Source organism: Podarcis muralis, chromosome 7 (genome assembly GCF_964188315.1).
Source record: "Podarcis muralis chromosome 7, rPodMur119.hap1.1, whole genome shotgun sequence".
Lineage (NCBI taxonomy): Eukaryota > Metazoa > Chordata > Lepidosauria > Squamata > Lacertidae > Podarcis > Podarcis muralis.
In genome coordinates, this window is record NC_135661.1 from 30,768,413 (window position 1) to 30,839,873 (window position 71,461).

The window sequence follows — 71,461 nt, forward strand, 5'->3', positions numbered from 1 at the left end:
CCATGCTGGCATCCAAAATGTCATCTCCTGCACTTATTGAGGCTCTAGCTATTGTGGTGTGTATCGCATGTGTTCCTCATTATACATGTCGCTGCTTGGATTTATTCCACAATCCCTGATGTTGGGGCTTTTTCAGGTTGTTAGACCTGCCTTCCGATTGTGCATGTTCAAGTAAGGATGTGGGGGAAACCATTGCTTTTCTTCTAGTAAAACGGTGCTGGTACTCACCATGAAGCTGTTACATTAAATGCCACACTTTAAACCAGTGCTTTTCTTCTAGGAAAAAAAAGGTGCCAGCACTGTGTAGCCTTGAGTGCTCGCAGACAAAAGGCACGGGATGGGGACTCACCAGCCAACCTACTGGCCAATCTTTACTTCTGAACATCCTCCTTCCTTCCTTAAATTAAAATGAAGTGGGGGGGGGGTACACTTCTATGACTGGAAAGGGTGGGAAGGAAGGAAGGAAGGAAGGAAGGAAGGAAGGAAGGAAGGAAGGAAGGAAGGAATATTAGACAGGCACATTCTAACAGCCCTCAAGCACTGATAACTACAGGAGCAAAGCAAACAAAAACCATTTGGCACCTAGCATCTCAAAGGCTATTCCTGATGCCTACCACATTCCCACAACAACACCAAGCCACCCAGACCCCTGAAATTGCTTTGCAGGTATCAGGCACATTACAAAGAAAAGGAAATTTCCCTTTTAACACCCTTAATGCAGCTTCATCATTCCAATGACCCAAGTAGCAGCTCTCTCTCTCTTTGCCTCCTTCTCCAGTGACCATGTCCCTCTTAAGGTCACACTAAGCGCAGCAGAGAGTTCTGTGCAACCCAAAAACTTGCATCCAGTATTTTAGTTGGCCCAATAAAAAAGATTGCCTTCTCACTCTGTTTTGTTATAGTCAAGGTCAGATTTGGCTTGGTCGGGGGGTGGGGTGGGGTGGGACAACTGACAGCTCCAGTTTGTTTTTTTTAAAAGCTTGCATATCTAAGATGGCAATATTAGATCATACATATTTGGTAATAAAAAATGTGACGTGAAAATACTGAAACAGTGCATGGGTCAGTGTTCTTTTTTTAAAAAAGATAGTAGTGCCATCGGAATTCTTGCTGGGGAAGCTGAAGTTAAGCAGCAGGTACTAAAGTGGTGAGCTGCCAGCACCTGGCCATGCCCCCGTTTTGCATATGCCATGACAGTGGTGTCTGCAGCCGCAGCAATAAGACCTCAGAACCACATGCAGGCTGTCATATCTCTGCCTGCTCCTCCACACTGGCCGAGCTTAAGGCTTAAAATAAGATGAGGCCTGATATACTGCGGCTGTGTGGGCTGCTTGGGAGACAGGTGCATAATGTTCTGGGCAAAGTGGCCCTGAGTGCCTGCATCCTCAGCTGATTATGCCCGCTGCCTCTAAAGGACAGGGCAACCTTATCTCACTCCACTGTGCCTGGGATGTGCTTATCCTGAATTAGCATGCAGCATTACCAGCGAGGAATCTGCTGACCCAGGCTCCCAGCAAGATCAGGCACACATCACTACAGGCTTAATTAAAGTTTTACTACTTATTAGAATGTTTTATTATTGTATTATGTTGAAGCGGCAGTGGGCTCCAACCTCATTAAGGGAAACAGAGTAGGAATTATTCAGGGGCTTTGCTTCCTCACTAAAAAAAAAATAATAAAAAAAAAATCCTGCATGGCTCACCTCCAGATTTGATTTAAGTGTGAGCTGATTAAAGTCTGCTTTCCTTTTGGTGGTGCTGGGATGAAAGCGCAGAAGGATCCTGTGTGTTATTTAATGAATACTTGCGCCTAAATGTAAAATTATTTTGTGTGAGGGTGACAGAACCGTATCTAGCCCTGCAGTAATTTACCAAGGAACAACTGCAGAGGGGAAAAGTGTTTAAATCATTGGGAACTGGAACATAGCTCAGTTGGGGAACTTTAATCTCATTACACATCTTGATTTAATTAAATGTGGGGGAGGCTAGCTGAAGCTCTGTAAGTTTCTCATCGTTAGGAATTAATTGCAACAATTTTCTTACGTGAACTATTTGAGCAGGCCAAATATGCTTCCTATTGATGTTTTTCCAGAGGCACTTGATTACCATCAGATTTTGCACCAGAAGTGAACACTGGCCATTATTACACCAGGGAAAAAATGGAGTTAACAAGAGATGGATTGTGGCCTTGCCCAACTCCCATTCATTTGAATGGGACTTTGAAGTTAATAAATATTGTTCCTACAGCTGCCAAGTTACTTGTTAATGACTGGGAAAGTTCTACTTCCAAACCAACCCTGCCATAAGTCTCATATAAAAATGTTAAAATTAGCTTTAAAAACATCACAGTGACTTTTTTTTAATAAAAAAAGCACAGCATTATAAAGTTGATAGTCTTCATAAAAGTACAAAAATGTGAAATCTATTTGCTTCAACATAAGGAACATGATTCATGGGGTTGTTGTTTTTTGTCCAAGTAAGGAGGGGGGAAAACATTGAAGGGGGGGAGGATCTTTGAGAGGAAACGGTTCGTGTAAGTACTTGTCACATACAATAAAGCAAAAATCTCCCTTAAAGCACAATATATCCTACCACTTTTAATAACGAAGCTCATGACAGTGTTTCTCTTGGGTTTGGTATTCTTACTTAAAAAGACACACTTAGAAGGGGGGTGGGAGAACAGAATACAGTAATTGAACATTGTAATATGCAGGAGGGGACATGGGGGGCATTTTGCTTGTTTGTAAAAGCTTCTCTGAAAGGACGCCACAGCATGCTACATTATCAAAAGAAAAACGAAGAAACCCAACATGCTCCAGTCTTCGAAGTTTGAAAACCACACACAAAAATCAGTCATCAAGTGTGGAACTACAGGTCAAACAAGCAGCCACTAAACATTACAAATGGAATGCTGAGCAACACGTGTTTGAAAGTCAAGAGAGCTTGAGAAGTACCATACAATGAGGAAGGGGAGCAATGTTCAAATGACGGACGCAAGCCTTTTGCTGGACTATGGTCTTCAGCAACAGCACTCACACAAAGCCCAGAGCTTTGCTTTGGGGCAGATCAACGTGCAGCAAAAATTAAGGACCCGGTGTTGGATGAGCAATGGCACAAAGACAATGCTGTGGCAAGAACAGCATAGCTGTCCCTGCTGGGGAAAACCCTCACTTTTTAACCCTCTGCTAAGAGCAAAACTGTACACAGGGATGTTCTTGGGTTACTTTGCCCTTAGCTGCACAGTGGCTGCTAAGAGACTGGCAGCTCCATCCTTGTCAGCAGAGGGCCAAGTATCCTCAGAGCTGTGCTGTCTGAGAGAGAAGCAAGGGAGAGCAGGGTGTGCGTGTGAAGGGAAGGTTACCAAAAGCATTGCATTGCTGATGGCTATTACAAAGCTCACATCTGGGTCCTAGCATTAGAAAAGGAAAAGGTCACTGGTATATACACCCTAAGCACTTTGGCAGCAAAGCTCTGGGTTGAGGGCTGAGACATCAGAAGATTAGTCTGTGATGCTTAAGCAACCATGGAAAAAGCACCAAGAAAAATCTGGAGAAACTACTCCCAAGAAAATGTTTTTGGATTGGTGTTCCCAAGCACCCTAAGGAAAATAACCGAAGAAGCAACAACAAGACACTAATGGTATCAACAGGATCATGTTAGCAAGCCAGAACCCTGAGCAGATTCCCCTAGATTAGCAGTAGATGGAAAGACACAACAGCTGGTCCACAGAGGTCCTGGGTAAGTATGCTCTGAGTGCAATGCAGGTGAGACTGTCTCAGACTCCACCCCCCCTTCTCTGTATGTTGAGCATCGTTTTCATGGGGGATGTGCCATCGTGCTTCACAAAAGAGTCACTCCCACATGACACTGAAGACGTCAGGGTGGAGCTTGCACCACACCACTTGTACAGTGTCTGCACCAGAGCCCTTTCTGAACCAGCCTTCTGTAGTCTAGAAAAGCTTTCTGGACACATAAAAACATTATCAGCACAAACCCTTTCTAATGATCACAGTAATTAAAAGGTAAAACACTTAACCCAGTGTACAATGATTCCACCTCACCCCATGAACCGTTTCTGTAAACTTGGCATGAGCTGCTGTGGTCACAGCAAAGCTACATAGTCTTTTTATGTCTAGCGAGCTTGTAAACATGGAACGTTTTGTTCTGAAATACTTTAGCAAAATACATTGTGTATGAAGGCAGGTCTCGTTTGATTTCCTCACAGAAGCGAGGATGTGGCGAATGTTTTAAATCAGGATCATTCTCCCCGGGACCATCCATGGTCTGTAACAGAAATTACAGGGTTGTTCAAACATCTTCTTGTTGCCACATTCTAAAACAATGAACTGCTCTCTTAATGCAATACAAAGGAAACACACTAAGCTGTACAAGCACCAGATGCCATTGTATAGTCAGAGAAAAGCCCACAGCTGCCTACACACCATACACCTAAAAAGCACACGCACCTCACACACCCAGCAAAGAATCCTGTAGTTTGTTACAAACTGCAGTTTGTTAAGGGTGCTGGGAATTGTGGCTGTGTGAGAGGCAAACTAGATTTCCCTAGATTCTTTGGAGGAAAAATGTGCTTACAGTATATGGCACGTTGTACTTTACTGTTGTACTTTACTTGATTCAATCCTATATTAATTCACATGGGCAATCCTAACGCCTGACCACAGATTACAGCACAATTCTAACTATGTCTACTCAGAAGTTAGTCCAGCAGAATTCAATGGGGCTTACTCACAGACAAGTGGGATTACGATTGCAGCCTTCTTTATAAACTCCAAACAGAACATAAATGCTAGACTTCCCAGTGACATAATAGCCCTGCTATCTGGTTCATAGTACACTTCACACTATGTTTGCTGTGTATTTAAGCCAATCAAGACACCATCCAGTTACTGTTGGTACAACTCCCATCGTCCCTAACCATTTTCCAGGCTGCTTTGTGGCTGATGGGAGTTGGAGTCTAACAACATCTGGAGTGCACCGTGTTGGCTACAAAGCCACAGGGTGTTACAGGGAGAGATGATCCTGTGCCAGAGTTCCTGCAAATACTGTAATGCAAACAGGAAGGCAGGCTCCGGTACTTACGTGGCCATTTGCTATGTCCAGAAGATCACGCAGCCGACAGCCCCTGCTGTGTCTTCTTTCATAACAAATACTGTCCTCCAGGATCACAAAGTCAGTCCCAAAAGATCTGAGGATCCTGTGGACTTCTTCAGGAGATCTTTTTGCATACACCTGATAAACCTAGAAACAGTGTAATTTAATTAGAATTGTGATTCCCACCCCCATTTCCGCCATTTCTTTATTGCTCGAAGTTGGGGGAAAAAAGACAACTCAAGAGGAGCATAAGACAGAGATTTATGAAATAACATGGAGAAATTTGACAGTCCTCTGCACCTGTCCCATAATACTAGAATTCAGGGTCATCCACTGAAATTGGATGGAGGTATATTTCAGAACACACAAAAGGAAGAACACACACAACACAAAATTGAAGTATGAAATTCACTGTGCCAAGTTATGGTAACAGTCACTGGCTTAGATGGTTTTAAAAGACAAATTCGTGAAGAAGTCTGTCAGTTAGTCATGATGGGGCCCTCTGTATTCAGAGAAAGTATACCATGGAATACGACTTGATGGCAGGTAACAGCAGGAACTGGCTTGCAGCCTTGATGGCTGCTTGTGGACTTCCTGGGAGCACCCTGCTAATTATTGTGGGAAATAAGGCACTGGGCAAGATGGATCTTTTGTCTGGCTTAGCATGGCTCTTTTGCATTGACTAAACTAGAGATATGGATAAGAAATGGGTACAAGAAAAAGACCAAAGAATCTGAATGCACAACTTCTGAAATATAAAGGAAGGGAATACTCTCTACTAGACTGCTAGGTAAGTTACCAGCAGTTCCTTAAATCTGGCTCAGCATCAAGTTTGTGTTTGGGATGGGATGTCAAACTTAGCAGTCTAGCACCAGCTATGGCCAGACCTAATGGCAGCACTGCATAGAACACACTCAGTAATTAAGCCTTGTAGTTCTCAATACCAGATTATGTTAGGTCCAGGTGTAGTTGCTGTTGGTGTGTTGATTACAAGTTGGGCCTTATGTCACAATGGTGGATCAAAGAGAACCCCCAAACAGTGCATCTGTTCCCTCAGAGAACAGTTTTGGTAATACTGATTTCGTTTTAATCACTGCTCAGTGCCTTGCAATGTATGTTTGACTTGGGCCAGGTGTCAGTGGGAGATAATGGAGCTTCCTTTAGCTACACCCATTAATAACTTTATGCCAGGCCTGACCAATGGCTCAGCTGTAAGGACCTGCTGAGAAGGTCTCCCTTACCTGTTTTGTTCTTTCTCTCAGGCTCTTGTCCTCATAGTGGGGGTGATTTGTTAAAATCCTTCCTGTACACAGCTTGACGCCTGCTAAGAGCTGCATGCTTCCAGCAATCACTGACTTCTTGGGGGTGTTAGACCTGGGCAAATATTAAGAACAACTTTACTATCATATTGGTGTAACTGTATAGCTAAAGGTTAAACTGTATACTTCATAATATAGGCAAGAGAAATTCCTATATCCTCACATCTGCATGCAAAACAGCTACATTTGGTTGCAAGAATTTTGTTTTAAATTAATTAGTTCTTAGACAATTAATGTGATTTGTGTCTGTGTGTCTGTGTGCTGATCTAGTTAAAGAAAGAGAGACAAGGGATGTAAAACCCCCAGTCCTTTTCAAAAGGACCTGAACAACTTTCTCAAGCAAGTGTTCCCGAGACTGATGGAAGGAATATCACTTTAGTGGGTTTTATCTGGCAACTCTCTTTGCAACTGGAGTGAAAGATGAAGAAGCAGTCAAGGACTGAGAGTTGGCAATTACATACCCAAAGTTGTAGATGTTGTCCCCATTGGAGGCAGACTTAGGTCTTGTGGGGCTCTAGAGGGGACCATCTCTACACACACACTTATTTGCCCCTGTAACTCCCTCAAGCCCCATGTCTTTTGACCAGCCCTCATTTTGGGGTTTTAGGATAGGCTTAAGAATTAAGGAAACAGTCCATGCAGGTAAGAGTTAGGTCAACCATCCTAGTAAAAGTCCACTTCAGATTGCAGCCATGCAATTCAGAAGGTCAAAAGCATCTTGCTTATGAAAAGCTAGTTTGTAGGGAAAAGGCCTTTAAAACACTCATCCTGAAGTAATACAATCGTAGGCTGGCTGTACTGTAATTATAAGTAATTGCAGATACCTGACTGAAGGTATACAATTTAACAAAGAGAAGAGATCATTTCAAGAAAGCTGGAAAGCTGCCAACATGAACATTTCTCTACACTTAACTATGTGTACCTGCCGAAGTTATTGCACATTATTTAAGCTCTCACTTAATTTTCCATTGAATTCTCTGATGAAACTTTGAATATGTTAAGAGACAACCATAAATGTTTTCTATAGCCCCAAAGGAGAAAACTTGTAGCAACGATGCAAGACATACCACAGGGCTGCTTTAAAACTTCTTACAAGGCCAAGTGAATCTCATATACAGACAGCAGAGTTAATGTTTTTTTAGCAAGGCATTTAAACTTTTGATGAAAAAAGAAAACTGTCAGTTTCTCTTTGACTTCTAAAGCCAGCTTCTTTTGAAAAATCTCTTTGCTCCGGTTTAATATTTTATAATTACATTTAAAATATTCAAAGTCACAAATACCATGAAGCGAGGTGGTCTCAGCATATGAATCGGCAGAAGAACTTAATGTGATGCGTGTGCGTAATCATCTCTCTCCATTAGCCCAAATTGGGAGATGAATTCCAGACAGGTCTCAAGCTGAGACCTCAACCATCTGAGCTGGAAGAAACTCTGCCAAGGGCCAATGCAGCACCCGTTGAAAAGTCAGATTGAAAGAGGACCCTTAGGTCGACCCGTGCACTTCCTATGTCTCTTGCAATATGAGAGATGTGGGACCTCATCCATGGTAAGTATTCTGGGACTTTTAAAAAAATCATTTAATTATTTAATTTGTAATCTTTCCACCCTGCTTAAAGATCTCTTAATGCAACAAATAATGAAACTGAATCACAAAACTAAGCATAATCAAATTAAATAGCCAGCAGCAATAAAGAGGAAAAGACGGGCATTGTTCAAGATAAGTCCCAGGAAAACAGCAACAATTTGATGCCTAACAAGGTTAACAGTGATGAGATCAGACAGGCATCACCACTGAGAAGGCCTAACCTCTGAAGGCAGAGACACCCAGAGCAGGACCTTGGCTGATGACCTAAGCAATTAGGGTCACCAAACAGCCAATGTTTTACTAGTCCAAGCAGTAAAAGTCAATTCTATGTGGGAACCAGCACTCGAAGCTGAAAACCCAGCTGACTTCTGACTCTGCCAGTCATCAACCACGACCCCTGTCAGGTTTTGCCTAGTTCTATCCAGAGCCGGGCACATTCTTCCTGACTTGTCAGATTCTGCCATGGCACCACTGGTGGCGATTTCACCAGCATTTTGAAAATGAGATGAGGTCTACAAATTCAACTGGGGTGCTTCAGTAGAAGGAAGAAAAGAGGAGTCAGGATTCACCTGTGCTTCTTCCCTTGGATCTCTTTAATGGTTGCATTTACTACAAATAAGTGGCAGAAATGTAGAGTAATTCTCCCAGGGAATGACCACAAGAGGGGGACAATTAGCCAGCATGGTCTTAGGCACATTGCAAAGAGGAACACCGAATTCCTCTGCTCTAATCCTTATTGCCCAATGCAGCTGCTAAAAAGCTCAGCCTGAATCTTACACAGCTAATGTCTTCAAAGGCCCAAATGACACTTTTCCATTATGGAAAAACGAAGCAATTTTTACAAATGTCTGAACAAATGATGTATAAAATGAAAGGATAATTTGTTTTTATAGGTTTCTGCCAAGCTCCATAACCAGGCTGCCCAACCTGCAAACAATTTATTCTGCAAGAAATGTCACTAAATAATGACAAGGACTTACAGGTCAAACTGATTTACATTATGTAATTTAAATGTCATTCCAAGCGGACCTGATGGCATTTTGAACAAATAATCTCATTTATTTTTGAAGCTCTAAGCTTCAACAAGTTAATTACTGCTGAACTAATGGGGTAAACTGAGCACTATAATACAAAATGGGAACCTCTGCTTTATCTACACTTTTAAGAATTATAGGATTACTACAAAATAACTCATTTACAACAGAAAGCTTTAATGGGAATTACAGGGCTCCATGTACGATTTTGGAGGAAGGTGGGTGGAAAGAACCCTGCTTAAGATTCAAGGAAAATTCAAAGCAAAAAGTCACGCTTAAAGAGGAAGATTTATTTGATGGTCAAATCAGAAGAGATAAATTATGAACATTTTGTGCACATTTTGAGCTCCTCCACTTTAGAGCTTAGCGCTGCAAATAATGTATCTACAAGACACTTCTAAATGCAATATTAGAAATGTCAGAACTTTGAGACTTCTAGAGAATTAGGATGGCCGCTGATGCAGCTTCAAGGAGTAAAGTAACAAAGAAAAGGAAGATACAGTGGTACCTCGGGTTACATACGCTTCAGGCTAAAGACTCCGCTAACCCAGAAATAGTACCTCAGGTTAAGAATTTTGCTTCAGGATGAGAACAGAAATTGTGCTCCGGCGGCGCGGCAGCAGCGGGAGGCCCCATTAGCTAAAGTGGTGCTTCAGGTTAAGAACAGTTTCAGGTTAAGAACGGACCTCCGGAAGGAATTAAGTACTTAACCCGAGGTACCACTGTACCAGGAAGCACTTTTTAGAAAAGCCAATTTTTATGGGGGTTAGAGGTTTGACTGAGTGCTGCCCACTGCCACACACCCCTACTTTGTTCCTCATTTCAGCACAACCTATCCATTTTAGTTCCATTAGCCCAAACGAAAGGATGCAGCATACACCTGCTTCTTCTAGTTGATGCTGAAGGCACCTTTGTGCTATATTTCCCTTTTTTAAAAAAGCAGCTGTTTTGTGCAAAACTGCTCTTGCACAAAACAGTTGTATTAAAAATAAAACTGTCCCCTCAGGAAGAACCAGCAGGTACAGAAGCCATTTGTTCCTTCATTGGACAAAATGATGCTTTTTTCCAATTGCTGCACGCTGGGGGCACGTTTGCAGAACATAAATCAACCTCTTATTTTTTATTTTATTTTTTTAATATGAAGGTTTGGCAAGACTGCTCTTGCACAAAACCTCTGTATAAAAACAATAATTTAAAAATACAAACAGTAATCCACAGCCAAACATGAATTGGGAATGAAGGCACATTTGCAGATCATAAATCAATCTTTTAATTGTTTTATTTAAGTTTTTAATGCAGAGGTTTTGTGTAAGAGCAGTGTAAAACCTCCATATTAGATTACACACACACACACACACACACACAGAGAGAGAGAGAGAGAGAGAGAGAGAGAGAGAGGGGAACTGAAAGTTACAACATGAACTGGGAGGTAAAGGAGATAGGAATATGGAAGCAAGGTGGTAAAGGGCCCTTAGGCTCCAGTCCACTATTGTACAAGAATGGGAATAAAACAACATGATGTACAACATGCAGCACAATTCACTGTATACTGAATAGTGCGCCCCCTTTCAGATAAACACCTTCTTAAGAAAGCCTGATGGTCCGTAATGATAAATTTGGCTTTCAAAACCTTTCTGAGGTAGAAAACTGCAAGCCAAAACAAAACAAAAAAAGTTATCCTATGCAGAAAACCCTGAATGAGATGAAGTTCAGCTGAACTTTTAAAGGGGCCAAATGAATAATGACTGAATCATTTCTGACACCGGGAGCTTACAAGGCAAGAACATATCAGTCCCAGTTTCAGGTGCAAGGCATAAATTGGTTGTCGACTGCTGTTAATGCAAAAGTAATTAACTTCTCCTTACGTGCATAACATTCGCTCTTTGACACAATAAATTCCAAGTAGCAAACAACAAAAAAAGTGTCTGTCATGATTTAAAAGGAAAAGAGGATAAGCAGCAGTTTAGTATTCTCTGCTCTGGGCTTGTGTGAAAAATTGCTCTCATTGCAACCAGTCAAATCCAGTTTGTGGCTGAAACCAAAGCCCCATGTATATTTTATGTATAAATCTATATATAAAACACTGCATATTGTACTCCAGAGACCAGGGCTATCAAACATTTAGCATCTCTTAATACAGAAGTGGTACTAAAGACCCCTGGCTGGTGAACATTAGTCATGAGAACATGTCAATATGGTAGCAAAGGGATGGAGATGACTTTGGTCTGCATTCACAATGGTGGTGAAGATTTATATTACCTATTTACTCATGAATAATTACACTGTCTGTTAACCCTACCCAAAAAAAGAGGGGGAAAAGGTAAAAAAAGAAGCAGCAATGCAGTGCTGCAAGAGGCGAACATATTCCGCTAACTGACGAAGTCTTCCACCCCCACAGCACCACTTTTTATAGCGGAAACTACAGGTCAAGGATAAACGAAACAGGGGGCCCACAGGACACATCCAGTCATGTCTTGTGGTCTCCAAATGCCTCTCTCTAGTGCCAGGTTGGGGGCCATTTCTAACATAGCAGTTGGGGTGGGGGAAGGACTGGACTCTCCAAGCCAAGGTGCAGGTGGGCTGAAGCCTCCCCCCTCCCTTCTGATGCTCCATAATGGCATCAACTCCAGGAAGCCTTGCTGGAATGGGTACAGCTCCCCAGCCCACCCAAGCTGAGTAACATGTTAGGTACTTCCTCCCAGCACACAGTGGCCAGAGGCCTCATTTCAGAAAATGAGGACACATCACTTAAGCACCTGTGAAAATCCTCTGTAATATCTTTTCTTTGTACTGGAAGTGGTGCCTACACTGTTGTTTAGTTGTGGCGGGCAAGACATGAGCAGGGCTTGACCCATCTGGGAAGGTTCTTGAGACAGCTGCTACCATGCAGTGGAGTGTGTAAGTTCAAGCCTCCAAGCACCTTGCCTGGGAGATTCCAGCCGCCCATGATGATGAAGCTGGCCACCAACCTTCTAGCCAAAAACTGTAAGAAGTTGCTGCAGTCAAGAGGAATTGTGCGCAGCGATTGCAACAAAATCACTAACCACAGGCCAAAAGCTTCTCCGTGTTACGTTGCCTGATTTCTGGAATTGGTCAATATAGGTCACTGATGGAACCAGAGAGCAGCAACACTAAGAACATCAGCTAACTCTAAAGAGCGTCTAATTTAAATAAAGTAAAAATCCTCTTACTTAATCCAGTTCATCAGCTCCACTGTGTCTGGGTCATAGAATTCCCTCAGCTCCGACAGCTCAGCCATCACACCAGGCCAGAACTAGAAGAAAAACCACACGGGAGGTGGGGGGGAGTACAGAGAATAATCCACATGTCAAATACTGGGATGGAGCTCAATTCTGTAGCAGTTAGAAATGGCTGCTTTTAGAGAATGAGTGGGAAAACCTGACTGATGTCCCAGTCATAGGAAGAAGTAGGTTTTTTGCTCTGCTCAGCAGCAGCTGCCTTGTGTTTTAAAACATTACAAATGGGAACGGTATGGACTAAAGCAGGCCTACACATAGAACAGTAAGCTGGGAGGCTGCAGCAAGATGTACTGCAGGTGAAGATGATGTTCTGTTCATTGTGTCCAAAAACAGATCTCACAAATCACCAGCCACTTGAAGGAAAAGTGATTTTCCATCACAGCAAGTGACAGGACAACCCCTCCTCCCACCCCCAAAAATGAACTAATTTTGAAACCTTCCCCCTCCTCACTGGCTGCTTTGTTTACGGAAAGCATGGTGACAAGAGGGAGGTCAGTGGGGGATGTTTCACCCACTTCCTTGCCCGTCGCTTTTCACCCCCAGAAGCCATGTTTTTCCCCGTGAGGTTCCAGATGTGTGTTTGCAAGGGCAAAAGCATGTCCAGAATGTCACATAGAGAAAAGGAGATGGTTGGAATGTGTGTTTGTATGGGAGCAGGAAAACAGGGAGCAGGGAAAGGGTTAAACAAACAGCCACAGTTGAAGTTGAACAAATAAATATTTCAAGCAATGTATCTGGACTTACAGCAACCACATGTCTCTAAAGAAGCTTTCATTAGCTTATTCGAGATTAGGTTATAATCTCCCCCCAAAACCACCACTCGTTTGGGAGGAGGGAAGCTAATGCATATTTTGCTTGGGAAAAAAATGTATCCACAGAAGATAGTTCAACCTAGTTACTGAAAACGAGATGCTACTTACAAAAAGTTTCAGGACATAGCTAACTGGAATTGCTTGTGCAAAAACTGGAAGGGATTCAGGGAGTGTAGAGAGAGGTTTTGATGATTTGAGCGGTCTTCTGCCTCTGCCTCCATGGGAAGGTGATGCAGAGGGGAACCCACAGGCAGGTGACAGAAAGGGCACCCAGTGCCCCAGGTTCTACGCACGTTGCTTTGATGTGCATAAAAAGATGACTGAGCTGGTCAGATTTGATCACCAGTTGGAAGGGGTCTGGGTAGGACTAAATTGAGGCATACCCTTCTGTCTCCCCCAGCAGAGCTGATTAAGGCTGTCAGAGCTGACAGCACTAGTTGGTCTGCTTACTGAGAAGAGAGAGGGCAACCTTTGCACTCATCAGCCAGTATGAAGCCTGGTGCTGCATGACATAATCTTTAGAGATCTATGCATAAAAGTTGGTATCTGCCACCATTTGCTTTCAAGCGAGAGCTAAAAATAAAAAAAAGACACATCTTGCAGCAGTTTCTATTTTTAAAAGTGTAGTGAAGTAAAACACCAATCAGTAAAGAGTACTACAGTGAACATTTGTTGCTTTAAAAATGGCTCATACGTAGCAATGAGCCTTTCAACTGAGGATTGAAAAAACCTACAGGTTCAGAAAACAAAACAATTCTTGAAGAATGTAAGTTATATGTTTAATTATCCATGTAAATATTTATGAAATTTATTTATTTAATGTATTTGTATCATATATATATATATATATATATGCTTTCGTAGCATTTATATACCACCTTCCCACCAAAGCACACAAGGAGAGTTACCATTTTAAAATACTATAACTAATAAATGACATAAAATGTAAAGGTGGCCTGGAGTTAGGAGAGGGGGCAGTCTGACTGGAGGAGTTGTGTTTAGGGCAAAACTTTCACAAGGTGGCTTACAGCAACTGAAACAACGTCAAATAAGGATAAAAGGCTGAGTTTTAAAAAAGTGGTACTTAAAAGCCACCAATGAGAGTCAACTCTAAATGAACCTGGTGTGGGAGAGAACTGGCAAAGATGTGGGTCCACCACTGAAAAGGCCCTATCCATGGTACCTGGCAATCTGATGGTTCTTCGCAGCAAGCCACAGTACAGGTCCTTGGGACCAATCTCTGGGCCCAGGTAAAGCTAATAAAGGTGCCCCATTTTATGATGTCAACAGAATGTGGTTTTCAGTTTCACTTTTATGAAAGTGTAACTTGTAAATGCCAGATCTGCAAAAATGTACTGTTCAAAGGAGGTAACAGGGTTTAACTGGACCAACTATACAGAATATATTATCACAGGTCTCCTTCCACAGGTGCAAAGAAAATGCCATTCAGCTAGAGAGTCAGGTTGGTTATGAATACTATTATTTTCACAGCTCTTTTTCAGGTTATGTCTTCATTGACAGAAATTATTGCATAAGGAAGTGTGACTTCATATATTTAAAAAAATATCAGCATAGAAATCAAGGAGCTGATGGGTGGTTTGATTTCCTGATATATGAGATGAGGGGAAAATATTCCTGGTGTAACATAATTCACATAAATGATTTTCTCATGTACATAGGTAAGAACGTAAGAATAGCCTGCTGGATCAGGCCAATGGTCCACCTAGTCCAGCATCCTGTTCTCACAGTGGCCAACCAGATGCCTGTGGGAAACTAGCCTGTACTTGACAGTGTGAAGGAAAGTTAATGCGAGCATGGTGTGGTATACAAGGGAATCTGACAGCCGTCTCTGGCAAAAGTGCAGCCATGATCACGGAGTCTACTTCTGTGCATACCATTGGTTGACTGTGACCTTTCTCCGCATGGCAGTATATCTCTCATGGACAAATGTAATAGGGAGAAATGGCCCTTAGTGGCTGAGAATTTTTCCTTATTTTCTAAAAGTAATTTTTCTTAAAAGAAAGATATAGACTAACAAAGAGCCCTACCTTGTAACAAAGATACAGTAATACGAGTACTGGTGTCAGATATCTGATCACAGATACCTAGGCAGAAAACAAAAACAATTACATTTACTTAAATAGAACACCATCAATGAATGATCAACAAATTCTGAGAACAGAGACAACAGGAGCTGCTTCACAAATTGCATTTTTAGGTTATAGAGCCTCTTTGTGTTAGCAATTTCCATCTCTAAAAGTGATTCCATTAAGAACTTTAACAAAATACCGTGTATTAATTTAGCTTCTGTGAAGCGCAAAATATTGTACTGGGCTATATGTGAAAAATTATATACTGTTGTCACTTTGATTTTTCATGAAAAGTGTTATTTTTTTAAAAAATGCATTCCATAGCTTCTGCAACATCACCATCTAGTGGACTTAAATAGAATTCCTTTAATAAGTTACACTCCCAAAATGCACCCTGAATTCCAGATTAAACTGTATATAAATCTAAACACTTTCCCTCCAGCGTACTGCAAATCTGTTTTAAGTGTGTGGTGGTTCACCTCAGGCTACCCCTTAAAGAACTGGATTTTTCACACATCAGTGAAAACAAGCAAAGTAATAGCATGTAACAGCTCTAACTAACCCTTTGCGGTGTGTAAAGATGGACAAATCTCAAAATCAGCCCCCACATGTCACAACTGCACAGACCAGAAGCTGCAAACACACATATGTGGGAAGTCCAAAGATATTTCATCCTGCAAGATGAAAAGAAAGAAAGAAAATGCAGAATGTGGAGGCAAGTTGAACAGTAATAGTATATAGATAATGTAATCTGTAATAGCATACATACTTAAAAAAAACCTTTATTTTACTTCCAGAATATTCAGTATCTTAAAGCACCTACGAAGATATTTTTTTTGAAAATCTGTTCTGGAAGCTTATCAAATACAGCTAGAAGTAAAATCCCTCTGTATCCTAGTTTGAGTGGAGTTTCCATAGGACAATTTTATTTCATAACTGGGACATATGTTATGGGGGGAAAGTAAGGTAAACAGAACGAATAGGAATTTATAGTCTATTTTATATGCTACTTTATACTCTACATGTAATATCCAGTGCCCAATATGTATGATGTGTCAGATAGGGTACCTCATTGTGCTCAAAGCCAGCAATCCAAACAGAATGGTGTGCACTAAATTGTAAGCAACACCTGGTTTCAGCAGAGTTATGCACTTTTGCAGTTTATCCGCAGGTTTGTTGTTCACAGAGCCACTGAGTGAGAGGGAAACAAAAGAAAAGGAGCACGGCTACATTAGCAATACGTTATTTTAAAACAGGACATTTGTATGCAGTTCAAAGGAACCTCCTGGTTCCAGGGAAAATAAAACATTCTAAGGCAATACTAATAGATTTTTCATGCTTGCCGAGTGCTTTAAATATTCCCCTGTGCAAGATTTTCTGCTTTCAAGCTGGACTGGCAAACGGTGGAACATGAGTGAAATAAATATGAAAAACAAATAATTTTATTTGCACATCATAATACTACAAATGAAACATAAATGTTCAGGGAGGGGTGTGTGGAAACAGACGGTTGACAGCTAATACCAAATTTGCAGTTAAGAGTACTCCCCTGGTTTTACACAAAATACTGGTCTCAGCTGCTACTAGGAATTAGCAAGTGTTGGGATAAAAAAGCTGACAAAAGTTTCCCAGTTGAGAATCCAGTTCTACAGAGCCACCTTCTCTACAATATCTGTCTGTCTGTCTGTCTATCTGTCTATCTATCTATCTATCTATCTATCTATCTATCTATCTATCTATCTACATTTACTTGGTCCAGTAGATTTTCCCCTGCCCAAGTGAATCACTTTTGTAACAAAAGTCAAATGAATAAATCCATAGAAAATGACCAACAATTCTGCATACCATTGCAAAATATCCAAAAGTGGCCTATGAGGTTGAGAGCAAAAATGATCTATTTTTTCCTGGTAATTAAAGTTGTTGTTTGCTGTGAGCATAAATTCCAGAGAGCTGCTGCCAGTCAGGGGAGAGGCAACAACGAGTTTGATGGACCAATGGTCTAGCTCAGTATAAGGCTATGTTCTCTTTAACATGCAACGTTTCATTGGAAGGATGTGTGTGTGTGTGTGTGTGTGTGGAGGAATATTTTTTTATGTGATGGGCATCTGTTGGCTTACGTAGTATAGCAAAGACACAAGTTTACTGCCTCACTGGAAACTAGGTTTTATTAACTCTACTTGAGCAACATTAAATTTGTTGTGGTTTCTGGACTGTGCTGACTACTGGCCTGAAATGCATCAGTAACCAAGCCTTGCTACAGTGACATGCTTTAGCAAGTGAACTAGCCAATATAAACATCATTCTAAAAACTGAGGCTGCCACTGCCAGAATTATATATCTTGGGTTCAGAAAACCAATTCTCTTTTAGATAATTGGCTCAAATCTGAGGCAAGCATGCACTGATGCTGAACTATGACTCTGTTCATGTCTTCCTCTTCTTATCAACAAGAAAGGAAAAAGACCCCCTGCACTGAAAACATAATCCCGCAATATAGAAACAGACATACCTGAGATTTTGAAAAGCAACCACAGCAGATGTTATGGTCATCACCAAGAGCACAAATATATAGGCATAGAAAACTAAAGTGCCCGAAAGTCTTGTGAAAGTATTAAAAGGCAAGAGACCAAAAGCTTCCTCACACAGGTACAGGTTAGCATCAAAATCTCTAAAGAAAAGGAAGACAACATTGCAAAGTTATTGGCATAATGTGTGTGTTTTAAAAAATCTAACAAAATTAGTCCTAAAGTTGCATGTTAGAAAAGTGCTCAAGCAAGATCAGTAACTACAACTCAGAATTTAAAAGCAAGAGCAAATGCTGCCTTATTGCTATTTGTCGCATTTCTAACTTGCCCTTCATTCAAACAAATCCCTGGGTTTTTCAAACAAAGCAATAAATCAGATTAAACTACAGCTGTGGACGTAATGCCCCCAAATTCTGAAACCCTGGTTTCAGTACCACCAAAAGTGAAATAGAACAAGTATTTTGTGCTGGAAGTCCATCAACATAGAGGGTAACCAACCTTTAGGGATGGGGTATTCTATCGCTGGGCAGCATCATAGAGAAAACCCTATTCTGTCTCACCATCCCTGCCAATGGGACAACCTGAAGAGCCTCTACTGCCGGTCTTACGGCACAGGTTGGCTAGTAAAGGGAAACATACTCCTATAGAAACTTGGGTCCCTCCCATGCCAAAAAACTAGAGGAAAACAATTTTGTTTTGAACTCTGAACAATACCATACCTTGTTGCTCCAAATCCAAACTTTGCCTTCAGAAATTTAAATATATGCTCATCTGACTCCAGATTAAGAACTTTCTGTGAAGAGAGAAAATAAAAGTTATTACTTTCTTTTAGTTGTGAAGACAACTCTGCCATCCCCATCACATCATTTCACAAGCGCCACCCCCCCCCCACACACACTTTGGTTTTTCTTAAAATTGTACTTTAAGAAAATACACAGCACTGAGATCAGCTATAAACCTCTGCTTGATCCTTGATAGAAAAAGGCAGCAGCAGAGACACATCTCCAATCTTAGTGTTGTAGTACCAGTGGGCCAGAGGTTCTCCATTGCTGGTTTAAACATTGTTTGTTAGGTGATTTAAATCTGTGATTGTTCCTGTGAGTTGAAATTTAAATAGCCCATCATCATATTAGATGAGGTGATTGACAGGTAGGTGTGCAGAGAGGGGGCAAGTTTGAGATCAATCCTCTGGCTGGATCCAGTATCCCACCCCTGGTTTAAACTGACTGAGGAAGGATGTGACAAGAAGAAAGCAGAACATGGACATGTAGTTGAAGTTCATTATATATTTAGGCATCCCAAATGTAAAGCTACATATTCTATTTGTGTGCGTAGCTATACAATATTAGGGAAAGGCAAAGCATTTGCAAAAGCAGAACACATTTGGAATACTAAATTCAATTTGTCTGTTGTACAGACAAATAAGAAACAACATTTCTTTACAAACTCACTACAAATTTGCACATAAAGCCATTTAAGGTTACAAACCAATGCATATAATGTGTGAACAAACATAGTATTGCACTGCAAATCTGTTATACATATTGAACAAGATACTATACAGATTCAATTGGAAAAAAGATAGAAAAAAATTTACTCACCTTAATAAAATTATTTACAAGAAATGTCAAGCACAGCACTAAGAGTATGTGAAGGAAGAGCTTCCCAAGCCTGCTAAAGAAGCCACCAGTTTTCAGGTTATTCTGGAAAATGTAAGCAATGGTATTTTAGTGTTTGCAAAGGAACACTGGGCACTCATAGTGAATGTTTTTTCTGGTTTGGGGTGTATGAGACACTGATTACTAAGGGGCTAATCCCTTCAGAAAAGACAGGGGACTTGCATTTTAAGGTCTTCAAGGAAGTCCTATCCTGCATGGTTTGTATGAATGTGCACTGACTCACCAGGCTGTGGTGCAGATGCCTCGTTCACTCCAAGTCAAAAAGAAAATCCACAATGAGTATGTAATATCTGATATAAAAGAGGCATCCATTACCAATGTGATAATGTCCTAGCTAACCTAACTGTCGGGTAAATCCAATCACGGTGCTTATAGCTGATTTCTGTGGGAGGACATGCTGAAGCCCACTCCTGACAGAAGCTCTCCTTGAAGAGGTGAAGATGCCTACTTCATAGTGCCTTGTGAATATAGATGAAGATTTCCAGGTGAGCAGAGATCTCCTCCTAGCAGCCTATGTCATTAAGCTCTTTGTTTTGCATTAATTCTTCCAGCCTTGGGAGGGAGGCCCTGAGAAAAGGAGCACCAGTGGAAGCAGCCTAGAGAACCAGTGCAGAGGCCTCATGGGACCCATTAAGTGCCCCTTTGGTCTTTTCACTATGTCCTAAAGAGACATGTCATTGTCCTTAGATAATACGATGCCTGATAGGAGCACCACCACTGGGGGATTCACTATTGGAACTTTTAACATGTCCATAGGCTGAACTGTGAGGAAACACTGTGGCTCTGTTACTTTGACATGGAACTGACCCATTTGGAATGAACCACTCCAAGATGAAAGGGGGACAGGTACCACCCTTGAGGTTGAACAAGATTTAGACTGAAGCCCCTCTAGAGGTGGTCCCCTCTGGAGGCTTCGCCCTAAAAAAGTACTGCTTTCACCCTCTGGCACTGGTAGAGACTAGATTTATTTGGGAGTTTGGTGATGGTCTTTCTGGATACTTTCAAAACAGCAGTCGCTGGTGGGCAAGAGCTCCTTGCGAGACATCAGCTTTCAGCAGCTGCAAGGGACAAGGAGGGGCTCACTCAGCATTCTGGGTAAGAAGGCACAAGAGCATGGTGGAAATCCAAAGAAGGCTTTCCAGTTCCAGATGCTAGCATCTTTTAATGACATTCACAGGCCGAATTTTCTTCTTTGCAACTTTTTCCTTGCCAGTAGGAATGAACGAGGGAACACAAAAAATAAGAGGACATGACAGAAGAAAAAAACTATTTCTCCTTCTCCCCCTCTTTTTTGTAAATAATGCATCTATCAAATGACAAACTATGCTACTGAGCATTACTTGTCCATCTAATTTTAATTTAAAAACTACTGTTGTACTGATGCTAGTGCATCAAGGTAGTTTCAGGTTTCCTTTCAGGATAGCACTAAATCTTTGAAGAGAGAAGCCAATAGGGTTTTCAAAGCACCAAGTCTCCAACAGCAAATGAAAAAAAAATGATTGTAAAAATGATTATGATAGGCAGTGGCAGCAGTGGAAAAAAAGCAACAGAAAACTTGAAGATATTCTGCTGTGAGAGCAGTTCTTCTTGAGCAAGATTGTAAGTAGGTTGGAGGAGGGAATCTCATTTAAAATAATAATAATAAATAATAATAATAATAATAATAATAATAATACCTGACCATAAAGCATCTCATGGGCTCATTATGCATGAAGACAGCAGGACTAAGGAGTTCCAGTCCCAATACTGTTTGATCAGCAACTCTGCTTTCAATCTGACCATGGCTATTTCCCTATAATGATGTGGAGATCATGACTTGCTCTTTATGAGTCATGGTCCCTAACATCTAACACAGCTAATCAAAGGTGGCAGGCATTTAACCATGTGTAATTTTATGAAGATTACCCAAGTAGCAAAGCAGACAACTTTTCAGCTTACCCTATTTGTTATTTTAACAAAATAAACTAAACCATGATAAATACATACCTGGAGTTTTCTTGCTAACAAGGTGGACAAATTAAAGCTTATAAGTAATGATCCCACTATCATGGAATTAAAGAACTGTAGGAGGCAAACAAGCAGCAAACTAGCCACCTGTATTATGTAGATCCAGGTCACCTACAAACATAATGATAAGAAATTGTTCATGCCACAGCTTCTTCTTTTTTTAATTATCTAGCTTGCACAATGCTCACACCAGTCCCTCCTGTAATGAAGAAAATGGCACCAGAAGACAGAGAGGGCAGAATACCCACCAAGAAAACTGAGCTTGCCTGCAGATCTTTGTGGGGTTGTTTGTTAAAAATTAAATAAAACAACCCAAAAAGCATGACATTGATTTACATTGTTGTTAAGTACTTTAAGATACACAGTTCTACTACTCCCATATCTCAACGCCAAGTTAAGATTTTTTTTTATGGCACTTTGAAAGTCAAGATTCTAGCATTCAGTTGAAAAATATGAAAAACAAGACATTCCATCCTAAACATACATACATAACCAAGTTTACTTTGCATCATGCACAGTATTATTTCATCAGAGTTCCTCATAATGAAGACAAGACTTCCAAACTTTGCAATCTCACACAGTGGCCGCAACACTGCATACAATCAAGCACACCTAAACGTGACTGTTTTCCATTATTTCAATGGCGGCACATTAAGCAATTAGCTTACCTTTCCTCTAGGAAGCAAGTCAAGACAGTCAAGTGTGAACAAAACCAGTGCCTGGATCAACAACATAAACTGATTAAACTGCCAAGCCAAGCTGAAGAGGAAGGTTGAAATAAATACTGCCAGAAGTGTCAGCCTCTGGAAAAACAAAAACATAAGCTAAATGAGATACATGAGGAAAGATCGTAGTGGAAAAAAGGGAAAGTGATTACTGGCCATTTCAATGTATCAAACAGCTTTAAACAAAAACTATTCCCCAAAATCAGACTGTTACAAAATAAATAAAATACATCATCCATATATAATTTCAAAATACCATGCATCTATTTACAAACATAGGGATGTTGCAGCATTCTGACAAAAACAGAAACAGGATTGGAAATTGTTGGCGGTCACTTATTTTTCCCATGTCCAGAATAAAAATCAGTTCATTCAGTTGCTTTCAGTCTGCAAATCATATTACGTCCCCCTCCTTTACCCTAAATTACCTTTGCAGTGAAATGAATGGGTTGGAATAATATCATGACAACGTAATTTCCATAGTTTATTTAATTAATTACACAAATTATGTAATTTTGCCGCAGAGCTAAATGAATGAAATAGATTTGGGCAAAAGACAAACTGCAACGGGAAATAGTGCTTCATGTGAAGAATACAGGGGCAGAATGGAAAATGACGCCTTCTTAGAACCCTACTCCAAAGTAGACATATCTCAAAGTACACTCTCTGGCTCTGAACCAACAGAGCACACATGCAGCAATAAACCCTTTTTTTAACAAAAAAATATTACCACCACCACCATCATCCTAGTGAGAAAGGGGAGTGGGAGGATAGAATCCAAACCACCTTTTTCTCCCGAATAACCTAGCCAACAAGGCTGCTGCTTTTTTTATAAGGTCTCTATGCCTACAGCATCAGGTTGTGGAATAGGGTGCTCAGGAGGCATTTTCACATGCAATTCCCCACGCAACTAAGAATACAACATAGAAGCCTGTTTCTGTGAGTAATGTGGCTCTGAGCTGGATTGGAGCATCTGCATTCAATCAAAGATTTGACATTTAACTATGGAAGAACAGCAATAATTATTTTCTGGTATATATTTTCTGCCAGCATTACCTTGGCTATTTTAGAAACATTTATCATTACATTTTAAAGAGAAAACTTTTTTGTGCTTTTAAAAAAGGCTCACTTCATGAGTGGGTCGCAAATGAGATCTGAAGAGGAATGTAATTGCTGCTATCTGAACAGCAAAGAATGGCAGTGCCCAGTTCTCTCTTAACGGAATGGTGAATTCCACCCGGGTGGTATCTGTTCTGCAGAAAACAAAAGCAAAAGGTTCATATAAGCAACAATGGGCAAGTCCTCTACAAAGATGCAAATCTCAACATTGAAAATGGACATCGACTATTCACTATTTTCAAATATGGCAGAAAGCATTCGGGCTAATTCAATTAATGCATTACAAGTAAACTGATCAAATCTGATTTCAATCAGAGAGGGACCCTGTTAACAGGATGTGTTGTTATAGATCACCTAAATCTAGAGCAGCAATGTGCAAATGCCAAAGACTTGTAAAATTAAAAAAAGAAAAAAGAATTATTGGCACACGCTGTTTAGTCAAGGAAATACAGCCAGCTTCATTGAGCATCTTCGAAGTATGTTCTGCAGTGAAATATTGCAGCAATTATTTTTATTAATATATTAAAAACCAGTTAATTGACAGCTTATTGACTGTGTCATGTTGTGCTCCATACACTGTCTAGACACTAATGGCACAAAATAAATGTTTAGCAGCACTAAAGCACCTATAAGTGGCCGACAGCCCAGTTTTCAACATTTCTACACAAAAGGAAGTTTTTCCCCTTAGGGTTATTCTAAACTAGAAAAGGCTGTTTTTTATACAGAGCCTCCAGAGCTTCAAATCCTTTCTGTACTATGTTTTGGCTACCTACCTCATTCTATTCCCATGTATTCTCCCTCCCTCATATCTTTTCTAAATTATGTGTCCCATTCTGAGGAACCCTGGAATAGATTGACATACAAAGGAAAGTCTTGAGCTAAAACCAACATCCCTTTGCTAGTGCAACACTTATCTGCCCATAAAAAACTAGCAGCTGTGTTGCTCGGGAATTCTAAACAAAAAAGAAAAAAAATCTGTTTTGAAAGGCTTAGTCTACTATCGTGATTCAAAATAGAGTCCATCGAAGCATAGACAAAAAAACCTGCTCCTTGATCTCAGGAACCATCATGTGAAACTTGGTTATGATGTCCTAAGAGGTGTCTAAATGCACAGCGAGAAGGCAAACCACTTTCCAAAATATATAGCAATTTAACTTGAAGAAATGAATATATTCTTTTCTATAGCATGGCAAATATTGGATTATTTCAGAGGAGGATTTGCAGAAGTATCCTCACCTGTTTGTGATATACCAGAAGGCTGCTAATACACCTGAAAGCCAAGTTCCACTGAGAAGCCAGCTGGTCACATACAGAGCAGCAACATAGACTGCCTGAAGGCTAAACAATGTGTAGATGTAAAAATAAACAGGTTCAAAAAAATTCTGTGAAGGAAGAACACAGGAAACCATTAAACAAATAGTACTTGTCTTAGCATGAAACCCACAATTCCGATCATAAGAATGTTTGTAAAGTGAGATTGCAATCTTATGCGTACTTATTAGAAGAAGACGAAGAGGAGGAGGAGTTTGGATTTGATATCCCGCTTTATCACTACCCGAAGGAGTCTCAAAGTGGCTAACATTTTCCTTTCCCTTCCTCCCCCACAACAAACACTCTGTGAGGTGAGTGGGGCTGAGAGACTTCAAAGAAATGTGACTAGCCCAAGGTCACCCAGCAGCTGCATGTGGAGGAGCAGAGACGCGAACCCAGTTCACCAGATTACGAGTCTACCGCTCTTAACCACTACACCACACTGGCTCTCAGGAAGTAGGCACCATTGAATTATAGGACCTATATAGGATTCTACTATAAAGCTTCTTTGCACAACACAGTTTAACTTTAGGGTGGCAGCCAATGCAATCCTACTCAGAGAAGATCCATTGAATGTGTCTAAATTGGGTTTATTAATTTGAACGGGCCTGTTCTGACTAGGACTAGTCATGTTGGCATCCATTTCTGCCAGCGTCATAGGCAGCATGCCTTTGAATACCAGTTGCTCAGGATCATGAGTGGGAGAGAGCTGCTGTGATCATGATCAGCTTGCTGGTTTTCTATAGGGATCTGTTTGGCACAGTGAGAACAAGGTACTTTGGCCTGCCCCAGCAGGGCTTTTCTTAGGTCCTTACACACAATTCCTAGAGTAAATCGCATTAAACTTAATGGGACTTAATGCTGGGTAAAGACGAATTTCCACAAAACTTGTCACTGTACTGACTTGGGCAAGATGCTTGTGCATTTATCAGGGACTTATAATTAAACACTCACATTCATATGAAAAACCCTATACAGAATGCTGAGAAAGACTTCTTGGTAAACATTCATTCTTTCAAGTATGTTAATTGTCCTCATGGACTCAGTTTTATTGTCAAACATCAAGCGATGTAAACCTGTAGAAAGAAGAAAATAAAATGAAGGCACACCTGCATTTAAAAGCCATTAAAATGTAAACGTCTTCTGCAAGAGCATTTAAAGTTAGAAACTAGAATGCTACTCATTAAATATGCTCTGCTACTGTTAAAGTCATTTGGCTTCTTACAAAGAACTAGATCTGGTTGGTGGGTGATACCAGTCAAGATGCACATGCTTTGAGAAAGTCTAAGGAAAGTAAGTCAATTTGCATCACTTATTTTTGAGTTAGAATGCCCCCTCTTTAGGAGCCACATATGACAGTGTATCCCAAGAAGTAGGTACGACTGTGTTCAACGGAGCTTACCACTTAAGTGTGTCCAGGAGTAGATTCATGGAAAGTAATCTAATAAATAGTGCTGCTTTTATTGCAAATGGAGTGCTCTGGGGCTCTGAGTCTACTTTTTAGAAATCAGTATCATCTGAACCATATAGTTTGAGATGAAAGTAATGCTTCCATTGATATAGGTAATATCTAAATTCTATGCTATCTAGCAACAATAGCCACCTCCAGGTATGGCAAGCACTTCTGCCACTAACAATTGGTTTGTGTTCCTGGGATTTATATAAAAAGCTGCCGACAAACAGAAGATGGAAGTTGATAACCCAGCATTCTCTTTAAAAACACAGAAGAGTAGTGCTTCTGAGAGCCATTTGTACTTTATCCAGTTCAGAAAATAAAAGTTACAATACCTAGTTGAATGGATGGAGCTTGTAGCATCTGCTTGTAATAAGAGTAATACAGGCCACATTCTGTCCTGAATGAAATCTCCCGCTCTACCTCCTGGAAGGAAACATGCCAGTTAAGATCAAGAATAAACTTAACCTGATGCTTGTCTTACTATCGCTTGCCTCTGACCTGTTTAATAAAATTAGTGTAACATGGTTAAGATCAGCAACAATAGCAGTTTATGAGATAGAGGAAAACTGCTCTCTAATACTCACCTCATTCCTCAGTGCAACAATACCATGCAATAGATCACTATCCTTCCTACGTTAACCAAAAGGGAAGTGAGGTTGGGATTAGTCAAGGACATTTTGATGAGTTGGTGGCACACCAGAGATTTATGTCCAGAGATCTCCAAGGTCCAAATCTACCAGAAAACTATGGCTCTAGTCCAAAAAGTAAACTAATAAAGACATGAAAGGCAGCTGAAACCTCCATTTCATTTTGGATAGCCAAAGTATCTGCAAAAATCACAAGGAAAAACTGAAGTAACATGATTTCCTAGATATTACTTCTGTGTATCAGCCTAGGTCAGCTGCCAAGGATTTATTTATTTATTTATTTATTTATTTATTTTACCAACAGACTTACTGTGAGCAGATGTGTTCTTAGAACTGTCACTAGTCAATTTAAAACTCCCAGGGTTTTTTTTTTGTTTGTTTGTTTAAAAAAACCCAAATCTAGGAAGAAATACAGGCTTGAAACTTTGTGAAAACTGTCTTCAATGCTTTTATACTTCTTTGCAGCTAGCAACTGTCTCAATCACCATTTTTTGTCTTCCCACTTTCTAGCTAAACTGTTTTTATTCCAGCAAGCATCTCTTATCCTAGTCTGAGGGGCTTTTATAGACTGCTACCCCTTGTTTTTAAGCACTTTTTACCTGTTTCTATTTTATTGTCTTTACTGTTAAATTATAGTGTTGGCTTCTATGCCTCATTCTGCAGCTTCAAAACTTTGTTCTTAGTCAACCCAATCACTGTTACTGCACTGAAAGGCTGGATTGAAATGGTCTTAACCATGGGTAGGCAAACTAAGGCCCGGGGCCGGATCCGGCCCAATCGCCTTCTAAATCCGGCCCACGGACGGTAAAGAAATCAGTGTGTTTTTACATGAGTAGAATGTGTCCTTTTATTTAAAATGCATCTCTGGGTTATTTGTGAGGCATAGGAATTCGTTCACCCCCCCAAAAAAAAAATATAGTCCAGCCCCCTCCAGGTCTGAGGGACAGTGGATTGGCCCCCTGCTGAAAGTTTGCTGACCCCTGGTCTTAACTTACTATTAAAGCACAGTCATATTCTTATTATCCAAAAAAATATTAATCCCAAGACAAACCAATGGAGAAAGAGAAAATGGCAGGTGGTTCACACTGCAACCCTTTTAAACGTTACTTACCTTGTTTTTATTTAACAGAATGTGTATGCCCCTTTTAATTTTTAAAAAATCAGAATATAAATAAAATCAACACTTATGAACTAAAATGACAGATTAAATACATGTCAACTTTACATGACTGGGTATGCTATGTAGTGTGCTGAAAGATGTGGGTAACAGTGGGTGTTCACTAAATTACCTGAAATACTGAAAGTTGCAACCTCTGTTTAATCAGTTCACAATGACAGAGTAATATGACTCAAGTTCCTATGGCAGTCCCACAACTACAGAAAGTATTAAAACTTGAAAGCTCTGAAACATTTTGGAACTGATTCTGGAGGGCTGGGCACTGAAAGGGATCTAATTAGCAAGACTGTATCAAACGTGATTAATCTTTAAGCCTGGCACCAGCTGTATTCAACCAAATGCCATACTTTACGAGGTAAACACTACTGCTTTACATCTGTTTCATACGAAGATAACATCTGCTTTCCTCATTCACAACACATTTCCAATTTTAGAGCGATTCATACTTTTCCTAGAGTCTCAAATGTCAATAAAAGTGGCAAGAGCTATGGGCTGAAATTTCAAGGCTAATATTTAGATAATACTACTATACACATTCTATATATATGTAATTTGTTTTTATGAAGTCTTGACTCTATGAACCCCATGGTGCTTTGCCGAAACTCCTGATGCTTATATAGCAATTAAAAGTGAATTCTGCATTATTCTAGAGATATCCGATCAGCTGCAAGTACAAAAATATTTGCAGTCGTGCCCTGCTCCATTATTATTATTCCCTTTAGGAATTACGGAAGAAAAGGAGGTAAACTACAAAATGCCTACTGAATATTTTATTATTATCTATGGTGGTGACAAGCCAATCCCTTTTATCAATAGGAATATTCTATCTGTGGTGTTATGTCTGTGTGATGGATGTTTTGCACATGAATTATGTTGATTGCTATTGCACTCATCAAGTAAAGAAGCTACATGCACAAACCAGCCCCTGATGTTCCCTCATGCATATGTTTCTATCTCAGCAAAGCCTGAGAAACAGAACTCATCTGTATGAAATAAAATTGGTGGCAATGTGAAAGCCTGAGGAGGAAAACAGGAAATACCCTGCACTCCAGGGTCAGAAATAGAAAATTTGTAGAAACGGGGGGGGGGGGGATCTTACGAAATAAGATTTCAGGAGTATGACTGAAACAATTTGTGGGTCTGTGAAAATGTTATGTGCACTTAACCTACCTTTTACCGCTAAACTAGCTCTCAGGGTCAGGAAAATAGTGGTTGTGGGGGGTAGGATGGAGATAGCCACTAACCATGGTTTGAGTGTGTGTGTGTGTAGAGTGGGGTGGGGTGGGTGGTTAAACTTCCCCTTCCCACACTGTACTGGAGAGTTGGGATCTGGGGGTGCAGCAAGGTTTGCAACCAAGCCTAAACTTGAATGCTGCAGGACTATGTGTAAGAGGGGGGAGGTTTCAAGGCATAGCTGCAAAAGCAGCATATACTGGCACTCTGGTGAAGTGGAGCAGACCAGCAGAGGAGGGGGGAGTATACTGTCCCTCCATCCAGCCCCTCCAAAAAAGCCTCTTTTGACTTTTCTCTTCTACCCTCAGGGTAGGTAGTTCTTAAGTAGGAGAAGTCCAAGACATTTTACTGTCTGGACTGAAGGACTGATGCCCCCTTCCACATTAGGATCAACACTTTAAAACATTTTGCTGCATTATTCAGACACCAGTTCCTGCCTTCATCTCCCACTGCCACCATCATGGTGCTACATGGCAGGGCAGACATATGAACCTTGTGGAGGGGAGGCAATTGAAATCTTCAAAAAGTGGACTTAAAATATTTCACCCAACGTTTTCTCTCCTCTCTTTTCTTCCCCTTCTGCAGTGGTCTCACTTTCATTGCCGTCAGGGATTTTAGTTGTTTCTAATGCTTTGTTAGGGGATGCGGGTGGCACTGTGGGTTAAACCACAGAGCCTAGGACTTGCTGATCGGAAGGTCGGCGGTTCGAATCCCTGCAACAGAGTGAGCTCCTGTTGCTCGGTCCCTGCTCCTGCCAACCTAGCAGTTCAAAAGCATGTCAAAGTGCAAGTAGATAAATAGGTACCGCTACGGCGGGAAGGTAAACGGCATTTCCGTGCGCTGCTCTGGTTTGCCAGAAGCGGCTTAGTCATGCTGGCCACATGACCCGGAAGCTGTACGCCGGCTCCCTCGGCCAATAAAGCGAGATGAGCGCCGCAACCCCAGTCGGTCACGACTGGACCTAATGGTCAGGGGTCCCTTTACCTTTAATGCTTTGTTGCTACACAAAAGCTTTGTATAGACCTTGTCATGATAATATAAGGGGCTCTTGTCCCTTATATCTTTTTATTCTTTTACAATATACTCCAACTAGGGATTCACCTTTTTCAAAAGGCCGAAGAACTGGCAAGGAGCTAAACATCTCCCATTATTGTGCACTCTTCTCCCTCTATAAACACAACTCAATCTCACATCAGCACAAATATGTGATTCCTGCATTGCAGGGGTTGGACCAGATGACCCTTTGGGTCCCTTCCAACTCTATAATTCTTTGGTTCTATGTAGAAGATAAGGGTGATCAGTTGCAAGGTATTTTGAACAGAGTCATGCAAAAATATACTTCCAAAATTAATATTCTATTTATGTTCAACACATTCACATCTATAAAAGGTTCTGGTTTTTCAGTGATCTTTGGAGCCCCAAAGCCTTATGGGTGACTGTTTAGAATTCAGGCACATGAGAGAATCTTGGAAAGGCAATGGTTTTCCAATCAGAGAACAAGGCTAACAACTGAATCCTGTGCTGCAACAAAATGCCTCTGGGGTCCCACATCAGTGAAGAGTTTGGGAACTAGATCAAACAAAGCTTGATACTGTCTTTCGAAAGAACCCAACGTAATACACTCAAGAAAGTATTTCAGCTTTCTTTGTTTGCTTGCTTAATAAAAACCAAAACTGCACCAGAAAAAGAAATAAAAGAATATTGCTTTTAAAAATAAAATCCAATTAATTACGTAGCAAATCTTCTTAAGCATAAAAGTGAAAGCTCAATACAGATAACTGCATTAACGTGACCAAGGTTGCACAGCATGCCGTCAACAAACACAGTTAATACACACAGAACTCTTGGCTGGTTAACCTCAAGCCCATTTGCTCTGATTGGAGTGTTTATTCAGCTTTGATGAATGAAGAAAGCAACGGATTTATATACAAGAGCTAGCCATGTACTGAAATTAGACTTTGCTGGAATAGAAATAATGAATTCTATTGCTGGAAAGCTGAATCATGGCATGGGAAACTGGGTTCAACTCTCAGCTTGACTATACTAAATCATTATTTCTGTGCCTCAGTTTCCTATCCAGGACTTTGGGAACAGGACCTAAATGAATTGCACACATTTTTTTTTGCCCAAGACTCAAAGAAATTCATATTTAGATGTTATAGACTTGCAAGACCCAGAAGAAGCAAAAGGTGTGTTCCTAATAAACCCTCTATCCTGTATAAATCATTTATTTTCTCTTCATGGAAAAAAATCTGTGTTGATAGCACCATGTTATTGACTGAAATTTTCATTCTTCTCTTGGCAGATTTTCTATCACATCCAGCCCTGATTTATTTTGCAGGGGCTGACAATAAATTGCAATTGAGTTTTTCCTAATAGAGTCAAAGATAAAATAGGTGCTATTAATATGACATCATTAGATGAAACTACTTTAATGTACCACATGATGAATTCTGCTACTGCAGTATATGATACTAACCTGCCGTAGTCAGAATGGAAAATCTACTGGAAACTTGCTTAAGAACCTTGCTTAAGCCCAAGTCACATCTAACAGGGTGGCACAATTTTAATATATGGTATAGTGAATTAGTCCATTCCAGTTTCTGTTTTACTGGTGGTATTTCGTGGGAACCCACGAAAAATAAAAACTTCTGAAGTGGCCCTTCTCTGAAGGGAAATTAAAGCTTTAACCTTCCTCCCTCAATAATGTAAGATCCAATTAAAAAGAACAGTGTATATACAGTTCATGGTTCAACCACCATTAAGTCTGAGCAATCCAGGATGCTTTATTATAAACAAATAAAAAACACATCAACATAGCTGCTACTTTCAGCTTGCTATCTGCTTTCTACTACCACAGTATGTCCTCAAGACACACCTGTTAAGAACAGTGGTTGATGTGGGAGAGAGTAAAATTATCAACAATGTAGAAAAAGGTAATGCTATGGTAGTTGTGAATAGCTCGGCAGGAATAAGTCTGAAAAGCCACAATGTGAAACCAATCATGCAATCAGAGTCATTCTGTTACCTTGATGTTGGAGAACCACAGATCATTTTCATGTAGTGTAGCAACATAAACAGAAGTTAAGATTCCCAGAGTTATGCCAACGATCCCACCAACGATGAGTGAAAGTTTCTTCCACAATTTTCCACCTGCAGAAGATAGTTCTAATAAATATTTATCTTTAAAAAACAACGCCTCCAATATGTTTGAAATGGATGGCAGTATCCACTCCAGATGTTGGCTACGGTTTGTGTATCATAAACAGAGAACAGATTTCCAAAAAGAAAACTGCGGGAAAACTGATTTCTCTTGGATTGTTCTGGCACTGGAAAATACATGTAAAATATATTCATTTGATTTATACCCTATCTTTCAAAAGAAACATCCACCCAAGGTGGTACACAAAAGAATATAAAACAACAAAATCTACACTAAAATGCACTAAATTGACCCAGCTGGTTCTTAAAAGGGTTGTATCAAAAGATGCAGAAAAAGGGGGTATTTTGCACAAAGAAGGCATTGTGCTAGGGCACTGTGTGAGACAAGTGAGCTAAGTCCCAAGATGTTCTTCTCACTTGTGCAAACTCTTATACAGGCAGAAAGGTATTGAACCTATCTATTATAATGCTGTTAAAAAGAACCAAGGGTTGTTTTATATTCAATCCTTTTACTCAATGAGTAAATCCCACTGAAATTAGCAAACCTAAGTGGAGTCATGTTAATTCCATTCTTTCTACTCAGAACAACCTTGGTGTTGTACAGGGTGAATAAACTCCATTCTCTGCTATGTTAATCAAGATTACACTAGTTTTTCATGGTAGCTCAAATGGACAACAGCCAGTTATGTTGCTACGGCAGAAAATATTGCAGTTCTAATTCAGAATGGAGGTGGAAAGTGAAAGAAAACAGCAGGGAGGAAAAAGTTATTTTTTTATTTAATAATTTAAACAGGTAGAGTAAGGGGGGGAACTATTTGTGGGAAATTACAACTGAAATAAGACAGTTGAGACAAAACATCTGTGGGTGAATTGAGAAAAGGCTCTGGTTGTGGATGGGGGTGAAAGGAAATGAAGTGGGGATGCTAAGTCATACAATCCTGAAATCTTCTAAGCAGATAGACAGAGAAAACGCCATACTTTGATATCTCCTTCATAATGGGCAGTAAGTGCAGACGGTTACTACTGGCCTCTGCTGGAAATATAGAAGCAGCTATCTATGCCATTTTTTCTATCCTTCTCTTCCACTTTAAATCTAGGGCATATGAATATTTCTTCTGTAACGAGTGGGCAATATTTTTCGGAGGGCCATATTCCCTCACAGGCAACCTGGATGGGGCTAGTGTAAAAAAGCCACATCCATTGCATTTGTAAAGTAGGCTGCATTCCAGCCACACACATGTTGGGAATTCCACACACACACACACACACACACTCCAGGCAGGCAAAGCCAACTGAGGACACAGTGGGGTATTGGCAAGCACTAGATAGATAAAGCATTTTGCTCCTGGGCCTTATTGGGAATCTGCGATGAGATACACATGCAGTGGACTTTGCCCCCGGTTCCAGTCACAACATAGAGGGCAGCTTAAGGTCCAAAATAGTTTACTGTTGCAGTCGGTTGAGCATGAGACTCTTACTCTCAGGGTTGTGGGTTCCAGTCCCATGTTGGGGGGGGGGAATCTGCATTGCAGGGGGTTGGACCCTCGTGGTCCCTTCCAACTCTACAATTCTATGATTCTAACTCTTCAGAAAGCATTTGTGGAGCAGTGCTAATAGCTATTTCCCTTCCATTCACAGGTTCTCTAGATCGAAGTGATTCCCTTTTAAGTGATGTTAATCTGAAGGACAGGAACACTGAAAGGGGCAGAGCTAACTATTTTCTCTCAAGCTTGCTAGTCTTCTGCAAAGAACAGTTAATTGCTCTTGTACTCATTATGAAAGCTCTGATCTGCTTTGTGTTATGCCCCTTCCTCGATAATAGAGTTCAGTAAAAAGCTTATAAGCTCAAAATAGTCTTGATAATCATCACCTCTCATTCTGAAATTATTTGAAATATCCTTTGTGGCATGCCTTCTAATAAATTACGAGCAGGGTGACTTTATTAATCACACCAAAATCTTGTTTTAACTTTAAAGCTTTGGTTATCTAAATTGTGCCTTCTTCTCTAAATGTGCACTTATCAAAGCAGTCCCCGATAATGCTGCACGATTACAGGTGATTTACCTGCTGACAACAAAGCAGCAAAACCACAGACAATGTGATGCCAAGGGAAAATACAGCCCATAACTACATTTAGAGTTATTCCTCCATGTAGACTATATTGGTTTCAAATCAATTCCTCTTCTCAAATTCCCCAATTAATCATGTTATTTGAAACAAAGACCAACCTTCTCTAGTTTTGATATATGGGCAGCACAATACCAAACTCTAGAAAACCCATCAAACTCAGTGGAACTAAAAATACTAGAACTGTGACTGACTTATTAGCAGAATAATGAACGTACCCAACAGAGAACCATTAATTTCTAGTGGTCTACCGAGTAGAAATTTTATTTTATGTGCTAACTAGTTAGAGTTTGTGATAAGCTACTTGAACTTTATTTGTAAATAAAAAAATATTTGCATGAAATATTTTGTAGGCAAAAAGAAATCAAAACATAGCTCCCTAAATATAACTGCATCCTGGAAATACATGAAGTCAAAGATAGCTTTAAATGCCAGTAGAGAATGAATTTGGGTGAATCCTAACAATGGCTAAACTCAGCCATGTAATTCAATTGGAATATTAACCATTCTGGGTTTCCCCATTTTTCTTTCTACTTACACATGCAGTTATAGCTTAAGTACATTGCACAAGGATAACCGTGACCTACCAGCTAGAGTTTTCCCAGTAAGTTTCCAGTTCTTCTCGTGGAATACACTCTCTTCTGAAACTTCTGTGGCTTTTATTCCCTTTCTCTGTCTAACAGCTGTCATGATGTCAGTAATATTCACACATTATACTTTGTGCTGGTTCCTAAATATACATACATAAAGTAATATGGAAGCAATTAAACATTTAACACTCTATCATTACTAACACCCTTAAAATGTATGCAAAAATATATGGCTAGATATTTCACAGATAGCAGGAAATCATCACTTAAATTACCGTCTTGCTATTTTTGCAAAATATCCAAGAATAAATAATCATATTGTTTCAACTTGTCAAAAATAAATTAGCAAAATAAATATTTTATTATCAAATGCACAGAACCATTTGAGATAACTTACAGATAACAGTGCAAAGGACACAGAGTAAAACATAGCTCATTTAATTTATTCCCCATTGGAATAGTTTAAGAGTATCATTCAAAAGTATGAATGCTTGCAAATTTCCTAATATTTTAGGGGGCTCCTGATGTGCCTGTCTCTGTAGCAGATAGAAATATTTCAAAGGCATTTTTTAAGCTCATGAAAATGCAAGTGGTACAGTTTGCGACTTCCATGTGTGTAAATCAGATGAGCACAAGGAGTCCCATCTCCCCTCAGACTGAACTTGGGTCCGCCATTTTCTCTCAGCCTAATTTAACTTACAGGGTTGTTGCTGGACCGCCAGACTGTTGAAGTAGAAGAACCATGTTTGCTACCCTGAGCTCCATGGAGAGAGAGCGGATATTAGTGGAATAAAAACTTGATATAAGGAGATAGATGTTCCATCTCTCCACAGTAAAAATAGTATGCAGGGCACCACAGATTTATTGTGGCAGAAACTTTAATGGACTGGAGTCTACTTCATTGGACACAACAAAGCTACAATCCTAGTCATCAGGGGCAGGAAACATTTGGCCCTCCAGATGATGCTGAACTACATCTCCAATCAACCCCAGCCAGCATCTTAATAGTCAAGGCTGATGGGAGCTGTAATCCAAAAAGGCGAAGGTTCATCCTGGAGAGGCAAAGGTTCATCAGCCCAGCTATACATGCTTACCTGGGAGTAAATCCCATTGAGTTGTGGGGTGGACCAGTGCTGGAGCATGCAGAAGATCCCTGGTTCAATTTGTGGTATCTCCAGGTACAACCAAGAGAGACTCTTGTCTGAAATCCTGGAGAGCCACTGCCAGTCAGTGTACACAATACTGAACTAGATGGACCAACATTATGACTCAGGGTAAGGCAGAATGTCTTTTCTAGTTTTGCCAGAAAGGAAACACACACACACACACACACACACACTGAATAAATGTGGGTTTGTTAGCCTGGTTGATCAAATAAACATGACCACCAGACCAAGCCGTGGGGAAAGGAGTGTGTGGAAATACGGCTATTATCGAATTTTCAAAAAAAATGGGTCAACTCCAAAATTCATTACATGAATTATACACGCATGTACGGGAACAAGTCCTGTTGAACTCAATGTGACCTGCATGTGAAGCAGATGCTCTTCCATTGACCCCAAAGACATACAGTGATACCTCAGGTTACAAACACTTTGGGTTACAAATGCTTCGGGTTACAAACTCCACTAAATCGGAACTAGTACCCCAGGATGAGAAAGGAAATTGTGTGCCGGTGGCGCAGCGGTAGCAGGAGGCCCCATTAGTGAAAGTCCGCCTCAGGTTAAGAACAGTTTTGGGTTAAGAACAGGCCTCCGGAACGAATTAAGTATGTAACCCGAGGTACCATTGTATAGGAACATAGAAAACCGCTTTATGCAGAGTCAGACCAATGCACCATCTACCTCTGTGCGGACTGCACTGACTAGCAGCGGCTCCCCGGGGGTTTCACGCAGCGTATCTCTCCCAGGCTTACCTGGAGATGCCACAGGTTGAACCTGGGACCTTAGGAACATCGGAAGCTGCCTTATACAGAGCAAGATCAATGACCCATCTGCTTCAGTGCTATCTATCCTGACTGGCAGCATCTTTCCAGGATTCTGGGGAGGAACTGAACCTGGGCCTTTCTGTATGCCAAGCAGATGCTTCTCCCCTGAGCTGGGGTGGTGGGACCCCATACCCACCCCCCTCTTGCAAACCAATATCACCATGCACAAACAGACAGGTGGCATGCTGAAAAGTGTCGGCAGTGCATTATTTTCCCCAAACCCAAACCCTCCATAAAAACAGGCACACGTGTCTGTTTTGTCTGTCTGGGGAGCTTCCCTCTCCTGTTCCTATTTATTTCGATACCAGTCTCTCCCTCTCTCTCTCTCCCCCCCCCCCCATTGGCATGGGCTCCAGGCGGCTTGCAGATAAAACAGAAAGAGCTCAAAGCATAGAGGCGGGGCGGCGGCGGGGGAGACAAGGAGGAAAACCGTTTTAAAAACACAATTAAACACAGACAGAATTAGAACAATGTATATATAGGCGTCGTTCCTCTTCTCTCCCGTCCCCCCGCCTTGGGAGGGGCTGAGATTTGTGCCAAGAAACGGCGTCCTTCGGAGAAAGGCGGAGAAGCGGGGAAGGAGGGAGAAGCCTCCGCAGGGTGCGCTGGGTGGGCCAGGCGAGGCACCCACGAGGGGCTGGGGGGGGGCGTTGCGGGGCGGCCTAGGCCTCCTCGTCCCCTCAGCCGCCAGCACGGCCTCGTCCTTTTTTATTTTTTGGCCTCGCTCTCCGGGTCCAAGCGTGTCCCCGCCAGCCCTGAGGGGACCCCTTTCCCCACCCCCACCCGAAGCCCCTTACCTACTCGGGGGGGCGGGCAGACATGCGGTGACGGCCCCGGTGTGTCACGGAGGGAGGAATGGAGCTGCCGCCGCCTCAGCCTCCCTCAGGGACGAAGGCGGGAGAGGGAAAGGGAGGCGATGGCGGAGCGAGGCGCCTCCCGCTTGTGAGGGGGGGGGGGGGAGGAGAGGGGCTCTTTGAGGCGGGGAGGTGTGTGGGCACGAAAGAGGAGGATGGGGAGATGGGGGTTTGTGGGGGGGGAGTTTCTAGGGGGAGGGGTTTCCCGACGCCTCCTCCTCCCCTCTGTCCCTCATGATTTGTATTTAAAACCCACATTGTCCTCCGAGGAGAGCTCAAGGTGACGAACACACACTCACCCCCCCCCCTTGATTTGATCTTCACAACAACCTTGTGAGGTAGGTTGGGCGGAGAGAGGCTGTGAGGCCATAAAGGGCACGTGTGTCGTTTAGTTCAGTTGGTAGAGAGAGCACCTGCTTTGCGTGCAGAAGGTCCCGGGTTCAGTGCCCCCTGGCATCTCCAGATGGTGGGGGGGGGGGCTGGGAAGAGACCCCCCAGCCTGAAACCTTGAAGAGATGTTGCCTGTCAGTGTAGACAGCACTGAGCTAGGTGGACCATTGGTCGGACTCCGTATAAGGGAGCTTCCCGTGTTCCTGTATGTCTTTGGAGAAAGGCCATAGCTCAGGTGGTAGAACATCTGCTTTGCATGCAGAAGGTGCCAAATGCAATCCCTGGCATCTCCAGGTAGGGCTGGGGAGAGAGATCCCCTTCTGAAACCCTGGAGAGCTGCTGCCCATCAGGAAACTCAGTCTACACTAGGTCCCCTAAAGGGCTGTAGCTCAGTGGTTGAGATTTGCATGTAGAAGATCCCAGGTTCAATCCCCAAAGGTATCTCCAGGTAGGGCTGGAAGAGACCCTTCTTCTGAAATTCAGAGTGGGATGATGGGAGTTTCAGCCTAACAACATCCGGAGGGCACCACATGTGCCAGCTCTGCACCAAGATGGAAGCTAAAGGAATTTCTGGTTTCACTGGATCATTTTGGAGACACTTCCAATTGTTGCAGCTCAGTCCTATGCAGCTCAGAGTAACCAAACGAAACTTTTAACACATGACATGATAAAAGTCTGTAATTTTATCAGGACAAGTTACTTGTTGTTTACTGTTGCAACAATTGTTTTCTCAAAATTTATCTTCTGTACAATGGAAATAAATAAAAACAGTATTAAAAAAAGGAAAGAAAAGTCTGCAGGAATAAACAGGTTGTTTTTCTGCAACTTTCATTTCAGAGGACGCCTTTCCCACTTTGATTAAATCTATCAGTTCATGCTTTGCTGATGCAATGCAGTCTTCAGTGCCATCATTCTCATATCCTGGTAGACTAAGGTTACCAGATTTTTTTTTCAATGAATCCCGGGACACTTTTCAACTTCCTACTAAATAGATGGATTTTGTCAGGGGACCAATTTGTAAATCCGGGGACTGTACCCGGTAAATGGGGATGTCTGGTAACCTTATGTCAGACCACTAGGACGTACTGGCATTCCCCCCAGTTTTTAATAATTAAAACTATGTTCCTAGATGCCCAGCTCCTTAGCTACCACCAGCACCAAGGTCTAGTAATAAGAGGGGGATAACCATATAAGCCACCTTGAGCTTTATGGAGAAAAATGTGGAATATATGGTAAATGCAGTAAATGAATACATATTAAAGGCCTTCCATCCCCCCACATCTCCATTTGTCTCAAGGGCTCCAGTAGGCAGTATACTGGAGGACAAACAGCTGTTTTCTTCATGCCCCCATTTTATTTCCTAGGGCTGTGGTTCCCAAACTTTTTCTGCCATGGACCACTTGAAAACTGCTGAGGGTTTCGTGTAGCACTTAATGTTTCTGCCTCTTGTAGCAACTGTAATGCACTGTGCTAGACGCTAGGATTTTTACTTTTATTTTTATTGCTTCTTTTAATTCCTATATATTGTTGGTTTATTGTATAACAATTTGGATTCTATAGAATTTAGATTTCAGTACAATAAAATGAAATGCAAGGAATAAAATAATAAAATAAAAATTAAGTATCACTATGGACATGATGCAATGGATGTGCCGTCTCCCATCTTCAACCACAAAGCCACATACACACCACATGCCACCTGAATGGACCAGTTTGGGAAAACCTGGCAAAACAAAAATATTGAATGAAAACCAAGTGTTGTATGAGATAGGTCTTTGGTCTGATCCAGCAGGGCAGTTCTTAAAGAAAATGAGCCACACCCATCTAGCAAGTTCCTCGCATCTTATACTCTGCTTGGGCAAGTATGCCTCATGAAAATATTCAAACCTTTGTGACTCGGTATTGTGGGACTACTAGAGCAGAATTAGGCGCACAAATAGAGTGCACAACTTTATTGCTAGATATGCTTTAGCATTTATTTATATTCTTTACTTACTGGTTTTCTAATACTCTTTTTCTTCAGGGATTAAGTTGGTGGCTACCAGAGGATTATCTCAAAGAGGCTTCCTGGCTCTGGAATTTGCTCTCCAAGGAGATTAGACCAGCTCTGTCATGAATAGCTTTTGGATGCCAAGCCAAACTTGTCCCATTCACTCAAGTTGTTTTTTTTTAAATAGTAATTCACTTCAACCATATTTGATGATTTTTAACTGCTTGTTTTTGTTTGTAGTGATTTTAATTGAAATTATAAGCCACCTTGAAGATAGGATATACTTTTTTCAATTTTTTTCAGATTAAACAGAATTGCATCACATGTTTCTGCCAAATGTTCAATTTGTGAGAGCTTGTGGCATAGAACACGGAAACGGGGATCAGAAGATCCGTCTCCCTTTGTGTTCTTACTCTCCGTGACCAATCAAGTTTGTCTCAGGAGACTGCCTTACACAAGAAAGTCCCAAATAAGTGGTAAGGTATGCACAGACAATAGTAATGTGTTTTTACAGATGTTGCAAAGCTCTGACACATGTAGTAATTGAGAATTAAAAAAGGTTAGCTGAAGAATCCCCTAACATGACAACTATAATTCAGTTCATAGTTAACTTTTACATGCCTATCATACATGAAAGCAAAGTGCTAAATTAGGCTCACTAGAAAAACAGGAAGCATATCCCTTTCTCAGTTTACGGCTCACAGCTCATTGAACACAGAGCACCCTCAGTAAGCCCCTTGCCCTCCCTTTGTTGTCCCAGGCAGGCAACACAAACAGGTGGTTTAATTAAGCCTCAAAGGCATCACCATCCATGGTCAGTATATGGCTTGGGAGGAATGCAGGTGATACAAAACAGCATTTATATAGCGCTTTGGTGTTCAAGAGTCTCGATACATATTATCACAGCCATTCTTTAGAACCACCTGCTAAAGTAGGTCACCCCATACTGGAGGTGGGGAAGGGGCTTAGGGTAACCTAGATAAGCAATTCAGGAAACTTAGGGAGTTCATGCGCTGTTATGAGTTGTAGATTCACTGATTCATAGCTCAGGTATTTATTCAATAATCTACACTGGCTCTTTTAGCATGTTTAGGTATATGTGTGCATTTTTAAACAAAGAGAAAGGCTATATTTACAAGCTAACTTTCTTGTGTTCAGTAAAACATATGCAATCGAGAGCACAATATTGATGTGTTTAACAAAGGAGTTTATTACCAAAATACAATTAGTCAATACATGACAAAACTTCTGTAAAGCAAAATAAATTATTCTAACAATGTACAGTATTTCAGAAGGTAGTCAAAGTTGTACTACAAAGTTTGCTTCCGTAGTTTCCAAACAAGACAAACCTAGAGAGAACTTAAGGCATGCAGCTTAATGTGCGGGAAAGTATCTTATAAAGTAAGTCATCCTGTCAGTCAGATAATGCAAGATCTACAGTCTTTTACATGTCAGTTTTCTAAAAGTTTTATACTTTGGCTATAAAAAACAGTGCCATAGTATTACAATTCCTTTTTTCTTAAAAAAATATATGTACCCATGCCCATGAATATCAAATGCACATTTCTATTAAATATATTTTAACATTACTTTGAGCACCAGCTGTACATTTTCATTTTAAATGATTAAATAAGTGCTTTAAAAATGCAGCAACTAGCTGAATGCCACAATGTTTTTTCAAGCTAAGAACAAGGAATACAGCCTCTATTGGTGAAGCTGTTGAAGCCACGGTTAATTGGAAGCAAGCTCCATTGATTCCAACACCATGTTTCCAAATAAGTTGCTTATGCTACAGTCAAAGGGCTGGTTAAGAAAAATAAAATATGGTCAGATTACGGGGATGGGAAACAAGAGAAGAGAATCATCCCACCCCATGCCCTGTCTACTAATCTTACCTCCACACCAACCAAAATGCCCATCAGTTGGACATGTGCCAAAGCACATGAAAGCCCAAACCACACAGGTAAACATTTCCTAGAATAATAAGATCATAATCTGGACCTGCAATCATTTAATTGTGTGTTTGCCGGTCCTATATAAATATTACTTTTTATGTTTAGATGCCCAGTGGGCATAAGAGTGGGGTAGCTGTGATCCCATTGCCCTCATGCCCTTCTTCCTACTACTAGCCTGTATCACATGCTAAATTAATCCTAACCAGCCCAAACAAGTGCAGTGCTGATCCATTGAAAGTTTTCTCCCATTGAGAACAACAGGATGAACATTGTAAGGATGTCATCCACAGCACATCTCTATGGGAATAATGCAAGTGTAATGCAATCTACTCTCAAGCAAGTGTATATTGGAATTGCAGCCAGACGTATAAATGGAAGCTTTTCGCCCATAACAGAACAGAGCACTGAATCTGCTTCTCCATAAATTAAATGGGGGCAGGGGAAGAAATAAAACACTATAGTTAGCAGTATGCGTTTTATCTTTTTAAAATCCTAAAACAGAGGGAAGACATGCTGTATGTCTGAAAAAGTGCTCTAAACAAAAACTCCCTAAATCCAAACAGCTCACATTCCAAGATAGGTAACATGATCAACAAACTGGTTTCAGCCTCAAGTCTGCTACATGGCAAGTGTGTAAATTTGAAGAGTGAACTGATAGCAACCCATGGGCTTTAAAATGAAAAAAAAAAAAAAAGTGTGTCAGTATGAAGGATGCTCTCCTTGTGCAATTGAAGGTAATATCAAATTTTAAGTATTGAGACTATAGTTAGCTTAAAAAAATAAAAATAAAATAAAATACTTCCCTTTACTATTTAACAGCAATGGAAGATTACATATACAAAATGGTAAGAAAAGAACCTTCTGAATACATATGCACCTTGCCTGGCCTCCCCAATTCATTTCAATTGTTCTTCACATATTGTATTCCTGCAAAAAGCTTTACATGCCTAAAAATCAATACTTAACTTCAATAAAAATATAATTAGTTTTATAAGCTCGTGGTTTCACAATTTTCTTGTAGTGTAACAGACAGGCATGATCCATTAAGGAAAAAACACAAAACAAAGTAAAGGTTTGTGACAAAGAGCCTTCACCATGGTTTTGAAATGAAACATTTAAAATAAACCAAGTAATTTTTACCAAGCTTTCAACCAATTTCAGAAAATAGACAGATAGGAGGTGGAATGTTGATACGCTTTGTATGATCTCAGCTATTAAATAGTTGCCCAATAATTTCCTGTTTCTAAGAAGTTTCAGGTTGACGATACAATACAGATGCAAGGACTGAATACAAAGGTAACAGTAGTAGCCAGAAGTATTTCATCAAGATTTGTGACCAATTGGATTCTGTTCAGTCTTAAAGAGCTCATAGCAGGAAGTGAAATATAGCACCTTCTCAATTTCTCCCTGTTTGTTATATTTCTCAAGAACACAATCCACATTTTCAATCTCATATTTAAAATAAACTTGGTTGTTGTACAGTTTGTTGTACAGTGAATTTATGCACTCACTTTTTATAAATGCACCTAGTTTAGAAACAAGTAACAGATTGAATAATAATAGGGATTCTAGTTTGGATTTTCTACAAAATGCCTTGAAATATTTTTGCATTCAACATTTAAAGCTTCTTTAAAAATGACACAAAATATTTTCCATTGGTCCAACTTCACAGTTCAGAAATTTTGAGGGGCAGGGAGTGACCCAAACTCAATTAGCACCATGAAAGCTGAGCTTTTAATGTATAATAAATACATTTTTTAAAGTTCTGCAGCTGTCTGAAAATAATGCATCTCTGTGTACAAATCTGCTTACAAGCAATGAACTGCTTGTAAAGGGAAATGCAGCAATATGGCAAGAACTGGGAGAGGGCTCCACCCAAATGAAACATAACACTAGTTTCAAGAGAAAAATAACATTGGAGGCTGCTGAACTTCCACTGAAGTCAATGGCAGTTAAGCAGCTGAAGCTTGAAACCACAGACAGGAACTCATGGTATTCAAGGCATGAAAACAGCTCCTTTTGAGAAACAAGTGTGAATGAAGTGGTTTTAGTGGCTATTTTATAACAATGTTACAATGGGGTAAGCTCGTAACTTCCATTGAGTTTTCATCCGATTTCTGTGTACTTAAGAAACTGGATTTTGACGTGTTAAATATTATTTGATAAAGAGGTAAACCTCCCTTCAAAGTTTAGCTAAGACCACTTGTTCCTACCCACTCTGATCCAGTTTATGGCACTTCTAGCATTCTGAAATGCCTGATTTTATAGAGAGAGATATGAGAAAGTTCTGGTGAACCATTAAGGTCCATCAAGACTTAATTATACATTCTCAGCATCTCATACTGAAAGAAATAACCTAAGCCAAACAATTTGCTACTTTTTTATGATGCCTATATCAGCTGGAAGATACAGATATTTTTATCTTTTCTAAAAAAGAAGAAGCAGTAATTGAGTGAGGAACCATAAGGCCTAAGCAGTTACTCAGTCTCCCTCTCCCTTTCTGGAAATGCTGCTTCATAAATGTAGTCAGTCATGTCAGTTTTTAAAAAATTACCTAAAATGAATTTAACCCCCTTTAGATAGTTTCAAGGCAGTAAGATTAAACCCCTTAAGGTAACACATTAGTGTGAAATTCCTATTATATGGCTAAGCTTTAGATTAGCACTAGGCATTGAAAACGGCTCTGTCAGTAGAGGATAATGGTTTCAGCGGACCTTTCCCTAAATGGAGTATTTACTGTTCAGTTACTTCAAGAGCTTGTGAAATAAATCCATTTTCTTGTTGACATAAATAACATTTCGACCGTTAGAAATATCACTGCATTTCATTACTTACAGTTTTCGCTTTAGCAAGTACTTCAGGTGATGTAAAGAGAACACAAGAAAACAGCACTTTATGAAACCCTTTAAAGCAGCAGCATCACCTATCTTACACTCTGAGTTGCTGTGTGGTCCTTGTTCAGAATTATGTTTATGATTTCACCTTCATGTTCCTTCATATGGTCCAACAAGTTCTCCTTGTTGGTGGACTCAAATCCACAAATGCAACAGCAGAAGAGAAGGACGCAGTATTCTGTGCCAAGGTGAGGCAGGCCGGCAGTTTTGTCTGAATTGCATGAGGTATTAGTTGTGGAAGTAGGATTCTGATTTTCATCAGAATTCACGGTTTTGTCAGCAGTTTGGTTAGAGGAGTCTGAAAAGGACAAGCCCTCTGAGTTGCTTTTCAAAGGAAATAAACCATCAGCGGTCACCTTCCCAGTCAGCTGACCTGGGAACCTAAGAAAGGAAGAAAGTAGTTGACTTTAGTATACAAATTCTAAGAAAATGGCAATACAGAATGTCTAAGGATCTGTTTGCAGGGCTCAATGTATGTACAAGTTGCTTTTGGCATCTCTCACTTGTACGCCAGCCCTTTCCCTCCCTTTCACTACTGTGCAGCAAATCTCTAAACAGCTTATAAAATTTCCCCCAAGTGTAAAGAGAAAGTGGAAGGTTTGGCAAAAGAGCTTCCAGCAGGGAAATCACAATGCCCCCCAGACTCCAACAACTTAACTAACTATGTTGCTTAAAGCAACTGGCTTGCTATGCAAGTTGTTAAGATAGTGCTCTATATTACAGGTATAAATAGTGACCCTTAAATGCGCACACACCTGCTGCTTTGTGAAATTGCATCATTAATAGCCTTGTTCACTTGTTCATAGTTGTAGTTTTGGTCACTTGCGTGCTTCCACATATGAGACTTGAGAGAAGGGGGGTGGCTACATTCATACCCACAAAGCGAACATCTGAAGGGGGGAAAAGATTAAGAGAAAGAAGAAGGGGTCAACATGTCTTACCCAAAATGTGGTCAAATTATAAAAGGTCAGCACACCCTTTTATTTCTATCCCAGTTTAGTTTAGCTGTCGCTGCATTTTTATGTGATATTTTAAAGATTTCTACTCCAAAAAGTATACCTAAAGCTATAAAGTCTGTCAAACATGGTGAACTAATACACAGTCTCATTAGGCAATAACAACAGAATTAATAGGTATTAAAAAAACGCCAAAGTAATAAAAAGCTAGAGGGAGAAATTGCACACGTTAAAGAAATTTGTAGTATATCAAGTATTCTCAGAATTTAACATATGGTTAGATGCACTGGAGCATGCCTAAATGAATACAGTATTTGCCCTGGGCCTTGCTAAACAGATTTCTCTGTGGAACTAAGGAAGGGGCCACAGCTCAGTGGTGCTGTGCATACAGAAGGCCTTGTATTCAATCCCTCACATCTCCAAATAAAAAGGTTCAGGTAGAAGGTGCGAAGAAAGGCCTCTGCTGGCAAGTCATTGCCAGTCAGTGATTAGACAATACCAGGATAGATGGACAAATAATCTGACCTGGAATGAGAGTTCGCACTCAACTTCTACCAAAAAAAAAATTGATCAAATTCAACTTCCATCTTTTCTTCTCCAAGCCCTATTTAATTTGGAACAAACTGGAACCATGCCCAGAACATTTCACGTACCAGGACTTTGTGCGCAAAGCACGCACGTAGCACATTTCCCTCACTATTAAGTATCTACAGTCAAATATTCTGAGGGAGACCCCTATGTTTTCCAGAGCTCTGGTACTTCTGGGCTGTTGTTGTTTTTTTTACAGGTTTCCTGGAGTCTCCAGAGTACCAGGCTCTAACATCAGCAAGATACAAAGGCAGAGATGATCCTTTAACCAAGCAATTTGTAAGAGATCTCTAGCAAAAATTCGGTGATCTTAACTTCAAACTATCTGTACTAACAAGGCCACAGCTGCCACCGGCTTGCCAAGCAGTCAGTTACCTACTTGAACTGCTCCATTAGCTGCACTGCCTGGTGTTCCTGTGGATGGCGCCTCATATGGCACTTCAAGCTATTCATATTTGTTGTGGCAAAGTCGCACATTCGACACCTGAAGGAAAACAAAGAAGCAATTGGTTCCCAGCAACCTCAGCCTCTTGACAAGTCCATCTCTGAGGTGGGCGTTGCGGAAGGGAGGACAAGGAGGGAAGTTTGGCCAATTATAATTCATTCTAGAATCCATCAGTGCAGTAGTCAAGTAAATGTTCGCTGCCTGCTATTCAGATGAAAATGTCATTGGTTAAGGGCCTCTGGAGGTGTTAGCTGTCTGCTTAAACTTGTGGTTCAATCAATATGGCTCTATCCATCTAAAAGTTCAAAATGGCAAACTTTCAGATGCATCATGCAAATAGTAGAGGTTCCTGGACAACTGTGCTGAATTTTAAAAAGAAACATTAAAGACTCAATAAATCTGCTTATTGTTTGTTTTGAAGATTTTTTACCCCACCTTTCAGACCTTTCTAGGCTGCTTAAAAGAAACAGGTGGAAAAAGCCACATTCTTCTAGCATAACCCGGCAGCTGTTAGTCCTCTGGCTGATGGGATGTGGCCCAAGCATGCTCCAATTCTGCTGTTGCTTGCTTTAGGAACCTCCTTACCAGGTATTTCAATATGCATTACTTGCAGATCCTTACTGTAATGATGTCAGTGGATTCTAAAGTGACTGTCAGAGTAAACTGGTAGCAAGTGACACACTCCTTCAAAATTAGGCAATTTCAAATCGCCCACTGTGTTCTAACTTTAGAATTGACAGCTGGAAGAAAACACATCAAAAAAATTCCAGCTGTAAGTAACAGAAAACCCCAGAGATATGCTCACCTGTATGGCTTATCGGAGTTGTGAATCCGCCTATGATTCCGCACACCAACATACATTGTGCTTGTGTAATCACAAACGTCGCATCTGTAAAGTTTCTGGACTGAAATCCTATCCCCTAAATGACATACAACACAGTTTTTAGAAATCATTTTCCTTAACAGAAAGACAGATCTTGTTTCAGCACAATCTGATCCTGCTTAGGTTCTAATCTCCCAATACTAACAGTTGAGAAGAGTTTGGTTCACACATTTGATTTGGCTTGCAGCTTTGGTTCTGGAAGGTGTTTAATTCAGGATTTTTTGTATATATATATATATATATTAAATAATCAGGTCTGGGCCAACCACACAAGTGACCCAAGCAGATACTTAGGGTAGTCTTATTATTAAGGGCGCCCAAGAAAACCTACAATATGAGAGGTCCTTCTCAAGATCCTAGTTGTTGCATCGCAGCATCCTCATTACAGGGGGTCCTGGGAATTGCTCCTGGATCATGCAGTGCTGTGTCTTAGGACGCTAAGTTGCCTTGGACCAGCCTGGTAAATAATTAAGCCATTTCTTATCTAAATTGAATAACAATGAAGGAAATAACATTTGTAGGCAAATAAAAATATATTGCCTAATGATCACTAAAACCACCATATTTTATATGCAATTACATCACGAAGATTTGTTGTTTTACAAAACACAACTCTGCTTTTTACTACATGCTTTAGAGTCATGGGTTTGGGAACTGCTTTTATCCACAGAAGGGAGGGCAGGAAGTAAAGGAAGGCCAAGCCCTGTGGGGTGTAACAATCTGACTGGTTTCAAACCAACACTAAAAGCAGGTGTTCCTGTAATGCATGTTATTACAATCGCCCTACATTATTAGACATTTAGAATTCAATCACATGCAGAAAGATCCCTTTAACGTTCTAGCACAGCCGCGATGAACAGGGGCGCTGATGATTTCATAAACATGAAACAAATGTTCCCGCTCAGATTAACGCGTGCATAAACAGATGCTGTGCCATAAACTTCTTGGGTTTGGGCTGTTTTATAGAGACGACATCTGTTTGACAAGAGGGCTTCCTTCCTGCAATCGTGTCATAATTTGACTGCAAAGAGTTTCCAAACTACTTTAGAAAGCTTAAATTCTCATTTAATGAATGCTATTAAAAGGGGGAACATGTTCAGTCAAGTCATACTTCCAAATCCCAGGTTTTAAAATAAAAACCTGCATTAAGCGTTGAGGCAGGGCGTAGGTGTTTGCTGTTTATTTTGGAGGGGTGCATCATCAAGAAAAATTGGCATCCTTTCCCTCTGATTCAGAGGCTCTTCAGGTAAAAGGCACACTTCTCTAAAAAGGTGTGGACAGTAGCAAAGGGAGGAACAAGCTTCTTTCCATACTGTTTGCCTAGTTGGAAGGCCTTACAAAAGCCTTGCCCAATCTTGTGCCCTCCAGATGTTTCAGACTACAATGCCCATCAGCCCCAGCCAGCATGCCCAATGACCAGGAATGATGGGAGTTGTAGTCCAAAACATCTAGAGGGCTGGAGGCTGCAGAAGGCTGCGCTATACGGTCAAGTGATTAAAAGCCCTATGTGGCAACTGCTGAAAAGCTTTTTCCTCTGGTGATTCTCCATGAAGCGGGTGCTACCTTTAACAGCCCCTAACCATATCTGTTGCACATTTCATTATCTGCATACCAAAGCTGCATATTCCTGGCAGTGGCAGTGCTGCTGCTCAGGTACTATGGGCAACTGGGAAAATGAACTTAGCATTGGCTTTTAACAGTTAAAAGTCACTGCCACAGCCGAGGGATTCTCAAGAACCTCCAGCATGTTGAGCTCCACATTTTAAACTGGCCCAATGCTATCACTAAGCAAGTGAAAAAGACAGACAGTACCGACTCTTTCATCCACTTTGCTACAAGTTATTAGGCTGTCAGACGGCGGCATCGAGTATAGGTCTGGAAGGCTGTGTTGCTCTCTCTCGTGGCTTCGAAGCTGACTCTGCAAAGCAAACAGGAGTACTGTCTTTTAAAAGGGTGCAAATACGGAGTGGCTGAACCTCCATACTGAACTCTCGTTATTTTCCTGCCAAATGTCGTCTGTGATTACTTATCTGTCAGGCAGCCAAACAAAATGACAATACAAATCAAGATGATTTTTAAAGAGGAGCTCAAGACACATGATCACTAACCAACTGCATGGGAGTGAGGAGAGAAAGACAGTTTCCAACTCAAGCAGGGATAATGGGAAAGCAGACTTTTCAGTTGCCCAAATCTGAGTGAGCTCCGTAGATTTAGAAGAGCACCACAAAGTAGAATTACCATTACCTGGTCTAATAAATAGGTAACAAGGTTCCACCCACCCACCACTCCACCAAGAGCTGCAGGAAGGTCCTGGTTTGTACCCCAACATGGTAGAATAGTCATGCACTCTAACTTGATGATATAACTTGGGCTTTTCTAATTTTTCTATTTATATAGTTTATTGTATAGCACCTAAGCTGCTTTATGGCATATAACAATCAGAATTGTTGTTCCTCTTCAGACATAGAAATTGTTAAGATACTCAATTGTTAAGGGTAATGTTTTTTAAAAAAGAGGGGGTGTGTGTTAATGCTATGATTTTGGCTTTCCAAAATTGCTGCTATTGGCTGAGTTCAGAGTTCTACCTGCCTTATTACTACAGGCTTAACTCCAGCTTTGAAGAGGCTGAAATAAAGTTCTGACCCTGATGCTTCCTTGACCCACTTCTGAATTGACTTACAGGTTTTGACAAACAATCCAGTTGTTGATTCCAAGGCCATTACTCAGGCACTGAGCAGCACCAGACACTCCAGTACTAGCAATCTCAATGGGACCTTTCTGGCAACCAACCATCATCGACTGTTTGCAATTGACTGCCCCAGTTAAGCCTGTCATGACAAGCTGCAACTTCTCTGGCTCACACAGTTCAGAGCAATCAAGAAACAGTCAAAAAAAGCAAACACAAAAGTAAAGACACTTCACCTTATAATGAAAGGATTCTTCGCACTGTTTGCACTGGTACATTCGGGTTTTGCAGTGGTTGATCATATGGTTTTCCAAATCCTTACTGTTTTCTGCTATGTGCTCACAAATAGGACATTGATAGGGCTGCCTCTGGCGATGCACCCGCAAGTGTTGCTTGATGTACCCCTTGTTGCCACTACTGTAGTGGCACAGGCGGCATCGGAAGGGGCGATCCACATTGGGGATGTATTCCACCAGGTTGCTCCCCAGCACGTTGGCATCGGCTGCAGGTTGGCACTGCACATTGTCTTGCAACTCCTTTAGAATGTCGTCGTCGGAAGCATTCTGGTCCGTCCTCTCCTTCAGCTTTTCAATGACGGTGAGCAGGGACATGCTGATGCCCATTTTAATGGGACCTTCAGCCAGCTCTGGCTTATCCTTCTGTATTTCCATGAAAGCACAGTCCGTTTGGTTCAGGCCTGCCAATTCCTCTGTTTTAAGGGAGGTCACCAGCTTAGAATGGGCGACGTAGCTGTTGTCAGCTGGCCTCTGCCCAGCCTCTGAACCTATAGAATTTGCCTCGGCGAAAGCTCTGAGGCTTGACCGGGTTAGCTCTGCAGCTCTGATGGGCATCGTGACGAGCGCTTCGGCAGCCAGGGAGTGCAGCCTCAAGGACTCCGAATTTGTTCTTCTTCTGGTGGGAGGCGCGTTTTCATCCACTGCTTTGGCTCTACCAGGGTTTAAATCGCCATCTTTCTTCTCTGCACTGCTCCATCCGATTATGACTTCTTCGAGTTCCACAGAGCTTTTGTCCATATGATAAACGTCCCCATCGCGTGCCACACGAACTTGCTCAGAGATTATTTTCTTCTCGGCTTCAATGTCGGTGTCCATAGAGTAAGGCTTCTGCAAGACAGGCTCTTCGGCGCTCGGCAAACGTTCAACTATGACGTTAACGTGGCCTTTTTTATTTGGGCTGCAGCTAATGATTTTTTGGGCGGAGGAAAGCAAGCTGTCGGTCATCAAGTTGTCTTGCTCCAGATCGGTATCTGACAGAGTCTCTTCTGCTCCTTTGCCTGTGGGTGAGAGAGCAGCCGACTGACTTAAGAGCGCCTCCTCTTTCGCAGGCTCTTCTGTCGAGGAGGTTTTGTACACCATTTGCTCAGAGCTACAAATGTGGAGTTGAACAGCTTGGTCACCAGAGAGACCCAGTTCATTATTTTCTAGCGCGAGGACAACAGCATCCACGTTGCGAGGAACACCCGATACAGCAGGGTCCTGCAACGTAGCTTGTTCATTTTCTTCCTCAAATATGGGGTATGAGCAGTCGACTTCGCCTGCATGCTTCCAGGCATGCGTTTTCAACATTCTTTGCTGACCACAAGTGTAGCTGCAAATTAAGCATCGGTACATGCCGTACTGCTCATAAGTATACCATTTTTGCCTCCCCTTCTCTGTTGGACGGGGAGACTGAAGCTGTGCTGTCTGATCAGCGCTGGCATTGACAAAACCTTCCACTGGACCATGCAAAGTGGTACTGGGAAAACTTGCACATTGCTGCTGCTCCTTTGAAAGAGTGTGTGCTTTGCTACTGTTCTCTGGGTGATGCCTCACATGAGCTTCAAACTCTTCTAGGCTTCTCATGGCAAAATTGCACACTGAGCACATAAGTATTACTTCGTTCTGCTGGCCATGTTGTTTCACGTGTTCTTTTAAGAGAGGGAGAGTGGGAGACAGAGATTTACAGAGACTGCATTGGTAGCAAACCACCTTCCTTTTATTCTGCGGAGGACAGTCTGTTACATAATAATCTTCTATATTTATTGTGCCCAGGGCAGGCAGTTCAATGGTTTTACCTGGGATCTCTGGGAAGTTTTGTGAGTCAAGTGACAGCAGGGACACATCAGGATGCAAGCGCTTTTTCCCTATTAAAAGGCATTTTTGTGACTTCTCACTCTCAACGATCTTGCTTAGCTTTTGGATGACCTGGATTAGTGGGTCAGGGTTACACTTTCTCTGGTCTTCACAACTTTCTGAAGTTGGGCTTACAACTGCTTCGGAGATCAGTACAGCTTCCGGTTGCCCAATGTTTGAGACTACTGCTGTAATACTGTTGCCTTCTTCCATAATATCTGAAACTTAAAATGTACATTGCTGTGTTACAAAACATCAAGCTTACGGAACACAATGGCATAAATGTTGCAGTCAATCAGTTCATGCACCTTAAACAGATGCACAAGTCATCCAGTCCCTTTTAAAAGCTGCTTTGCATCTTAACACATAAGTGATATTCCATACAAAGTATGGACCTCCAACTGTTCAATGTAGTTGTTCAGGAGGAAAAGGGACCTGAGCTTATCCTCCTCCTTGCCAACCTCACCATTTGTCTCAGCTGTGCTTGCACTCTATTAGCAGAGGCGATTAGGGATGAAGTCATCCCTGTGCACCAATGCAGAGTTTCCTTGATCTGAACATCTGTCTGTTGATCTCTTGCAAGTGCCCTGGGAGTTCCCGCTCCATAGCTAATTGAAAACGTTCATGGCAGTAAACTGTGAAAAGAGAATGTTAATTTGAGACAGGATGAAGTTATTAAGCACTTGAACGCTAAAGAATGAGCACCCTTGAGCAGAAGATGGTCTAAAGATCAGTACAAATGACTAACATCAATCAAATCTGCAAGAATACCACATATGCCATTCCTCCATTTTAACTATGACATTTTCAAACAGTTTTAAGGTGAGAGTATCACCAAACAACACCATGCAAGCTTGCTATGTGATTTAGTAAGCAAAACTGATCAGAAACATGACTGCAAGACTGAAAAAGTCTTACTATTCCAGACTGAGCTGGATAAAATTTGGTGAGTACTTAACACTTTGAAAAGTCTGTAAGCAATTCAATTGGCAGGGAATGCTTTTCACTTGCAGAATGATTTACTACATGCACTATTCCATGAAACGAGCTCAAATAATTCCACACCACCAATGGTGTGAAAACTAGAGAAATTTCTTCAGCTACGTATGCCTTGGCTTAGTCAAAATCGCAATGACAACAGAACAGCAACCTGGGAATAAGATGACATTAAACTGTCAGATCTTTCTTTAATATTCTGGCAGATTAAAAATGACAAACATTTGGATCTATAAAGGAAGCGAAAGCAGTAGGATTCTTTTAAAAATAAAACACCTTAGCAGAAGGAACATTTTCATAATGAAATCAACAAATACTTCACTGATCAAATATTCTATCCTGTTGAGTTCAAGCTTCAGTATCTGCATCCTAGTTTAAGGTGTTTTTGGCACATGATGAAGCAGAGCTTTGCCAATGACAGCCCAAAAGGTAACTATAATCCTGCACATACTTACCAGACAAGAAATCCATTGAACTCAGTGGAACTTACTTCAGAGTAAGTTGCAATCCTTTAGCCACTTACCTGGAACCAAGCCATATTGAACTCAAGTGGGATTTAATTCAGAGTAGACCTATACAGGCTGTAGTGCCACACAACACTTTGGTCTTTAAGAATGTTGCATTTTCTTGCAGAGAATAATCAAGACAATCAATTCTTTGGCAACTCTTTTGTGAATGTTTTCACCAAACTAAAAAAGAGTTGAGAAGATCAATGCTGATGATCTCAGTTGAAGGAAATTCAGAAACCGCAGCTGGTGCAGAATTGAGTGGCCAGGTTGCTCACTAGAGCAGGACAGTTTGAGCATATAACAACAATCCTGGCCAAACTGCACTGGCTGCTAATTAGTTTCTGAACCCAATTCAAAGGGCTGTTTTCGACCCACAAAGCCTTATGTGGCTCAGAACCACAATACCTCAAGGATTGCCACTTCCCATATAAACCAACCCAGACTCTGCAATCATCATCTGAGGTCCTTCTACGTGTGCCCCTTTCTTGTGAGGTTTGGAGGGTAGCAACATGAGAACAGGCCCTTTCAGTGGTGGCTCCCCACTTGTGGAATGTTCTCCACAGGGAAGATCACCTGGCACCATCATTACATAGCTGTAGGTGCCATGCAAAAACATTTCTTTTTTACCAGGCATTTGGCTCTTAATTATCAATGGCCTCTTTGAGTGGGGGGGATGTTTCAATCCTGCCTTATATGAAGAGGATTTTCTTTTAGATTTTCCTATGTTTTGTTTTATGATGGTTTCAATGTATGTGTTTGATTATTTATTGTAAGTCGCTTTGAGTTGCTTTGGTAACAAATCAATCAAGTTTTAATCATAATCAGAAGTGTAGCTCTTTTGCTATTTTCTATCCTCAATGGCTTTTAAAAAAATCAGGTAAGGCAACCAAGGTGAGTGGCGGACAGGGGGTTGAAGAAGAGGGGATTTGATTAAATCCTCCTTCTTGAGTCATTCTGAATCACACCTCTTCAGAACTGGTTTTTTGCACAAGAGACAACAAAAGATACTAGGGCCTTATATCCTTTAGCAGAGGAAAACAGTGGGTGGGAGAGGAGGCAGCAGGAATTTTGGATAAATTGCTGAGAAATAAAGAATTAAAGAGCCCCCCCTTCCCAATCATCTGATGAACCTGAATCTCCCTGTAGACAACACAAGGCAAGGTGAACCCAAAGTCTGACTTCGCTAAAGGGTAAATTCACATTACACTATACCTGCAGCCACCAGACCAGAGTTTTCTCATCCGTCATAACTGCAAGAACATCCTAAAAGGAAAATCCTGCAAGTAAAAGCAGCTATAGCAACAAATTAAAGAGCATTCCTGCCAAACGATTTACCAGACATTACATTTTGAATACTACTTTATCAAGAAGTAATCAGGCACTCTTTTTTAATGCTTAAAATGGAAAATAAAAGAAAGCTGTACTTTTTTTTTTTACACTATGCTTGCAGGAGTCTTTCACTTTTCACAAAACAAACAAACTTTTTGTTTAACCTATAAAAGCATGCTATTGACACAGCAGTCAAAAGGGTTGAGACTGATAAGAAAGTGTTAGCTTGTTGCAACCTCCAGCCGAGAAAAGTTTTAACCAGGTTCCCTCTGCAGAACTTTTGAAAGCAGAGCACCAGATATAGGGTTTCCAGTTCTATTAGCATTCTATAGCTTTTTTGAGTTACACAAAACACAATCCTGTGCATGTGACAATTTGCCTGAAGTAATTTTTACCATTAAGGAGCGTAAGTGAAATGTAGGGTTCAGCACACTAGTTTCGTGGAGATCGGAAAACTGGTAGGAAAGCAGAATCATACCCTGAGCTTGAGGGCTCATTAGGGCTGAGATTCTAAGTTGGGTGGGTGTGGGAAATAAGTAGACTGAAGTTGGAGAATTACAGGAAAGGAAAACAAATACAATCTTCATGTCAAGACACTTTGAAACAATGGTTTTGAAGAAATGTGTGTGTGCACATTCTTAAGGGCTGGCACTCTTTTTAGACATACAACCTGGCTTTAGCTTATTTTTTAGTTATCGTTTTATAGATTAGAAAGGTTTTGTTGATGATCTGTTAATCATGTAATATTGCTTATGCCATAACTATGAGGCTCAGATTATTTTTTCAGTTTCTGGTTTGTTAATAGCGTTTTATAGACGACAATTGTTTTACTGATTATTTGCCAATTCTATAATAGGACTTATGCTATATCTGTGATATTTTATTATGTTATTGTCTTTAAGCTGCTTTGGGATTCATTTGAATGGACAGTGGCATAGAAATTGAATCAAATCAGACATTTAACCCAAAAATGCATCTGAGGAGCAACTCCTTGGTTTTTAAAGCCATACTTTTGCATATTGGTAGTACTGCAGCTGTGACCTACCTTAGGTCAGCTTGTGAGCAAGCAGTGGGCCCCAACCTATAAGCCGAGGACTGATACTATAAAGGGAAAATGATGGGAATAGATCAATAGTATGACTAGAGGATTGGAATTGGGATTATGGAGTTCCAATATTCCCATTTGGCCACTAGGCAATATTGAGCTATGTTCCCTCCATTGCAACCTGTTGCGAGAATTTGATTAAGGCCTACAAAACACTACAGAAATTATAGTCAATAGCTAGCAATTATAAATAGGAACTGAAGCTTTAAAGGTGAAGGAAGAGCCTTACTGTCTTTCAACTCACTGGCTGAAAGGAAGTTTGAAGATAATAATTGTGTGTATGGACAACTGCATCAAAAGGGTGGATCAGAGAGAGAGAAACTCCTTTCCTGAGCTTTGGAGGTGGCTAATAGGGGCAATGGGGGGGGGGGGCTATAACATTGCTAAGAAAGGATGTGTGTAAAAATGTTAGACTGAAGAATGAGAGCCTGCCTATTTGTTTGTAAAACCATATAAAGGACACACACATCAATGCACCAGAAAGGAATCACCAAAAGAATGACACAGGGAACTCTCTCTGTCTGTCTGTCTGTCTCTCTCTCTCTCTCTGTGTGAATGACAATATCCCCATGTGGCGCCAAGAGTAGAGGAAGGCCAATATAAATCAATAAATGCAGTAGGTGCACAGACCGTTATGCGTAAGGAAGGAGGGAGCCATACCCCAACTCCGGAAAGTGCCGGCGGAAAATCCCCCAAACGTCGTGCTGCTCTTAGCTCCTTTAACGCCTGAACATCCACCCCTCACACCCCTCCCCTAGTTTTGATTGTGTGAGGTAAGGCATCTCTACCTCACCGGGGTCGAGGGGAGATGCTCCACGCCTCTGACAGGTGCTGGGCGCTGAGCACCACGCGTCTCCCACCCACCCAACCTGCCACCCTCTCCCCCTCCTCTCGGGTGCCTGCTGAGAGAAAAGGCTGGGGAAAGGAGACCCCCAACCCCTTTCCCGGTCGCTCATAGGGATGTTTTTCCCTCCTCCCCATACACGCCCCCTCGAAAAACGCGCTCCCCGCCCCCCCTTCGCACCCACCTTCCCAGGGGAGCCTCAATGAGCTCTGCTTTTCCTTTTTTCCTCCCTCCCGCTGCTGCTGCCTCTGCAGGGAGCACCGCTTTAAAATGGCGACGATGGGAAAGGGATCACGTGGCCCGAGGGGCCCGGTCAGGTGACCAGAGAGGGAAAGTTTCACCTCCTTCGCCTGCGCTAGCCCGCCCACCTGTTGCCATGGTGACCAAGCATAACTGGCTTCTCGCGCTCAGGTGCCTCGCGCTGGGCCCAAAGACGAGCGCGCCTCTGCCGCATGTTGTGGCGGCTTCCACTAGTAGTAGCTGATGACTCTCCCGGTCCCACCGCCAACCATAAAGCGCTCTCTCTTGTCCGTGCAATCAGAATAAATGTGTGTGTGTATGGTGTCTATTCAAACAATAAATATATAATAAAGCACCTATGCACACAGAATATGCAAATGTATACAAAGCATCTATGCAAAAAACGTAGAACGTGTTTATGCAAACATAATATTATATCGCCTACCCTCTAACAATGTCCCTCTCTTCTGAGGAGGGTGTCTATGCAAAGAGAATGGAAAGCACTGAATGGTCCTTGGTGATGGTTCCCACAAGGATGCATGCAGATGCTTCTCTGGATTCAAGCTGCTCAGAGGTAAATTTACTTCGGTGGGATTTGCACCTGGAAAAATGAAGCCTTAGAACTGCAGCCGTGTTGGGTGACCCAATAGGCAGATGAAGCAACTGTTCTGCGCACCAGCCAAGGAAATTAGTTTTGATGTTTCCAAAAAAACAAAACACCCCCCCCCCCTCCAAAGCATCAAAGTTGTCATAATGGGAAATACCAGAACTTTGTGAGGCTTCCTTATGCTACGCTCTTCCCCCATTGTGCTTCTTTCTGCCAGGCAAAAGATCACACATTTCTGGATCTTCACTGGATCTGCAAGCCCTACTGGCACGGTAACAGGTGCCAGACTTGAGATTCGTGTGCCAGGCTCTGTTCAAATTAAAGGCTGGTTGCCATGAATCCTCACTGACTCCTACAACCAGAGTAGGGACAAAGGAGGCAGGATGGCAGTTTCCTTCTAATGTAATTGTATGGGTGACATCCAAATGTCCGAATCCTCAGAGCTCTCCGTCAAGCACTGATTTTGAAGTGTTTTGAGCACCATGCGCTCAACAGCTGCAGCCACATCATGACGGCATGCCATATAATATTCTGTGCAGCAAATTTATGATTGTTGGGGCCCCAATTAGGTGTTACATTTATAATAAAGTGCCTGTTATAAAGTGTTTGAAGGGATTCCGGTGTGCTCCCCGTTCGCAAGTACAGCAAATGCATTGGGCTAGGTAAATTTATGACCCCAAAGCACACATAAAATATAATACATCCTTTAATCTTACGTTTGAGGAACTCACTGCTACTTAACTCATTAATAACATTAAGGCATCCCATTCATCTTAATGACTGGAAAATGCTTTGAACCCGGGACACAAAGAATGAGTAGATGTTATGGAATAAAGGTTGGCTTCCCTGAGGATTCAAATTGACCTAAACAGGGGTCAAGATTTCGCTGTTTATCACCAAGGCACACTTCATGGTCTTCTATTATAGAAAGATTTACAGATGTGTTCATATCAGCATTTTTTTCTGAATTAAAAAATAATAATCAGGTGAAGCATTTTGTTGTTGTTAAAAAACCCAACTTAATATTACTTTTTAATATGTGCAAAAAACACTTGGCACCCAGTACAGCTGACAGATTTTCATTTAAACTCATTTGCAGCCTGGTGATTTAATAAGTTTGCATGCAATTGTTGCTCAGCGCCTTTACAGTGCTGATAAAAGAACAACCCTGATGTTATTGTACTTTCATGATTTGTGCTCCTGATGCTTTTGGGGTGGTCACACGCTATCCTGCTTTCAATACTACTGTATTTTTTGCTCTATAAGACTCACTTTTTCCCTCCTAAAAAGTAAGGGGAAATGTGTGTGCGTCTTATGGAGCGAATGCAGGCTGCGCAGCTATCACAGAAGCCAGAACAGCAAGAGGGATTGCTGCTTTCACTGCGCAGCTATCCCTCTTGCTGTTCTGGCTTCTGAGATTCAGAATATTTTTTTTCTTGTTTTCCTCCTCCAAAAACTAGGTGTGTCTTGTGGTCTGGTGCGTCTTATAGAGCGAAAAATACGGTATTTACGCCTGCAGAAGTTTTGGAGTGCTCACACTGCTTCATTTCCAATCAGCACATAACCTGTAACTTCCTGCTGAAATCTTACAGCATTGGGGTGGGTGTCACACTTTTGTTGTGTTTTGTAGCTTCTCTGGACAGCAGATAAGAACACATCTACACCATACAGGTAAAGCAGCCCTATACCAATTTGACAGTCATCATTCTCTCCCAAAGAATCCTGGGAAGGGTAGTTTCTTATGGGCGTTGAGAGTTGTTAGGAGATACCTATTCTCTGCTACAGTTCCCAGAGTTTCCTGGGAAAAGGGATTAATTGTTAAAGTACTCTGACAATTGTAGATCTGGGAGGAGCTACAACTCTCAGCATCCTTAACAAACTACACTTCCCATGATTCTTTGGGGAAAACCATGACGGTTAAGGTGGACTAATACTGTATTATTTTAAATGTACTGTGGGCCAATGTGGTAGCATCGTGGAAGCACTGCGGAACAACAAATAAAGCAGAACAAATTCACCACTTTGTGGCACTTTTCTGTCTCGAGAAGCAATGGAGTGTGTCTCTGAGGGTGAAGTGAAACAGCTGTATTAGCAACACCAAAGTTACCACCCTGGGGTGCAAGCCTGGGCAGTGCGTATGGAGCCTCCCACCTCCAGGCCTCGCTGATGTGGTCCAAAGGAAAGCAGAGGGGAACATGTTGTGTTCCTTCTGCGATAGTTTGTCCACCTTTGGCCCCCCACCTGCACTCAGCATTCACCTGTGGCTCCTAGAAGCTGCCAGCATGTGACAGGGGCCACACCCTGGGAATGTCTTCGACTTGCCGGCTAAACCAGCTGAGGGTAACCGATAGGTCTCAAGCCATTGATGAGTTAGAGACTTCCGCCCTGGTGGATTTAGCAGACAATACCAAGGACTCAGCTATACAGCTTCAAATTAAACATTTCAAATGTAAAGTGCAATATACAAATGCGACACTAGATGGCGATGGTGAGCTATGGCAAATTCAATATATTATTCAAAACTTTTTTTAAAAAAACATTTTCACAGTGTTTTTTTTAAAAAAATGTGTGTAGATTCCACCCAATAGTGGGTCCAACAGTCAAGAAGTTGGTTTCTGCACATGCTATAGATGGAAGTGGGGGGTAGGCGGGGCTTGTCAACCTGGGAAGGTAGGTATCCCATCTAGGAGAAGGAAAACTCTGATCCTAAACCTTCGTTGCCTTACAGGATATCTCCAGGAGAAGAAAAGGCTAAGGAGTAAACCCTGCACAAATCTGGAGTGGAATCCCTAAGATGGTTGGGTGGCACCTTGTATGCCTCCTTCTGGCAACTCCTGTAACCAAGCAGCTGCCATATGTATTGTTCTGCTTTCCTCTGGACCACATCAGAGAGGCTGAGAGTGGGGTCTTGTCATCTGGGCAGCCTAGTGCCTCCATACACACTGCCCAGGCTTGTGCCCTGGGGAGGTCACTTTGGTGCTACTAACATAGCAGTTTGACTTCACCCCTGGAGGTGCATGCTATTGTCTCCCAAGCAGTAATGCTTCTGAATACCAGTTGCTGGAAACTGCAGGAGTGAAGAGTGCTCATGTGCTTGAATCCTGCTCGTGGGTTTCCCACAGGCATATGGTTGGCCATTGTGAGAGCAGGATGTTGAACTAGATGGCCCATCCTTGGCCTGATTCAGCAATTCAAATTGAATTGGATTTGAATTTATTAATTTGTTTATTGCATAGGATGGCAAAAGCATCAAGAAGTTGGAGAATGAGGGCGAAAAGACCAACCAGGGACCGGGTACACTTTTCCTTTCCTTTGACGTGGTTCCCACTTCAGACTAGCAATTTAAACAGAACACTTCCTTCCCAAATAGCTTGTGTTTCTCATAAAAAGCCAAAACCCACATTTCAGCTGACTGAAGACCTGATGTTAAAGCTCAGTGCCCTTTGCAAGTTGTATGCCATTGGAAAAATCTACCATGCTCACAGGGAGCTGCCCATGGCATTGGGCATTTTGCTATACAGTGGTACCTCGGGTTAAGTACTTAATTTGTTCCGGAGGTCCGTACTTAACCTGAAACTGTTCTTAAACTGAAGCACCACTTTAGCTAATGGGGCCTCCTGCTGCTGCTGCGCCGCCGGAGCACGATTTTTGTTCTCATCTTGAAGCAAAGTTCTTAACCTGAAGCACTATTTCTGGATTAGTGGAGTCTGTAACCTGAAGCGTATGTAACCCGAGGTACCACTGTATTCTGATGTTCTTTTGTTGTGTGTGTATAAATCAGCACAGCTGCCTGTAGTTTTCTACTCCCCTTCTGTGTGGGGCATAGTTATGGGGACTCTCCAGCTGAGCCCCCCGGCACTTCAAAATTTACCACTACACCACTGAGCACCGTATCAATAAAGCCCTGTTGGATAGAAGCAGACTGAGATAAACTGTCACATTTTTCCTCAGAGACCTTGAGGTGGCAGCAACACTACGTTCAACTTCTGCCTTACCGTTGAAATGTGAGGGTTTTTTGAAAAAACAAAAAAAGCACGCGGGGGGGGGGGGGGGGATGCCCTAAATCAAAACGATCCTGTTTGTTATCATTTTATGGCCCAAGCATTAAGTCAATAAAACTTATCTGGGCTGTCATTTGCATTGTATACAATTTTTACTAGTTTATCAACTATGTTTTAAAAGCATGTTTAAAAGAGCTAAATGAAGAAATCAGTGATAAATGGCAGGGAAGCTGGGAACTTGTCTAATGCTATAGTAAAACTGAGAGTCTCCTTTGGAGAGTCGCGCCTCTAAAATATTCTTTCCGGGAGGATTTGATAGCGCAATAACGTCTCGTGTCTCGACTAACTGTAGTTAATGTCCTAATGCCTGATTGAATATTTCCCCGTTTCTTGTCAGACTCTTTTTTATTCATGATTATATGCAGGAAGGTCATCTAATTATATGACTTCCTTTCAGCAAAGGAGAACGTGTTTGTTTCTTTTAATAATGAGGAATAATGAAACTTATTTATGCAGAAGTCAGAGGAATTTATTGAAGAATTACCACATGACTAATGTGAAAATTAATAATAATAATAAAAAAAACTTTTAATAGCATATTCATTATAAGAAAGCTTGCCAGTAATGAAACAGCTGTAGAAAATTCCAAGTCCAGCTTGATGCAATAAAGTCTTATGTGGGGTTCAGGTCCTGATTACTGGGCATTTCTTGCTTGTCAATGATTATCGGATTAGCAGATTATAATTAGATAATTATTTAAGATGGAGAATAGCTATTAAATAGCGTTAAAAAGCAGTTTTTTTTAAACCGTAGGGGTTTTCTTTCTGGGGAGGTGAGGTTGTAATTTCTTGCTGACAAGACATTAACGTGTCAGGAGGACACACAATTAATTGTGCCCATCATCCTGCTTTACAATTCAGCAATTTGGATCAAAGGACAAATTGTGAGAGTTTGGCTCAAGTCCTTTCAGGCATACTGAGGAGACTGAACTATTACAAAGCATGGGGGAAATATATATATATATATATATTCCTTTTTGTGTACAGTGGTACCTCAGGTTACAGACGCTTCAGGTTACAGACTCCGCTAACCCAGAAATAGTACCTCAGGTTAAGAACTTTGCTTCAAGATGAGAACAGAAATTGCGCAGTGGCGGCGCAGTGGCAGCGGGAGGCCCCATTAGCTAAAGTAGTACCTCAGGTTAAGAACAGTTTCAGGTTAAGAATGGACCTCCAGAACGAATTAAGTACTTGACATGAGGTACCACTGTATTCCTATTAAACTCTTGAGGACAGAAAACAGACCAGGCAGGGAAAATCTGTCATGACTGCATCACCCAATGATTTGATTTTGGGCGATAGAATAATAGAATTATAGAGTTGGAAGGGACTCATAGGGTCGTCTAGTCCACCCCTCTGCAATGCAGGAATACATTAAAAGCACATTCAGCGCACACTGAAAGCATATGGCTTCCCACCAAAATACTCTGGGCTCTGCAGTTTTGGGAATTGTAGTTCTGTGAGGGGCTAACTACAGTTCCCTGCTTTCTTTGGGGGAAGCCATATGTTTTACATCTGCACTGAATTCACTTTAAATGTGTGGTGTGGATCTGCCCTTTACAGTGGTACCTCAGGTTAAGTACTTAATTTGTTCCAGAGGTCCGTTCTTAACCTGAAATTGTTCTTAACCTGAAGCACCACTTTAGCTAATGGGGCCTCCTGCTGCTGCCGTGCCACTGGAGCACGATTTCTGTTCTCATCCTGAAGCAAAGTTCTTAACCCGAGGTACTACTTCTGGGTTAGCGGAGTCTGTAACCTGAAGCGTATGTAACCCGAGGTACCACTGTTTTTTATTTTTAAGCTGCTGTTCGTTGGTATGCTTTGGATTAGGGCTGTGGCAACAGGGTGTGTGTGGCTGTGTCAATGCTCATGGCTTTTTTCAGATCAGAAATCCCTGCCAAATTGTTATAAACCCCTTACGGGGGGGGGGGGGGAACGGGACGGGACCATCTGCTCATGTTGCACACCCACTCTCCATGCAGTTTGTAGTTCCCTCCCACAGTGTTAATATCTGTCTGTCTGTCTGTCTGTCTGTCTATCTTTTGCCTTTATAGCCCACCTTTTTCTTCAAGGAGCTTTCAATGTGACATATATGGTTTTCTCCCCCTGTCCATTTAATCCCCGCAAGAACCCTGCAAGGTAGGTCAGGCTGAGAGAAGACAGTGATTGGCCCCCAATTCACACAGTGAGCTTCCTCCTGGCTGAGTGGGGGGGATATGAACCTTGGCCTCTCCCAGCCCCTAGTCTGACACACTCTAACCACTGCACCACACTGCCTCCCTTAGTAGCCACGCAGAGAGGCGTTTTGACTGAGACTGCGGCTGGGGAAGAAGGTTTAAACCTTCCCTCAACACGCACTGTGGTGCTGATGACTATCATCCCTCTGTGCCTGGTATTTAATTAAAAAAACAACAACAATGTGATTACTAATCATGTCATTAGCTTCATATGTAATTAGCCCCTAAGTGAAACATCACAGGTCTCTTCCAGCCCTTAAGAATCTGCACGATGTTTTCGTCTTGCAGCAAGATGCAGCCAGCTAGGGTGACTTGGGGACTTGCTTAACGGAGGACAGTACTCTGTTTGAAGGTGCCCCCAGCGCCCAGTCCTGTTTAAAGATCAAGAACACTAGATCTGCAGGAGTAGCCTTGAACTTGCCCATCAGCTGTTATTATTTATTATTATTTATTAAATTTATTGGTCACTTTCTCTTGCTGATGGCAACTCAAAGCAACTTATAACCAACCCAGATCCTCCAAGTGTCCCTATTTTCCAGGGACAGTCCTGCATTTACAGAAGCCATCATGGTTCCTGATTTGATCCAAGAATGTCCCGCTTTTCCTTAGGATGCCTTATTTTCATCAGAGAAATGTTGGAGGGTATGAAGTTACGCAACCCCTGAGCCAAGGAGATAGGTAACTGTACAACCTTTAGAAGACATCTGAAAGCAGCCCTGTATAGAAGACATCTGAAGGCAGCGCCGTATAGGGATTTCTCCCCCAATGTTTAATGTTTTATTGTGTTTTTATATATGTCGGAAGCCTTCCAGAGTGGCTGGAGCAACCAAGTCAGATGGGCAGGGTACAAATAATAAAATTATTATTATTATTATTATTATTATTATTATTATTAAATTTGTTGTTGTTTAGTCGTTTAGTCATGTCCGATTCTTCGTGACCCCATGGACCAGAGCACGCCAGGCACTCCTGTCTTCCACTGCCTCCCACAGTTTGGTCAAACTCATGCTGGTAGCTTCGAGAACACTGTCCACCATCTCGTCCTCTGTCGTCCCCTTCTCCTTGTGCCCTCAATCTTGCCCAACATCCGGGTCTTTTCCAGGGAGTCTTCTCTTCTCATGAGGTGGCCAAAGTACTGGAGCCTCAGCTTCACAATCTGTCCTTCCAGTGAGCACTCAGGGTTGATTTCCTTAAGAATGGATAGGTTTGATCTTCTTGCAGTCCATGGGACTCTCAAGAGTCTCCTCCAACACCATAATTCAAAAGCATCCATTTTTCGGCGATCAGCCTTCTTTATGGTCCAGCTCTCTCTTCCATACATCACTACTGGTATTATTAAATAGGATGTCCCTATTTTAATCCGAAGAAACGTTGGAGGGTATGCCAACCAACAAACCAAAATCTCACATAGATACATAAAAAGCCATTAAAACAATAAATTAAAAATGCATTTAAAACACCCCACCCACCCTAAGAGGCCACAGATAGTTAGAGGCCAAAGGTCTGCTTAAATAGGAAAGTTTTTGCCTGGCACCTGTTTGTTTGTTTATTATATTTATATTTATATTATTTATATCATGCTTTTCCCCCTGTCAGGGACTCAAGACAGCTTACAGTTTAAATAAAAACAGCTAAAAACATTGGCGCTGTTTGTATGTGTTTGTGGGGGGGGGAGAAGCAATAATTAAAACACACACACATATATTTACATCAGAAACATCACAGCCCCAGCCTTTTCTTTTAAAAATAGACTGTTCCCAAAAACCTGTTGGAGGAAGAAAGTCTCCACCAGCCCTTACCTGCCATTAACACCTGGACAGCAGCTTGAGCAGACTTGCAAGACACCTGATCACAGTCTTCCCCACGGAGGGTGAGAGGTCCTGCATGTCTATTGAAATTATAGTAATTATTTCCTTCCCCCTCTTTTTTAACTTTATTGATTTATTAACAACAGCAACAAAAAGTGCAAACGTAACAAAAAAAGAAAGAAAAAAAAAAGAAAGCAGAGAATAAAAAAACAACTGCAAACCACAAAGCGTCACCGGCTGGGAAGACAAAAGCACAAAGATCCAGCACAGCTCCATAGGGATAATAAAGTATTGAGTCCCTTTACAAATAATAAAGATTTATAAAAATAAGTGCTCTCCACCTGCGAGTCCCGTCATTACTGAGAAGAAAGGTTCTATAGTAACTGTTTCTAAATTTGCATCTGTATGCATAAATTGGAACATGCAAACACCTTTTCAGGGTGTGTGGTTTTTTTTTGGGGGGGGGAATGCAAAATTGGATACCTTCCTTAAGAGCACAAGAAGAGCCATGGGATGCCAACGAGTTCTAGTGTTATCAGAGAGGGAGAGAAGCTTTTCTCTCACCCCCAGCCCTTGTCAAGTTTCAATATTGCAGGTCATGGGCTTCCATTGCATCTCATTCACTCAAAGGGCATGAATAGGCACTGCTGTGCTTCTGCAGATATTGTCAGGCTCCAGCTCCCAGATGGGGATGCATCCCACACAGGGGCGGAGGAAGGGGGTGCAGTGGGGGCAGTCTGCCCTGGATGAAATCGCTGAGGGGGGTGACAAAATGCCGGGTGGCACTCACTGGAGAGCCAGTGTGGTGTAGTGGTTAAGAGCGGTAGACTCGTAATCTGGTGAACCGGGTTCGCTTCCCCACTCTCCACATGCAGCTGCTGGGTGACCTTGGGCCAGTCACACTTCTCTGACGTCTCTCAGCCTCACTCACCTCACAGTGTGTTTGTTGTGGGGGAGGAAGGGAAAGGAGAATGTTAGCCGCTTTGAGACTCCTTCGAGTAGTGATAAAGCAGGATATCAAATCCAAACTCTTCTTCTTCACTGCAGGGTCTGCAGCGCACCTGAGCCATATGCCCTCCCGCCGCCTCCCCCTCAGCTAAAGGGAGGCTGAGTGGCAGGAGGCAAGCAGACTCCTTGGAGGCCCCGCGGAGCGTCCTGCCCCGGCTGGCCCTGCCTCGCTGGTGGCTGGCCCCGCCCCTGGGCGCAGGACACACGCGCCGCCCCAGGCGCCCAATCAGCTTGCTCCACTCCTGCTGGCTCCCAGCAACTCCAGCCAGCATTGCCAGGGGCAATGAAAGCTGGAGCACAACATCTGGAGGGCCATTGTTTCCTCATCCTGGACCTCCCACGGCCTTCCCAGAGCCTGGTAAGCAAGGATGACCCAACTGGGTGCGCTGGTGGGGTGAAAAATAAATAAATGGTGCACAAGCAATGACAGGGGTCACAAACATGTGCGTAAGGTTGTGATTGTGTAAGTAAAGTGAATGTAAGTGGCAGGCCCCCATCTCTCTGTGTCTATATTACCTGCCATGGAAAATGAGTCAGGTGCCAGTTCCATTCCTTACTTAAGACACACTTTCTCCTTTTGACCTTTGGGGCTTCTCGAAGCTCTTGCTGCACAATAGCTCAGTCCGTTGAACAGGAGGATTTTAATGTCAGGGTTGTGGTTTCAAGCCCTATATTAGAACAGACTTCCGCAAGAGGTGGTGGGCTCTCCTTCCTTGGAGGTTTTTAAGCAGAGGTTGGATGGCCATCTCACATGGATGCGTTAGCTGAGATTCCTGCATAGCAGGGGGGTGGATTAGATGGCCCTTGGTGTCCCTTCCAGCTCTAAGATTCTACAATTTTATGAAAGATTATTGCATTGCAGGGGATTGGACTAGATGACTTTACAATTCTACGATCTAAGGTATCACTATCGCCACTCTTTAGGAGGGGGTAGGTTGGTTCATTGGGTTTTAATGCATTGTTTATATTGTTCAGATGTTGCATTTTATGGCTTTATTCTGCAAATGACTCTGTGATATTTTTAAAAAATAAAAATAAAAATAAAAATGAAGAGTGGTATATAGATGATGTTTATAAGTTTCCAGTTCTAGAAAACAGCTGTGCTCCAGGTAGCAAACACAACGTTTGGATCATGAGTCAGCAAAACCAAGTTGGACCAGAACTGCTGAGTTCAGTGTAGTTGCTGATATCTCCCTGGGCAGGTTGTTAGGCAGCAGAGAGGTGAGTTGCAAAGCAGTGACAGCCGTCAGGAATGGATTGTGGGTGGCGCTAGGAGCTGCTCCACCCTTTAGCAAAATACGTATAGCTGATGGGCTGGATCTAGCTGATGTGTCCCATTAGTGTAAATATTTCCACTTCCAAAAACTAGACTCTCCCCCTCTCCCCACTGCACCCTTCCTGACCTTGCTATGGAGGCCGTTGGGGAAACCCAGTATTCAGACTATCTTCTGAATATTTTAGCAATAGCTTTACTTAGCAAATGGCATGGTAGGCTCTACTCTCCTATTATTCTTCCAGGGGAACTCTTTTAGAGTACAACAAACACTCCCTCTACCATTGCCAGTAACTGTATTAGGAAAATTAATTCCTCTGTGTTCAGATTTTATTGGTTGAAAATAAGATGATGGGTGGGTTTTGTTTGTTGTTGTTTGTACATTTATTCTTGGCACAAGATGTGCAATGTCCAGAAGGCACTGTTGATCTTGATGGATAGTTTCAATGTTTATGGGAATTCATTTGCAAATACAAGTCAACAAATTCATAGGGATGTCCCTCGCGTTTTCTCCATCTTTTCTCAGCTCCTGTTGTGCTCCAAGATATCCTTCTGTCTCTTTTTGGTAGCTTAAAGGCACCAATGCCTGGAAAGATGTAGAGAACGGGAGAGAGAGAGAGAGAGAGAGAGAGAGAGAGAGAGACACCCTGGTCTGAAACAGGCTTATGCAGAAATCAGTCAGAGGCCACTAATCTGCAGTCCTACGTGCATCGATTTGAGCCGTATTGAACTCAGTGGGGCTTACTTCTGAGTAAATATGTATAGGATGGAGCTGCCTGTGTGCTTAAGGTAAGAATTTGGCTGCTCATTTCGGCCATGATTTCAAGGGGACTCATTATCCACATAATGCTTTTTTAGGATTCATTGCGAGTGAAGCAGAGACCCTTTAACAGAATATTTGTTTGACAGGTCTTCAGAACAGCCAAGCTTTGCCTCTGTTGTTACTGCGATAAAACACTTCACTGCTGCCCCCATTCCAGGCATCTGCCGTCTGACGTGGTCACTTATCTCACTTCCTAATATTAGAGCCGGCCCTCTGCAAAGTGCCTGGCACTTTCCTAGATCTTGGATTAGTAGGTTATGCCAGAGGTAGCCCATGAGGTGACCTTCAGATGTCGTTTGACTGCAACTCCCATGATTCCTTAGGATGCTGGCGGGGCCCGATGGGCGATGTAGTCCAGTGGTACCCAGAGGGCACCACGTTGCCTATCCCTGAGCTATGTGATCCATCTGGGTGAGCAGCTATTAACTTCATTGCACAGTGAGCCAAAGAGTTAGCACAACTGCCCTGGAGAAAAACCACAAATTCTATTAGTGGGAGAAAACACAGTTTCCGCCCCCCGCCCTCTACAATCCTTTGGCTTGCCTCGCATGTAGGACTATCATGTTACATCAAATATATTTCGCTTTGGTCCAGCTATAAAACTAAGTGCACCATTTCAGCAAAGAGATGGCTTTGGATTTGTGTTGACTTTCAAGTCAAGCCAAACAGGCTTTTCATAAAAAAAAGTGGGGGGGGGGGCAGGGAGAGAGGGGAAGAGAGAGGAAAAAGAGAGGGGGGGGGAATGAAAAAGCCATCTGCTACTTTGTTTCCAGATAACAGAGGCAGCACGATGTCCGACTGAAAGATCATCCTGTTTGGTTATGTACAGTCCTAATTTGTCCTGTGATATCAATGAATCAGTGGAGAGTTGCTGAAAGGGGGGAATCAAAGGCGGAATTAATCTCCCCTTGATAGCAGGAGTAATTTCAGAAGAGACCCGTTTTGCTGAATTATACATATCTATCTATCTATATATAAAAGAGCAGAGTTGGTGCGGCTCTTCGGATCAATATCACAGTCGCTGCACAAATACGGCGCGTGAAAAAGACCAGTGTCGCTCAATAGCCAATCAGAAATGGCATTAACAGAGTGCGGGTGGTGGGGGAGTCAATTCAATTGGCGTGTGTGTGTAAGGCCTGCACATAATAAGGGAAAGTGAAGGTGCACAGATTTGTGTATGGCCTGGATGGGTAGTTAGTGATCCATGCTCAATTCCCTCTCTCCTCTCTGTTTGTAGGAAACTCTGCAAACTCTGCACACCCAATAACCCTTTCGGTAGCACAAAAATGCAGTTTTTCTCCATCTGGAATTGTCCCTGCTGGTCCTCAACATGCTGCTTAGATCTAGATGGGTTCTTATTTGAAAACCCTCCCGGTGACTAGGTTATCCACGCCTTAAGGTCCACAAATGACAACATTTTGGAGGTCCCAAGTCACAAGGTGGTTAGATTGGTCTCAACTAGGGCCAGGGCCTTTTCAGTACTGGCCCCGACTTGGTGGAACGCTCTGTCACAAGAGATCAGGAGCCTGCAGGACTTGACATCTTTCCACAGGGCCTGCAAGACAGAGCCTGGCCTTTGGTTTGGACTCAGTCTGACCCTTATGTTTCCCTCCCCTTATGGTTTTGATCTATGGGCTATTATTAAAATGAGGCTGCATTTTACATTGTATTTTTAACCTGTATTTTAATTTGGTCCCCCCCATTATGTTTTTATTGTAATTTTACTGGTGTTAGCTGCCCTGAGCGGGGAGCGCTCTGGCCGGGGAGGGTGGGGTATAAATAAAAATTTATTATTATATTATTATTTTCATCCCTGAACATGCACCAAGTAGATGAAAATGGAAGAACTCTCATCTAAGCCCAGCCAGCTTAGCCAGAAGTGTTGGGAATTGCACT

At 41.8% G+C, this 71,461-nt stretch overlaps 2 protein-coding genes and 1 long non-coding RNA gene across 18 annotated transcripts; 1 reads left to right on the top strand and 2 right to left on the bottom strand.

The window, feature by feature from the left end:
- Positions 1 to 280: 280 nt before the first annotated feature.
- Positions 281 to 37,919, bottom strand: DPY19L3 (dpy-19 like C-mannosyltransferase 3). Of its 5 annotated transcripts, none has more exons than XM_028740314.2 (19): positions 37,755 to 37,919; positions 34,964 to 35,106; positions 32,116 to 32,240; positions 26,363 to 26,453; positions 25,529 to 25,650; positions 24,500 to 24,645; positions 23,274 to 23,397; positions 22,088 to 22,222; positions 21,399 to 21,530; positions 19,335 to 19,436; positions 18,453 to 18,526; positions 17,718 to 17,876; positions 16,279 to 16,401; positions 15,773 to 15,884; positions 15,169 to 15,225; positions 12,240 to 12,322; positions 6,353 to 6,485; positions 5,100 to 5,258; positions 281 to 4,283 (listed from the first exon to the last, which is right to left on the bottom strand). In XM_028740314.2, exons 2-19 carry the CDS (start codon positions 35,064 to 35,066, stop codon positions 4,113 to 4,115), a joined length of 2,151 nt encoding a protein of 716 aa, XP_028596147.2. In that variant the 5' UTR covers positions 35,067 to 35,106; positions 37,755 to 37,919; the 3' UTR covers positions 281 to 4,112. The 5 variants fall into 5 exon arrangements, with proteins under 5 accessions (XP_028596147.2, XP_028596144.2, XP_077787618.1 ...); XM_028740311.2 differs by having other exon boundaries at positions 37,751 to 37,919; XM_077931492.1 differs by having other exon boundaries at positions 21,399 to 21,525; positions 22,083 to 22,222; positions 37,751 to 37,919.
- Positions 37,920 to 37,946: 27 nt separating this feature from the next.
- LOC144328399 (uncharacterized) lies at positions 37,947 to 41,776 on the top strand. The gene is made up of 2 exons (XR_013393610.1): positions 37,947 to 38,145; positions 40,491 to 41,776. It is a non-coding gene; the product is annotated as an uncharacterized LOC144328399 (long non-coding RNA).
- A 1,618-nt stretch (positions 41,777 to 43,394) lies between these two features.
- ZNF507 (zinc finger protein 507) lies at positions 43,395 to 57,806 on the bottom strand. Of its 12 annotated transcripts, XM_028740302.2 has the most exons (9): positions 57,694 to 57,788; positions 55,444 to 55,494; positions 53,193 to 53,361; positions 50,831 to 52,950; positions 49,721 to 49,826; positions 47,831 to 47,945; positions 46,960 to 47,064; positions 45,792 to 45,926; positions 43,395 to 45,417 (listed from the first exon to the last, which is right to left on the bottom strand). In XM_028740302.2, the coding sequence occupies exons 4-9, from the start codon at positions 52,937 to 52,939 to the stop codon at positions 45,066 to 45,068; spliced, it is 2,922 nt and encodes a 973-aa protein (XP_028596135.2). In that variant the 5' UTR covers positions 52,940 to 52,950; positions 53,193 to 53,361; positions 55,444 to 55,494; positions 57,694 to 57,788; the 3' UTR covers positions 43,395 to 45,065. The 12 variants fall into 12 exon arrangements, 11 of the variants coding, with proteins under 11 accessions (XP_028596135.2, XP_028596138.2, XP_028596137.2 ...); XM_028740305.2 differs by lacking the exon at positions 53,193 to 53,361; XM_028740304.2 differs by lacking the exon at positions 55,444 to 55,494 and having other exon boundaries at positions 50,831 to 52,944; positions 57,694 to 57,786.
- Between the last annotated feature and the right edge of the window lie 13,655 nt (positions 57,807 to 71,461).

Coding starts and splice junctions, on each gene's coding strand:
- DPY19L3 (XM_028740314.2), bottom strand. CDS start 35,066: ATGACAGCTGTTAGACAGAGAAAGGGAATAAAAGCCACAGAAGTTTCA. Junction 25,651..26,362: donor AGCTCCATCCATTCAACTAG/GTATTGTAACTT, acceptor TTCTTTCTACAG/GTTTACATCGCTTGATGTTT. Junction 12,323..15,168: donor TACTGTATCTTTGTTACAAG/GTAGGGCTCTTT, acceptor TTTTTCTTCTAG/TTCTGGCCTGGTGTGATGGC.
- ZNF507 (XM_028740303.2), bottom strand. CDS start 52,939: ATGGAAGAAGGCAACAGTATTACAGCAGTAGTCTCAAACATTGGGCAA. Junction 49,827..50,830: donor AAGAATCCTTTCATTATAAG/GTGAAGTGTCTT, acceptor TTTGCTTTGCAG/AGTCAGCTTCGAAGCCACGA. Junction 47,065..47,830: donor AACTCCGATAAGCCATACAG/GTGAGCATATCT, acceptor GTTTTCCTTCAG/GTGTCGAATGTGCGACTTTG.